The sequence below is a fragment of the Lathyrus oleraceus genome, chromosome 6 (assembly GCF_024323335.1).
Source record: "Lathyrus oleraceus cultivar Zhongwan6 chromosome 6, CAAS_Psat_ZW6_1.0, whole genome shotgun sequence".
Taxonomy (NCBI): Eukaryota; Viridiplantae; Streptophyta; class Magnoliopsida; order Fabales; family Fabaceae; genus Lathyrus; species Lathyrus oleraceus.
Window position 1 is genome coordinate 26,202,814 of NC_066584.1, and position 69,738 is coordinate 26,272,551.

Consider the following 69,738-nt stretch of genomic DNA (forward strand, 5'->3'; position numbering starts at 1 on the left):
GGAGCTAGTTTATGCTCTCTTTTTTTTTCTATTTCCCTTGACAAAAAATATGGAAATAAACATGTATATTAAATTGAGAATACAAAAGAATGTATCTTCCCTATAGTGTTAGATATTATCATCAACACTGTGTACAAGGGAAATCAATTCAACATTTTTGGTTTCTGAAGCTTCCATATCCACCTTTGAATCCTCACTTTCTTTTGGAAGAAGAACAAAAGAGTTAGGATCAACTCTAGGCACCAAAAACAGCATACAAAGTGGAGTGATTCTTAAAATATTCCGAATCAAAATCGCCAACCAAATATTATCGAACTTTGTTCTTGTGATCTTTAGTACATGAAGTACGAATCCGCCGGCCCATGATGATGAGAGAAGTCCAACGTTATCGATTGACATTAATAGAGCAAAGAATGTTCCTTCGATGCCAGAAGGACAAAGCTTTGAGCTGAGTACAAGCATAGGCATCCATTTTAGTCGAATAGTCATTTGACCTATGCTTTCGACGAAAACGACGAAGACGTAATCTGGTATACCGAATTTTAGGTTCAATCTCAAGACAAGAATCAGATCAAACATCCCTGATAAGCCATAAAGTAACTGAGTCCAAAAGAGTAAGTCTCTGAATGCGTAATCCTTTAGCGCGTATTGGTATAGTATTGCGCCTAAAAGGGAACCGATTGAACTGATGGAAAATATGAAACCTACACTCTCCTGTGTAAGAAAAAATGCAAGACAAAGGTTACTCGTATTCTAAGCTATTATCTTCTATTGAACAAAATTATGCGACAAGAAAAATCTTGACACTGATCAATATGCCGATTCAAATACCTGAGAGAAAGATGGTCCGTCCTTTGAGTCTGTATACCAATAAAACATTCCTTCGAGGATATTCAAACTCAGCGCAAGGGATAGATACATGTATAAACAAGGCCTCCATACATTTTCACTCTTCAATGTCGTCCACATCGCCTTGCTGGCATCCACAAAATTTTGGTTCACCTAGAGAATGGAAAAATCATATATTACGTATGAATCATTAGGACCGTGATTGCAAAACTTGCGCGATTTCATGATATGGGATGTGATTCAACGCGTATATGGTACAATCGTACAATCTTACAAGTTAGATAGTGATTTCGATAGCATAAATATACCTGTCTGTAAGAGAAATTTTGCATTCGAGGCTCGTCAAGCAGAAATCCAACCAAAATTACAAGTCCCGCCGGAATAGTCAACAAACCAAATACTCCCTATGAGAAAAATCTTTCAGATTGCAAAAAAAAGAATGTAATGAAGTACATTTAAGACGGGAAAAACTTCGAAAAACAATTAAGAGACTAACTAACTAACCATAGGGCCTATAAGGTGAACGAAGATGCCACTAACAGAGAATCCTAATAGTGCTCCAACGGAAGAACTAAAGGCACATAAACTTTGCATGTCGGCGGCAAGGGAAGGATGAGAGATACTGTTCTGTGCAACACAAGCATCAATGGTCACGTCGGCTATCGCCACCCCAGCACTCCCTGCTGTTAATGCTAAAAGAGCCAACACAAGATGTAGGTTTTCATGAAAAGATAACAAAAGCATGGCAGTTGCTCCTAATAAACCTGCAACCATCAAAGACGGACCGAAATTCCGATTATTATATTAGCGAAACAGTTTAAAAATCATTGTGCCCGATGTTTCATAACATCTCAACTCAAAGGAGATAATGTCCCAATTTTCACCGTTGAGATATACTATGTCATCCCCAACACTAATTACAGTATTCCTAAGATCCTGATCCTGATCCGACAAAGTGGTTATAAGAGGGATGCATCAAACATCTCTCACCAATGTAGGGTTGAGTTAGGTCAAATCCAATGCGCTTAAACCCATTAAACTGTTCTTACACAAGTCACCTAACTAACACTTCAGCATCCATCAACAAGGGTACACAAAGAAACATAAAAACCTACAATGTTTCCTCTAACAAATAATCAAATCCAACCTAAAACATAAATTAAGCTAACTAGCTAAATCTGAGCTAAATCTATCCAACAAATTTGAACAAAAACATACCAGCAAAAATGAAATAAGGTTTTCTCCGGTATCCCAATATAGGCACAACATCAGTAAGAAGACCCCATAAGGGCTTAACAATCCAAGGAATAGAAGTGATTCCAGCATAAACCTGTGCTTCAGATGGTTGAACTTTCTGAACATCTTTCATATAATACTTTGTTCCAACACCAGCAAGAGCTCCACCAACACCTTGACTTATTCCATAAACAACAACAACTCCTAACACAAAACTCCAATGCATTTCGCTTGAAAGCATTTTAAACCAATGGATTGGAATGTAAAAACAGTTCCAAATCCAATAACCCTTTGACTTTTTCTGTTCATTTTGATCCTGAGATTCAGAAACTGAATCTTCCTTATTCTCTTCCTCCTGCATTGTTATACTGTTATTCAAGAGTCAAGACCAAATCAAGACTAGGGTTGAAAGAAAACTTTCCAAAAAAGGATTATTTTTTTTTAATGTTTTTCTGTTACCCCTTCAAGGGTTGAAACATTTTTAACTGATTTGATTTTTGGAAATGAAGAAAAAATTGATTTTTGTAAAGTAAATGATGAGCTTGACCATGAGGTATATTGAATGAATTATTACTATATTGTATGGATCTTAATGAATGGTAGAAAAAAAGTACATGGTAAAAAAATTGTTGGTTGTTGTTGAAAATGGAAGCAATTGTCTCAAGATATTTGGTGAGAGGGTAAATCTAATTCAAGACAGCTGTTGAAATGAAAACATTTGTGATAAGTACAAACTGATGATGTTTCCTAAGTTTGACTATTAAAATGGAAAAATAAAAACTTCTACTTGACATCATTTCTTTTGTATGTTACTTATCAAAAGAGTTATATATTAGGATGGAGAATATGCCCTAAATTTAACCCAAAAAAAATCAATTTAATTGGAGTCAACATCCTCTCCATTTTCACTCTCTATTATTATAGTTTTGAAGATATTTGAAGTGTATAAAAAACAAATGAATTAATCAATTGTTCCATAATTACATTTATATTTTAAAAAATTTGATAATGGACAAAATGGAGAAGAAAGGAAATTGAGAGAATTTTGACTAGGAGAAGAGGTGGGTGCAAAAAGATAAATTAAATTTTAAAAATGAGAGGGGGTGGAAGAAAATATCATTTATTAAATTCATTCTGTATATTTAAAATTGTTATGTTATGATTGCATTTATTAATTTTATTACATTTTTTTTTTAAAACAATAAGTTGTTTTGATAATTTATTATTTAGATTTTTATTTTTAAAATATAAGTTTGTCTGACTAATTTATGTTGAATGTGATTATTTAATTTAATTATTGTTTTGATGTTATGAATAAATGAAATACATTTCTAGCGGTTTCGATGTAGTTACTAATGTTAGAGGTATCTTCTTTATCTTTTGATAGTGTATTATTGGTTTTGTTAGAATTTTTGATTGGGTGATAATATAGAGTAGAGAAATGGTCTAGAGGGGATGAATATACCCTTTTCAAAACATTTGACTGATTTTCTAAAAATAAAATATTTGAGGTTTTTAAAAAACGTGCGGAAATCTTAAAGCGAAATAGAGATCTCATGCTTATATTGAAATTCAGCATGTTGACAAATACACAATTCACAAATCTCACAGACTGTTCAAAGAAAATGATTAATTGAATAATTGTAGATTACACGAGATTTGTCTTCTACAATGCTTCAATTAATACTTGAATCTAACAACACTAGTTTTCCATATTTCAATCAACACCAAAGCTCAATTAGGTATCAATTCAAACAAAACATAACCTTACGCAATAAATCGCTACCAACTGAAATAAACGATAAACTACGCTAAGAATTGATAACTTAAGCATGCAATATCCTATGAAAATTAAAATACAAGAGTGAGATAGATAGATAGATAGATAGATAGATAGATAGATAGATAGATAGATAGATAGATAGATAGATAGATAGATAGATAGATAGATAGATAGATAGATAGATAGATAGATAGATAGATAGATAGATAGATAGATAGATAGATAGATAGATAGATAGATAGATAGATAGATAGATAGATAGATAGGAAGAGAGAGAGAGAGAGAGAGAGAGAGAGAGAGAGAGAGAGAGAGGGTACATCAGAATATATAGTGGTTCAACTTTATCGTCCTCGTAAGAGCCTACTCCACTCTTCAATGGTGTCTGATTGGAATTTGTTGTCTTCTACTATGTTTTGACAAATATTACAAGAGCTCATACAATTAAAAATCCACAATAATGCTGAGAAAAATAAATCTTCTATACGAATTTTGACTTGTATACAACTTGATGCGAAACTCTTTTGCGAAATCTTTACTCGATTCTTGCTTCATGAATCTTCCACATTCACTAATCTGCTCATGATCTTCGTGTGTGGCAATCACCCATGGATCCCACTGATTTCTTGAGCAGTGAACTTCCCGAAGATTGAGAAGAATCTCACATTATTTATAGCATTCCACACAGTCACTACCAAGGTCAGCTGGAGAGAAGAGCCTCCTTCTTTTCACTGAAATTTGTCACTACCAATGACAATAGCCTCAATATTGCAAGGTTCCTGAAAATCATTATCAAAATCTTCAAGAGCGGTTAGTTTCAAGATACGTCTCCCTCAACAATTACAAATCTCTCATTATCAAGATCTGAAATAAAAAATGAGAGGGTGTTGTTTTCACAAAATCACAATGTAGATTATGAATTTATATGCGCTTGAGATTAAGCACAAAAATGGATGGAAAAAGTTAGTTAGGTTTGTGTCAAGAACATTTCATGATTTAAATCAAATGAGCAAGTATAGTGAAACAATATCTCATAAAGAAATTAACTCATTTTTCGTGTGATTCAAAGGCTCATGATTCGAGTCAGGTGTAAAGCTTAATTCAAGTCAATTTGGACAGAGCGAAATAGAAAAATGAAAAATAAAAATAGTGTGATTCGAGTCAGGTATAAAGTGTGATCTGAATCAAATGAGGCAGAGCTTGACAAGATCTGTATGATTCGAATCAAGTGCAACTTGTGATTCAAGTCACAGAGTTGTCTGATTCGAATCAAGTTAGAACTGTGATTCGAGTCACAGAATTTGAAAAACTTATGTTTTTCCCTGTTTGATTTAATTTGAGTCACGATATATACATGATTCGAGTCATGCACATAAAATCTCAAATTTTTATGATTTTCAAAATACTTTGAGATTTTACTATCAACCTAACTTGAATCAACAACACATGTGGTTCTTGTTCCACTAACTCAAGCAATTGACTTAAAGTGTCATGATCAGACTCAAATAAAATCAATTGAATTATGCATACTAAAAAACAAATTGATTTAAAACTTGATTCAGAGATGTGAAATCATGAAGGAGACTCAATAAATAATGATAAGCGAAACGAAAGCGACAAGACAAGCAACAAAATCGTATTAGGATTCTCCCCATGAATGTATTTGGGACATGCAACTTCATCCTCCCCTTTTTGATGGTTGGCAAGCTTTCACTTGAAATCGAGTCGACTTTCATCCAAGGCACATGAACGCTTGTGTTCCCCCTAAAACATTGCACACATACAATACAATATAAAGTACATAAAACAATTTTAGACTCACATTACAACTTCTCCCCCTTAGACAACATAAAAAAAATATAGATCGAAATGAGTCTAAAAACCAAATAACCAATCACAAAATGAATAATTCCATATGAATACATTAGTTAAACAACTAAGAAGTATATACAACAACAAAGATCGAATATAGAACACGAAGATAGACATGATATATGCAAAAAAAAATGCAAATAAACATGCAATAACATGCAACAACATACAATTAAGTGATCAAAAATATCATGAAAGGAAGATTAAATAATGCATGAATAAGTATATGGACGCTCAAATGCACATAATTAACAACACACATTTAAAAATGCATTAAATGCGAAGAAGACAATAAAAAACATGCTAGAGATGAATGAGTAAAGTAAAGAACGTAATAAGCAAACCAATAAACATATGCAGAACAAACCTACACTAAATGATATAGAATCGGATACAAAAGTTATAGAGATATACCAATGTAATCGGTGACATTATAATTTGCTACAAAATAGTGCTAGTGAAAACAGAATATACATAGCAAATGAAACTAAAAAGAATTCTCGATCTATTTAAAGTACGAGGAATCCAAGATTCATAATTTCCTACAGATCTTGTGAAAATGTTCCAATGACAATGGTTTTGTAAAAATATCAACAAACTGTTTTTTAGCGTGAGCGTATTCAAAAACAACATCTCATTTTTTAACATGATCTCTAAGAAAGTGGTTCCGGATCTCAATGTGTTTAGTTCGTGAATCGAGTAGCAGATTCTTAGTAAAGCTTATTGCATTAGTACTATCGCACTTAATCGAAATGCAGCCAATTTTTAAGTCATAATCTAGAATTTGTTGCTTTATCTATAAGACTTGTACACAATAATTACCAGTGGCTACATATTCAGCCTCGGGGTTAGAAAGAGAAACAATATGCTACTTCTTACTTGTCAAGAAACTAAACAGCTTCCAAACAAGTGACAGGTACCACTAGTGTTTTTTCTATCCGACTTGCACCCTGCAAAATCAGAATTAGAAAAACTTATTAAGCTACATGTGCTACCTTTAGGATACCAAAGACCGTGTAGGGAGGTTCCGCTAAGATACCTCAAAATCTTTTTACAATCTTAAAGTGGGATTCCTTAAGTGACACCTGATATCTAACACACATGCACACATTAAACATGATATTTGGCCTACTCGTCGTTAAATAGAGTAAGGATCTGATTATACCTATATACATGGTAATGTCAAAATCTAGTCCATTCTCGTCTTTGTCAATTAGAACATTTGAAGTCATGGGTGTTAAGATACTTCTCGAGTCTTTCATATCGAACTTCTTAAGAAGCTATAAGCAATATTTTGTTTGACTTATGAAAGTGTCTTCTCCCCCTGAATGTATTAGGGACATGCAACTTCACCTTTGCTATGAAGTATACTGAGTTCTTGGTGGAATATGTCTCCCTGATCAGAATAGTGTTTACGACTTCACTAAAGATTGCCAAGTATAAATAGAGGACTTCACCAAGAAGCAGACGGGTAAGCATCAGTGGTATGAAAAATGCCTTTTTCAGTGATTCAATTGTTCTTTCGTATTCCAGTGTCCATTCAAACTTCAATTCTTTTCTCTATAATTCATAAAAAGGCAACATATATTGGGCAGATTTTGAAATGAACTTGTTTAAGGCGGTGAGCATCTCGTTCAACTTTTGGACTTCTTTCTTCGAAGGTGGTGCGCTCATCTGAACAATTGTTTCGCTTTTGGCATGGTTGGCTTCAATCCCCTCTTAGTAAGGTGAAACTCTAAAAATGTGTCGACTCTCACTTGGATGTTGTATTGGTAGTTGGCTTGCTCGATCATGAATGTTGTTTTCCTCCTATTAGGTCTGAACATAGGTATTTGATTATATCCGGAATATGCGTCCATGAATGATAAAATCTTGAATCTAGTCAAGTTGTCTACCAATTTTTCCATGTTAGACATCAAATCATGCGTTCGGATTTCAATCTTTAGACTATATAAAAAAGTAATTTTGAATTTTCATAGAGTTTGAAAATAGAGTACGAGGTGTAGTTAACAATTCTCTTAACCAAATCTAAATCAATATTGGCTCATATTTGTATCTAGGGCTGGACAAACACCCGCAACCCAACCCAACCCGCAAAAACCGAAAGAAAAAAAGGAATTAGGCGGGTTCAAACGGCCCAACGGGTTCACCGGGTGATGAAACTGGGTTCAGTCGGATTTAAATGGGCGGGCCCGGGTAGTAAAGACTGGACCGCAAGTACCCTGACCCGCCCAAAACGCCCAAATGACACACATACTAAAAGCCTAAAACTATGTCGTTTTGAACTACTCCCTCAACCATCCTCTCTCATTCACTCTCGCTCAGTATTTCTCTCACCATTGACGACGAGAAACCCTAGCAGCTCCTCTCCACTCACCTCTCATCGTCACTCATCGCCACCACAACTCCACCCAAAAGAACATCGGCCTACCACCATTAACTCCACCTCGGCGAACACCACCACCACCACTCTCATCTCTTTTTTTCACTGACTTTCACGACGAGCAACAATATTTGAACTTGTGGTCTGATCTTCTTTCTTCTATTGTTTGACTTTCGGTTGCAAGGTTTGTGAATTTTATTCAATTTCAGAGTTTTTTACTTTTAGGTTTTTCTATTTAGGTTTTTTCTACTATTGTTCTACTTTCAAATTTCAAATAATTTAAACTATTGTTTTGTGACACTGATGTGTTTATTTGGGTATATGGAGCATGGAAACAGTAGCAGTCAAAGAACTCAAAGAACCATAGAGCAAGATCGACTAAACTGTAAGTGTATTCAACTTGTTTTATATTGTGTTTGAAATTTATAAGTTGTCCTAAAAACCATGTACTTATCTCATTGATGGCAACAATATGTATTACCTAATGATGTTATTGATGTTTGATTTGGATAGATGGATCAACGTCAAAGTAGCATGGAAAGAGTCTTAGAGTAAGAGCAATGCAATTGTAAGTGTATTTGACTTCGTGTATTTGAAATGTATGCTAATTGGGACTGTATGTGTTGTATGCATATGAATTTGGGCTGAATTGTGACTGTTTTTAACTGATTTTCAAATTGATTTAAAACCAATTAGTAGTGTATGAGATTGTTTGAAATGTATGTTAATTGGGTTTGTTTGTATGTGTTGTATGCATATGAATTGGGACTGTTTTAAACTGATTCTCAAAGTGTAGATGAACAAGCCAGTAAATTGGATGAAGTTGTAGGATTTGAATACAATTATTGGAATTATTTCATGCTAATTATCATTTTCTATGTCAAGAATATGTTGTATACTTAATCACATTTTTATCTCATTTAACCTGTTTGCGAGATGGTGAATGAGAAGATCCAAGATACTCACCAAAACCTCAAATAGCATGTTGATACAATAATATTTAGCTTATTGAATTTAAGTCTGAAAATTAGAAGCATCAAGTCATTCAATATGTATTAATAGCTTATCACGTATTAATATCTGGGATTTGTTGAGGTTCCATAAACTTATATATATTAAATTCCGCTATTTGACATGATAATATTCTGTGTTGATTTGTTCTATATAGATAAATCATCTGATCTGAAAATTTGTATATATCTAGGGACTCCGAAACATGAAAACATGTAAAATTGTATAGGAAATAACACTAAAACCACAATTACAGAATCTATGTTAGTCCCTTTATATTTGTTTTATCTTGCTTTGTTATTAGATGGACAAACAAAATGTAAAGATTAAGTAGGTAAGATCTGTTGTAAGTGTAAGATATGTCTAAATGAATTTGCAAGAAATATAAATACTTTTCTTAAATTTAAGATCTGTCTATAAATACTTTTATCTGAGTTTGATTGACTACCTAGTTTATTATTTACAATTCCTTTGTCCCTTCCTGTATGGACATGTTATGTGTGATCAGCATGTACTGATACATTGTTTCTTTCCTCAATTAAGTTTTTTTTCCCTTCCTTATACTTGGTTCCATATTGTTGGTGTAAGCCCTAGAGGCCAATACATTTTGGTACTTGTATCGAATAATAAAAGGCATTCTCTTTATTATGGTTGATTAATAAAGTCCCTGGAATAGATAGTCTGATTAATGTATTAAGTGTGACTTAATCATGAGAACACATTAAACATAAGGACACTATTCCTAAAGTATCCGTAGTCGAGCTTTAGTGTGAAGTGGGATAACATTAAAGCATTAAGACTATTATGTTTGTAGACTGATGATCACATCTCATGGATCATGGATAAAGAGTTATCAAGTCTTAAACATAGGTATGAATATTAGGAGTAATATTTATACCGGATTGACCCGCTATGAGAATACTATATAGAAAGTTATGCAAAGTGTCATAAGTTATTCTCATGGTGATAATAGTGTATTCCACTCTTCGACCTGAAACCACTATGGATCCTAGATGTAGAGTCGAGTGCTTTATTGCTGATCCAACGTTGTCCGTAACTGGATAACCATAAAGACAGTTGATGGGTACCCCACGAAGCATGCTGAGGGACATGAGTGACCTAGATGGAATTTGCCCATCCTGCATAACAGGATAAATGTCTATGGGCCCAATATTGAACTGGACAAGGATGACACGGTCTATGCCTTGTGTTCAATATAGACATAAGGGCAAAAGGGTAATTATACACATAAGTATTGTCACAGAAGGTTTTGTCAGATCACATGACATTTTCGTGTCTTGGGTAGCAGTGATGTGTTGCTAGATACCGCTCACTGTTTATTATGTTAAATGCATGATTTAATATAATTGCCAACGTCACGAAAACCTACAGGGTCACACACAAAGGACGGATTGATGAGAGATAGAGAAACTAAGGAATACCGTAAGGTACAGTGCCCTTAAGTGAATTATAGAACATCGTAAGGTGCGGTGTACTTGAGCAGAATACGAAATATGGTAAGGTACCATGGGCTTAAGTGATTTTGGGCATATTATAAGATATGGGCCAAAATACACTTAAGTGGGCTTTTAGCTTGAAGCCCACACAAGTGGTTCTATAAATAGAACCCTTGTGCAGAAGCATTATTGGCGGTTGCATTCTTTTCGTTTTCACTCTCTCTCTCTCTCTCTCTCTCTCACTCAAAGCCTTCATTCGGACCAGCTAGCACTGAGATTGAAGGAATCCGTTCGTGTGGACTGAGTAGAGACGTTGCCATCGTTCAACGTTCATGATCGCTCCGTGGATCTGCATCAAAGGTTTTGATCGTCACAAGAGATCTGCACCAAAGGTTTCAATCGTCACAAGAGGTAAATATTCTATCACTGATCATGACCATTCGTAAGGATCTCTAAAGGAGAAAATTTTAATTTCCGCTGCGTTTTGGACCGCAATTCTCCTTCAGTGGTATCAGAGCCACTTACGAAACCATGACTCGGATAGCTGTTTATTTTCTGTATTAATATGATTAAAAGACAGAATGAATCAATTAATTAAACGAGTAATTAAATTTGGCATCATGAGTGTACGAGTTGGATGATTGATGTTGACTATGCTTCGGAATCCGACATTAGTATGGTGAAGCAGCGATACATCGATCGTCCATAGGTTACACAATTGAGACCGATCAACTTATATATGATATAAGTAATCCTAATGCAAAGTACGGTATATGTGATATACTGTTTCTGTTTCATTCATTCGTACACTAAATGATTGTTTTCCTTTGAGCGATCAATGGTCATTTGCTTCGGAATCCGACATTAGTATGGTGAAGCAATGACCTGTTGATCAATCATACTGAATCAACGATCGAGGTGTGTTTGACGGTCTGAAATTGGCGCATTAGGGTTGGTGACGGCGCAAGGGTTGTGCCGTCAAAGAGTTGTGAATTTAGGGTTTTGGAACACGTGTGTTGACTGTTTCAAAGTCTGTTATTTTGGCCGCGTGAAGCTCGTGTGACGAGCGTAACAAGCTGGATGCATGACGGTCGTAACAAACCCATGACGGTCGTAACAAGGACGTGACGGTCGTCACATGCCTTGTGACGGTCGTCACACTCACAGATCCAAAAATCTAGGCATTTCTGTTTTGGCCTCGTGACGGTCGTAACATATGCCTGTGACGGTCGTAACATGCTTGTGACCTGTGACGGTCGTAACATGCTTGTGACGGTCGTCACACTCCCAGGATCAAAATTTTGGGGTTTCTGTTTTGTGACTACGCAAGGGTTGTGTTGATGCAAAACAATGTCCATTTCAAATGAATTGTTCACAAGCTAACTCTGCGTAGTGTGATCGGTCGCCGAAATTTAATTTGGTTTTAATTAATTAAAGGAATTAAGATTAATAATAATAATAATAATGTGTTTATTATTGTTGCCTTGTTGTGATCAGTTATGGCCTTAGTCTTCCTTTATTTTGTTTTGGGTTTTTAAATACGACATGCGTGTCTTGCCTCTCCTTTTGATCTCTTAATGTAACTTCTTTTCTCATCTCAAACCCTCGTATGTAAAACGAGTTTCTTCTGGAATGTAATGTTATGAATAAAGAGAAGAAGACAATGTTATGAAGAAAGAGAAGATTTCAATATCAAAAGAGGACAATCTTGAAGATCTTGCTTGGAGAAGCTTAGAGAAGAATTCAATATTAAAGGAGGACAACCTTGAAGATCTTGCTTGGAGAAGCTTAGATCGTTGTAGGTTAGCTTAGGTTCTCTCATTGGCTTGGGAGAACAATTGCGCTAGGGGCCATAACTGTTTCATTTTGTTTGTATGTATGTTGATGCATGTGAATGTATGTTGATGCATGTGAGAGACGATTTATATGATAAAACAAGCCGGTGAGATCATAACAATTGCAATTCCCTCAAACTAAAATATTAAGTTTATGCTTTCCAAGTTTTAGCACTCATCAAGACTAGTATCGAATAATGTAGGTTTCGCCAAAGCGAGGTGCATGTTCTATATTAGTAAGGTGCGATGGGATAATTGTAATATCCAACTGCTAAAACAATGGGTCAAACTTAACTAAACAAATTATGATAATATTATACATGTTTGCTTTCCATGTTTTAGCACTCATCAAGACTAGTATCGGATAATGTAGGTTTCGCCAAAGCGAGGTGCATGTTCTATATTAGTAAGGTGCGATGGGATAATTGTAATATCCAACTGCTAAGACAATGGGTCAAACTTAATTATAATAATATCATATATGTTTTAGAAGCAAGAGTTGGGAATGATCCATATGATGGATTCGAATAAGGAGTTATTCACCCAACTGAAATTTCGAGAGTTGTATGAGATACAATTGGAAGGAGTTCCTACCTAAATAACCTAGTTTTGTGTAATCCGCCTACGCGGACTTAGAACGAAGTGAAATATGGATCTCGACCCACTAGAAAATCTTCCAACGGGATTTTCCGAATCAAATGATGAGGGTCATTTGTTTTGAGTAAAATAGTGGGAGCATATTTAATTAAAGGCCTAATTAAATATGTCAATGATACTTATATTTTCATTAATCCTTGTGTAGATTACCATGACAGCAAACACCTCTAACAACATCTTGCGATCAATCCTTGATAAGGAAAAATTGTCTGGGACAAATTTCCTGGATTGGCACCGAAACCTGAGGATTGTCCTCAAACATGATAAAAAGCTGTATGTCTTGGAGACTCCTGTTCCTGAAGAGGAACCTCCTAGTTCTGCACCTAACGCAGAAAGAGATGCTTATAAGAAGCATGTCGATGATGCCAATGAAACTGCTTGTCTCATGCTAGCTACCATGAACTCAGAATTGCAAAAGCAACATGAGAACATGTCAGCGTTCGATATGATCGAACACCTGAAGTTGCTCTATCAAGAGCAAGCAAGGCATGAGAGGTTTGAAGTTTCAAAAGCCCTTTTCCAAAGCAAGTTAGCTGAGGGAGCCCCTGTAGGTCCCCATGTACTCAAGATGATTGGGTATGTGGAAAACCTTGAGAGATTGGGTTTTCCCCTCGAAAAGGAACTTGCGACTGATTTGGTCTTGCAATCGTTGCCAGATAGTTTCAGTCAATTTGTCCTAAATTTCAATATGAATGATATGGACAAATCTCTTCCTGAACTGCTAGCTATGTTAAGAACTGCTGAGCAGAATATGAAGACAAAAGGGAAGTCCATTATGATGATCGGAAATGGAAAGAGACAGAACAAAAGGTCCACTAAGCAGGGTGATAAAGGGAAAGGCAAGGAAGTTGCCAAACCCACCGTTGCTGCTTTGAAGCCTAATGGAGGCATAGCAAAAGAAGGCACCTGCTTCCATTGCGGTAAGACCGGACACTGGAAGAGAAACTGCCCAAAGTACCTGGAAGATAAGAAGAATGGAGTAGAGACTTCAACTTCAGGTATTTTTATTATTAATTTATCTACTTTTGCATCATGGGTATTAGATACTGGATGCGGTTCTCACAGTTGTACAAATGTGCAGGGGCTGAGAAGGAGTAGAGATTTGGCAAAAGGTGAAGTCGATCTATGAGTTGGCTATGGAGCAAAGGTTGCTGCTTTAGCCGTAGGAACGTATGTATTGATTTTACCTAGTGGTTTAATAATTCAGTTAGAGAACTGTTATTATGTACCTGCAATTAGCAGGAATATTATTTCCATTTCTTGTTTGGACAAGTTTGGTTTTTTCATTTATAATAAAGAACAATTGTTGCTCAATTTATTTGAATGATATATTCTATGCTTATGCACAAATGAACAATGGACTATATATCCTTGATCTCATAATGCCAACTTATAACATTAATACTAAAAGGATGAAACCTAATGAGTTAAATCCATGATGAGTCACGCTGATCTTCCAAACTCCATTTGCGGACATGCACTATTGACAACAGCTTACACACTTAACCGTGTTCCATCCAAAAGGTTGATAAGACACCATATAAGATATGGAATGGTAAGAGACCACATATATCTTACATGAAGATTTGGGGTGGCGAATTTTATGTGAAACAACAAGTTTCAACTAAGCTTGAGCCCAAATCTGACAAATGCTTATTTGTGGGGTATCCTAAAGAAACAAGAGGGTATTACTTCTACAATCCTTCTGAGGGCAAAGTGTTTGTCGCTCGAACTGGAGTTTTCCTAGAAAATAATTTTATTTCCAAAGGAACCAGTGGGAGGAAAATAGAGCTTGAAGAAATTCAAGAATCACAAAGCATCGACACACCTATGGAGGAATTGGAGCAGGAAACACAAGTAGTTGTGTAAGAGCAACCTGCTCAAGTAGAACAAGACCAGCGTAGGTCAGGCAGAATACGTTACCTACCTGAGATATATGGATATCGGATCAAGGTGATGTATTACTCATGGAATCTTCGTTTTGATGAAACAGTAAAACAATATGGATTCATCAAGAACGAAGATGAGCCTTGTGTCTACAAGAAAGTTAGTGGGAGCATGATCGTATTCCTGGTATTATATGTATATGACATATTACGTATTGGAAACGATATCCCTACCCTGCAACAAGCAAAGTCTTGGGTGAGGAAATGCTTATCTATGAAGGACCTAGGTGAAGCAGCCTATATATTAGGAATCAGAATCTATAGAGATAGATCATAAAATGCTTGGCCTAAGTCAGAGTACATAGACAAGGTGCTGAGACTCTTTAATATGAATGATTCCAATGGTTATGTGTTTTGCTGAAATGGTGGCGCTGTGAGCTTGAAAAGTTCAAAGCAAGATACAGTTGCTGATTCTACAACCGAGGCCGAGTATATTGCTGCCTCAAATGCAGAAAAGGGAGTTGTTTGGATCAAAAAGTTCATTAGTGAACTTGGCATAGTCCCTAGCATTGTGGATCCCATTGGTCTCTATTATGATAACAATGGTGCTATCGCACAAGCCAAGGAGCCTAGATCTCACCAACGATCCAAACACATACTTAGGCGTTATCATCTCATTCGAGAGATAATAGATAGAGGAGATGTGAAAATATGTAAAGTACCTACACTTGACAATATAGTTGACCCACTGACAAAGCCTCTTGCGCAGCAGAAGCATGATGGCCATACTAGATCAATGGGCATACAGGGTATGCCTGATTGGCTCTAGTGCTAGTGGGAGATTGTTGGTGTAAGCCCTAGAGGCCAATACATTTTGGTACTTGTATCGAATAATAAAAGGCATTCTCTTTATTATGGTTGATTAATAAAGTCCCTGGAATAGATAGTCTGATTAATGTATTAAGTGTGACTTAATCATGAGAACACATTAAACATAAGGACACTATTCCTAAAGTATCCGTAGTCGAGCTTTAGTGTGAAGTGGGATAACATTAAAGCATTAAGACTATTATGTTTGTAGACTGATGATCACATCTCATGGATCATGGATAAAGAGTTATCAAGTCTTAAACATAGGTATGAATATTAGGAGTAACATTTATACCGGATTGACCCGCTATGAGAATACTATATAGAAAGTTATGCAAAGTGTCATAAGTTATTCTCATGGTGATAATAGTGTATTCCACTCTTCGACCTGAAACCACTATGGATCCTAGATGTAGAGTCGAGTGCTTTATTGCTGATCCAACATTGTCCGTAACTGGATAACCATAAAGACAGTTGATGGGTACCCCACGAAGCATGCTGAGGGACATGAGTGACCTAGATGGAATTTGCCCATCCTGCATAACAGGATAAATGTCTATGGGCCCAATATTGAACTGGACAAGGATGACACGGTCTATGCCTTGTGTTCAATATAGACATAAGGGCAAAAGGGTAATTATACACATAAGTATTGTCACAGAAGGTTTTGTCAGATCACATGACATTTTCGTGTCTTGGGTAGCAGTGATGTGTTGCTAGATACCGCTCACTGTTTATTATGTTAAATGCATGATTTAATATAATTGCCAACGTCACGAAAACCTACAGGGTCACACACAAAGGACGGATTGATGAGAGATAGAGAAACTAAGGAATACCGTAAGGTACAGTGCCCTTAAGTGAATTATAGAACATCGTAAGGTGCGGTGTACTTGAGCAGAATACGAAATATGGTAAGGTACCATGGGCTTAAGTGATTTTGGGCATATTATAAGATATGGGCCAAAATACACTTAAGTGGGCTTTTAGCTTGAAGCCCACACAAGTGGTTCTATAAATAGAACCCTTGTGCAGAAGCATTATTGGCGGTTGCATTCTTTTCGTTTTCACTCTCTCTCTCTCTCTCTCTCTCTCACTCAAAGCCTTCATTCGGACCAGCTAGCACTGAGATTGAAGGAATCCGTTCGTGTGGACTGAGTAGAGACGTTGCCATCGTTCAACGTTCATGATCGCTCCGTGGATCTGCATCAAAGGTTTTGATCGTCACAAGAGATCTGCACCAAAGGTTTCAATCGTCACAAGAGGTAAATATTCTATCACTGATCATGACCATTCGTAAGGATCTCTAAAGGAGAAAATTTTAATTTCCGCTGCGTTTTGGACCGCAATTCTCCTTCACATATATGGTAGTCTCCTTGTAAACCCGGTGGACAAAGAATGGTTAAAGGAAAAGTCTGCAAGTAACAGAACCTGACTTTTGCTAGTTATATGTAACAAAAATTAGCTTATGCATATTGGTTTTGATAATATATACCACTGGGTTAACCAATACTTTTATCTCATTTTTATCTCATTCTAAACTACATCAGCTACAGCTTTAATAATATATATCACCGGGTTAACCAATACTTTTATATCTTTCCAATACTTTAATAATATATATCACTTATTTAGCCAATACTTTTATAACTTTCCAATAACTATTTAGAATGACACTTATTTAATTGGGATGCTGAATTTATTCTAAGAATTATTTTTGTTGTTAATCATTTTAATCATAGTTTTAGTAACAGTAGTGTTATTCTAAGAATTTATATTGTTATTGTTGTCTTTCTGGTTCTTATATATCAATGCAGTGGTGCTCTGAGTATTGTTCTTGTTTTGATGTGGTTATTGTTGTCTCTGTTCTGTCTCTTTACAATTCTTTTTTATGTATCAAGTATTATTACTCTCTTTACAATTCTAAGAATTTATATTGTTATTGTTGTCTCTGTTTTATGAATTGGAACCGCTATTTGTTGATTGGTAGTTCTTGATTGGCTCCTTCGTTATTTCAGTGACTGGTGAGCCTAATCAAAATCTACCAATTAATGAAGTAGGTTCAGCTATGCAACCTATAAAGAAGAGGAAATCTAGTGCAAGTGGTTCTAGGCAATCATCTGCTTGCTGGAAATATTTTATTAGATTACCCGATGACCTAGTTGATGCACCCACTGCAGCCTGCAAACACTGCCATAAAAAATACTTGTGTGACCCTAGAACTCACGGCACCACTAATTTGAACCACCATATTTTAAAATGTTATAAGAAGCCCCTTGTCGTGTCAACTGACTCCACACAAACTACTCTAACATACCCAAGTGTAGATGGTAAATTGGTTCAAGTTAGCTCTAGATTTGACAAGAAAGCTTGTAGAAGTGCTTTGTCAGTTTTTGTAGTTCTAGATAAGCAGTCATTTAGTGCAGTAGAGGGTGAAGGGTTTAAATTTTATTCCAAAGTAATGCAGCCCCAATTTACCATCCCATCTAGGCGTACGGTAGCTAGGGACTGTTTTCAGCTATACTTGGATGAAAAACAAAAGTTAAAGGCCTTTTTTAAGTCTGATTGCAATAGGGTAGCACTTACTAGTGATTGCTGGACTTCTATACAAAATCTCAACTATTTGACCCTTACGGCACACTTTGTGGATAACGAATGGAAGTATCAAAAAAGAATTATAAGCTTTACCGTAATTCCAAACCACAAAGGTGAAATTGTAGGTAGGAAGATTGAAGAAGTGTTAAGGGATTGGGGAATTAGGAATGTGTCAACCATAACTGTTGATAATGCCACTTCAAATGATGTTGCTGTGACATATCTAAAGAGAAAAATAGCAAATATGAATGGGTTAATGGGGGATGGAGAGTGTTTTCATATGAGGTGTTCAGCTCACATTTTGAACTTGGTGGTAAATGAGGGTTTGAAAGATAAACATTTATCTGTAACTAGTGTTAGAAATGTTGCTAGATTTGTTAAGTCCTCACCTCATAGGGCAACCAAGTTTAAATAATGCATTGAATTTGCTGGAATAACTTGCAAAAAATTAGTATGTCTTGATGTTTCAACTCGTTGGAACGTGACATATTTAATGCTAAAGGCTGCGGAGAAGTTTCAACTCGCTTTTGAAAAGCTTGAGGATGAAGAGTCGAGCTATAGGGAGTTCTTTGGAAAAGGTAATCCCCCTAGCAATGATGATTGGGACATTTCTAGGGCTTTTAGCGCTTTCCTAAAGTTATTCTATGAAGCAACTAAGACTTTTTCCACCTCTCAAAATGTGAGTTTGCATACTTGTTTTCACCAAGTGGCTGTCATTTATTGTGAGTTAAAGCAAGCTAATTTGAACTTAAATGATATTTTTCCAAGTGTGGGTGGAGATATGATGGAAAAATATAATAGATATTGGGGAAGTCCTGATAAGATGAACAAGATGATATATTTTGGTATTATTCTTGATCCAAGATACAAGTTGAGTTACATTGAGTGGGCGTTTAAGGACATGTATGGAGTTGGATCAAAGTTTGGTAGTGACTTGGTAAAATCTATAAAAGAGAATTTACAAAAGTTGTATGATTGGTATAAGCAAGCTTATGACCAAGAACATAATTCCATACATCCTCTTGGTAGTGGTGGAAATAATGTCTCCAATGATGGAACAAATGCAATCTACTGCCCGTTCATCACTTATGGCTAGAGCTGATGCTTTTGAGCAACATTTAGAGGAGCAAGACTCGATTGATCAACAAAATGAGCTTGAGGTGTATAATTCTAGTAAGTGTGTTAAAAGGGATCCTAACTTTGACATTCTTGTGTGGTGGAAACGTAATTCAATCGAATATCCTATTTTATCTACAATGGCTAAAGATATTTTAGCCACACCAGTGTCTATTGTTGCTTCTGAAAGTGCTTTTAGCACAGGAGGGAGAGTCATAGAAACCTATAGGAGTTCTCTAACTGCTGAAATGGTTGAGGCTTTAATTTGCATCCAGAATGGGTTAAGGCCTTCTTTTACCTATTTCAAAGATATGAATCTCATGGAAGATTTTGAGCTTTCAGAAGATATTGTAACAGGTAAATTTGTTATTGAATTTCTAATAAATATGATGTAATGTTGTATAATTATGCCTTATTAAAAATTGTTTATTTAATTATTTTAGAGTTTCAACAAATGTCTTTAGCAGCAAAAGGAGTATCAGGTGTCTCATCATCACAGTCTCAGCCACAACCTTCGGGTTATGCTTGAAATGGATGAATGGATGTATTATATCATTACTTACTTATTACTTTATTATTATTTTTGTTAACTAATGTTTATGTTGTCCAATTTTCCAGGTCAACTATATTTTTTGATTTTTTGGAGTCATGCATGATCTCTCTCTCTCTCTCTCTCTCTCTCTCTCTCTCTCTCTCTCTCTCTCTCTCTCTCTCTCTCTCTCTCTCTCTATATATATATATATATATATATATATATATATATATATATATATATATCACTACTCAATGGCCGAATGAAGAATATGTACTTATATTTTGTCTCTTGGATTTTGAAGAAAATAGCTAGGCTACTATGTAACAGAATCCATCGACTATGATTTTTTATTTTTTGGAGTCATGCATGACCTATATATATGAGTTTCTGGCCAGTAAGTACCATTGATCTAACTTACTGAAGTGATGAAACGGTTTATTATATCAGAGAGTTTTGTTCTCTCTCTCATGGCAACTAGTAAGTGATGAAACATTAATACTTTTTACACATCTCTTGGTTTTTCTCTTAACTAATAGACTTGGTAACAATGGTTATATGTAGGACTCTGGTTAGAAAATTCTTGTGAAGTTGGTGTCTTTTCAAAACTTACCAATGCCTATTGGTTGGTTGCCATTGGAGCCTGTGAAAGTTTCTACAGGTTTTATTTTGCTTTATATTTAAGTTTTTTCCCCATCACTCCATCCGTTTGGGAAGTGAAAGAAGAAGGTGAAGGCTCTGGAGCTGTTAAAGAAGAGACTGCCCAGACTGTTGTCGTCATTGAGCATTGGTATTTCACTCATTTTATTGTTTTATCATTTTCTTGCTTTCGTTCTAATGTGATTGATAGTGCATAGTTTTTTTGTGACTCAGTGTTGGTTTTTTTCTTTTGTGTGTTTTGTGATTGCAGTTTGAGATGGGGATATACCTGAGCGCTCCAAAAACTGAGAAGGCCTATGAAGATGGTGAGAATGGCATGCTTCGCTTCGGTTTGTCTTCGATGCAGGGCTGACGTGCTTCTATGGAAGATGCTGTAACTATTCTTTTCTTATAAGCACCTAATAAACTTATAAGAGATTTTCTATATGCTAGGTATTAAATACACATCTCAATATAACTGCTCTCATAAGTTATAAACTAATCTAAACAAAATCGGGTTTTTATTTTGTTAGATTAATTTAGAATGGGATAGAAATGCCGTTTTGATCTTCTTCACATATAGAATGTTGTTTTATCCCATTAAATTTTTGTTTGCAATATTTGTATTTTGTTTTGCTGGCCTTGTTAAAGGAAAATGGGTAAACTAGTTGCTTAACTAGTTGCTTATGGAAATAGCTTATAACATGTCTATATGCTGGTTTTAGCTTATTTCCATAAGCTCTCCATGATAGTTTAAGAAAAAAAGCATATAGCTTATATGAAAGCACTTATATGATAACTTGATAAGCGCTAATACTATATAAGCGCTTAATTAAACTGTTTAATCTAACAAGGTCTAACCCTAGTTTATTTCTTTGACTACAGCTTACGAGGATCGAGTATTTACATTCCAAGGGACTTCTGCATAGAGATATCAAACCAGATAACTTCCTTATGGGTCTTGGGAAGAAAGCAAATCAGGTAGCTTCATTATTATTCTTTCATTTCTTAGCAAACTCAAATGAAGAATAGCTTTTCCATTTTTTAATTCTTTTATACTTCCAAATTTTATTATACGATGATTTATGAAATATGCAACACTCGCAGGTTTGTATGATTGATTTTGGACTTTCCAAAGGATATAGAGATCCTATCAGCTACAAGCACATTCCATACAGGTATAAGATTTTGAGATTTTTAATTTCGATGATAAGCGATGAATCTTTCTATTGCTAGTCATTTTTCTCGATGAAAAACAAACTCGGTTACAAAACATCTTAGTAACTTGTGGCTTATCGTTTTGAGTTTATCTAGCCATGTTAGTGTTGCTTAATATTTTGTTTTACCTTGATAAACTCATCCAGAGAGAACAAAAACTTAACAGGAACTGCACGTTACGCAAGTTGCAATACTCATAAAGGAATTGGTTAGTACATGAACGAGTTTCTCATTCTTTACTGTCTATATATTCAACCTACAATTTTCCATCACAATTTCGGTTTTACTTCTTCAGAACAAAGTCGCAGAGATGATTTGGAGTCTATGGGTTATGTTCTTTTGTACTTTTTAAGAGGAAGGCATGTCTCATCCTATTGATTCTACTTTCACCGATTCTTGCGAGTATCAATTGTTTAAGGATTTTTCGGTAAATGTAGGACTTAACTGTTTGATTCTTGTATTTTTAGCCTTCCTTGGCAGGGTCTGCAAGCTTCCACGAGAACACAAAAATATGAAAAGATTTGTAAAACGAAGTTATCAATTCGCACCGAGGTACGCAAATTGTGTTTTCCCCTTGTTACATACCCCCTCTGGTATTTAACACCTGACTACAATTTTCTTGTTCTTAGGTACTTTGTAAATCGTATCCTGTGGAGTTCGCTTCTTACTTTCATTATTGTCGTTCCTTGACATTTGATCAACGACCAGATTATGGATATTTGAGACGCCTGTTTCGTGAATTGTTCACTTCTAAAGGTATTAGCTGTTTGTTTATCATATGCAAGTAATGGCTTGTTTAAGATGTCAATTTGCATTTTGGTTCATTTTTTTCCCATTGGTTGATCCATCATATCCGGAGCCAACAATTTCAAAAACTAAACCGATACATGATTCGTTTCCTACTCTATTGTCATAGTCATAGGCTTGTAAGTAAGTCAACGGCTCATTGTCATAGGTTAGACAAGTGTACTTTATATGTTACTGCATATGCTAAAATAATTTCTTTCGGTCGTTTTCTACTATCACTTGTCAATGGTAATTATTGTTACTCATGGTCATTTAGTGACTTCATAATTATTGAATTCATATGATGTTATCTATGTTTTTATTTACTGTTCTATTCTATTGGTTTCATTTGTTCAGGATGAATCTTTGAAGACAGCATTGAATCATTCAAAGTAAAGCTCATTAATTAATTATAGTTAGACTATTAGTGGATATTACTTTGAATTTGTCATAGTTGTAGTAATTTGTATATTGTAAGTTTTGAATATGTCATAGTTGTATTATGTATTGTATCATATTTAAAATGTTCAATCTGAGTTTTGGCCTATTATTAATTTTAATATGATAAGAATAATTTTAGTTTCTGAACAAATACTCAAAATGTGTCATTGGGCTTAAAATGAATCAACCTAATAACCTGAATAAACTGCTAAAACAAACCCGCAATCCGCACAAATCGAACCCGTCCAAACCATGTTGATATTGGACGGAAATGGGCCTTCATATATGAACCGTGGGTTAGACTAGGTGAGGGTTTTGGGCCCAAAACCGCCCGACCCGGCCCGTTGTCCAACCCTATTTGTATCATGCCATACCATCCAGAAAAAAATTCTACCACCCCTACACTTTAACTTAAGACACCCCTCTGAATGGTGTGCTTTTACCCTTTGTAATTTTTATGTTTAAAAAAATGTATTTTTTCAGATTTTTGAAATTTTTAAATTTTTATCTGACTTTTGTGGGATTTCATGAATCTTTATTAGATTTTTAGAGAATCTATAGCAGATTTTTCAAACTATCATTGAGTTTTTACTTGATATTTTAAAACAAGAAACTGTAAAATTATATTTTTTACCATATTTGAACTAACGAAATTTTCAAATATACCATTTGGTTTTTTAAATATAGTATCAGATTTTTAAAAAAGTCTATGAAGTTTATCGAATTTTTTAAAAACCGTGAATTCTATCGGATTTTTAAAAAAATCTATGAGTTTTTGTTAGATTTTTTAAATATCCAAATATTTCAGAAGAAAGTTATAAATTTTTACTAAATATTTCAAATAAACTATCAAATTTTAAAAAAATTGATTTTTTTCCAACATTTTCAAAATACCCAATAAATTCTTCTACCCATCGGTTAAAAAAAACAATAAAAATATATATTAAATTTTTAAAACACACTATCGAATTTTTTATTCATATCAAATTTTTCAATTGTCCTACTGAATTTTTTTTGCGCTTTTTTTTAATTATATTTTAATAAGAATATTTTAGGTATTATAAAAAATTAGAGGGTGATAGATTAAATTGTTGATACCACCCCATCCATTAACCCTAAATTTAAAACCTTCATTCAATTATAAAAATGGCATATTTCAAAATGATATAGTAAGATATCTTGAGTGAAATAATTCATTTTCACCCATTTGAATCACCATTTTGTTCTGCACTTTTGAATTTCTAGATGTGTAAATTATAAGCATTCTATTATCAATGAACCAATTTCTTTAACTTCACTAGAACATATTAATTAAGTCGTTGCAGCAACAGTAACAAGAGTAATTTTCTCAGTCATATGAGACCTATTTTGAACCATCTTCGGTAGCTCGTCTTACAGGCCCTCAAAGACGGTCTTAACCTCCGGCATAAACTAACAAATTAACATACTAGCATTAAATGTTCCAAAAAAAAGTTAGATCCATAATATTCCTCACATCACCATTAAATAAATGAACAAACATGTCTTGAACAACACCCTTGTCTATTATGCACCATTGAAGCAACCTCAAATTTGCACTCTCAAGGTAAAAAGGGTCATGAGCAATACAGGTCCTTCGAACAAAACAAAAAACAACCATTCATCCACATAACCCTTTTTTGCCCCTTGTTTTTTCTTTTCTCCATGTACTTCCCTTAGTGAGGGAGACACAAGAGTAGCAAATAGCAATGATTGTTGAGCACCTCTTATTATAATCAGTTAATGAGTTATATACATAACTAACCTGCAAATAAAGAATTACAGTAAGCATAATTGTAGGTATCTTAAGGGCCTGTTTGATGGTCAGCATAAGAGAGAAACTATGGTAGACATATCAACATGCAGATATTAAATTAAGGTCAAGTTACCTTGTAGCAGTTTGAACTTTCAATACGAATATTGAAAATCGATCTTGTCAACTACAAACTGTGATTCTCCAAAGCCATCCGAGAGAATCATAGAGAAAGTGTTCTCTCACCGAGCAACGAATCGGCCTTCGATGCTCGATTCCATTTGATGCCGTGTACTCTCATTAAATATCATCTTTAGCAGCAACCAGCAATAGGAATAAACACCTCTCTTCCAGGTGAAGTTGGAAGGTGACTAAGATCTTCATTTGCATTATTGAACAAAGTCTTTTGCACATAGAAGATCATGTAACATTGTGAAGCTCTGACTATTGCCTCATCAACCTCGGTTATCCAAGCATCGTCACATCTATACCATTGTTTTTTTAATCTTACAAAAGACACATAATGGCCAGACTCGAGCGTCCCCGAATGTGTCACCACTGCGAAAATCTCGAACTTGGAAAACGTTTCTGATTCATCACCTCCAAAGTTAAAAATTCTATTTCCATATCTAGCTCTAAGAATAGAAGAGGACAAATATGGAGTCATGTCCAAGGAGAACGGAAATTGTAGGTAGCGATCAATCTTTCTCGACAACTTCTTAACGAAAGAATGCTCAAATCGTTTTACATGCAAAGTAAGTACTAGAGGGAGCTTTCTAATAGACATTTGCTTCAATGAGTTTTGCCTTTCCTGACAATTTTGGCAGTAAAGTTTCTGGTCTGGCCCCAACTTCTCTGGCCTAGTAAACAAATCCAAACAACCGAGAAGTGTAGACATGTTGTCGTCCTCATTTTGTTTCCTAAGTTTTTTACCCTTTTCGGACAAAGAGATATTGATGTTGAGGTTAAGTGAAATGTCCAAAAAAGGGTCATAGGTTGTCGAGGTGAATCCACAAGCCATACAAGTAACATCCGATCTCAGTAGCCCATAGAACACTTTATGAGCAATGCATTGACAGTCTCCATCATTTCCTGTACATATCAGTAATCATACATCTTGTGTTTAATAACATGTAAGACTTTCCAACGAGCCAGTTACATCGATATGACTTTGTTTTTCGTATGGTAAAACATTATGTAAACAACTACAGTTAATATAACACGGATATAAGAAAACAAAATTGCAGAAAAACCAAGTCTTGGCATTTCAATACCTTTGCTTCCGTTCCTTGTTACGTCCTCTTTCTCATGGATTGCATCTAATAGCGCAATGAAAAACTCGTGCGCATCTTGCTGCTCGTAACTCGCTAAATTTGCTGAATGCTGCCACCAGCTTGAAACAAAAACAAAACGTTTCACCATTTAAAAGAAACCGGAATTTGAGGACCAAACCAAAGCAACATAAAAAGGTCCAAATCCAAAGTAATCAATTTTCATGCGACAAAAAGCTATAATCAACTGTAATGACATAAAGAATAACTGCAGACCTGTAGAGAAACTGAGCAGGGCTATATGGACTTCGATCACCCGAATACATAGCTGAAAAAACAGCATTAATATCACAAATCAAACACAACCGATCCATCGTTCTTCTTTTACAATCTTCCGAATTATGTGCATCACTCAAGAAATAGTCCTTGAAAATAGGTGCATGTAGCAATGCTTGCAACATACAATTCATAAAACATGTACTACCCAAATTGTTCAAACCCCTCAATCCCTCAGGAAAACAAGACTTACCCCTAAGATCTTTAACCGGAAAACTAAAGATAGATTTATCATTCAAATACAACCCAACCCCAGAAACCAATCTCCTTCTCTTAATCAATCTGTGGCCAATACTCTCATTTCCAACAACACCTTGTGGCAAAACCATTGAATGTTTAGCCATCACAACTTTATCAAAATCAGGGTCATAAATTTGATCACAACACAACCCACAAAAAAGTTGAGCCCTTTCTACATCCACAAACAAATCATGACCAGTTTCAGCTTCTGGATGCAAAAGGGTATGATCCAAACAAGAGAATGAAGAACAAATCAAGCATAAAAAAAACCTTTTTTCACACACCCCATTACAGTAACTACATCTGGGTATTCTTAAACTAGGTTTCTTCAAACTTGTCCTCCCAACTGGAGAACTAACAAGTAGCTTTTGAATGGCTTTGTAGCCACTGAAACCATGTTGGAGCTTGTAATCAGAAAGATGCGGACAAGGTTCTGGGTTTGTTTGAAACATAATAACAATAGAAATTTGTTAGGAAAAAGTTAAATGAATGGTTGAAAACAAAGAGAGAGAGAGAGAGAATATGATTGTTGAAGAAGGTTAAAGTGATGTTATTGTCTTGTTTGAATGATGTGATTTGAAAGAATGAATAAAGATGAAAAAGCAAAACAACAAACAAAGATTGAAATGAGAAAAAGAACAAAGAAATAGGTTTTCACTATTGATCATGATTCATAGATAGATATAATAACAAAAAGCTATATATATAAAAATAAAAATAAATACAGAAGCATGCTTCAATCAATAATAGATTTTTCTTGCTTTTCCTGAGAAATGATCAATCAATACAAAGTCTCAAGGGACCGAATGAATTATGTTTTTTTTTCTCTCAGAAATATATTATAATGTTAATAAGTGCAACGTCGCATGTTCAATCTTAATGTGCATACCATGTTTCTTCATAATTATAAATTAAAATTTGGTTAACAGATTTTTTTTAATATTTTTTATAAGATATAAAAAATATTACATATATATTTAATCAAAATATTTAATTATATAAATAATTTAAAATTTATAATATACATAATTATTATTGATTATTATTAAATGACAATGTAAAAATAATTTATATTACCAGTGCTTAATCTCTTTCTCATTCTTTATATAAATGTATTGAATTATGTAATTTATTTACATTAGACAATCTAAAATGTTGAAAATATTTAATGATATTAGTTTGAATAGTAAAATAAGGGATTGGAAATGAAATTGTAGAGGATTCTAATCTTAGTTGAATGATGGTGAGGGAAGTAGTTGCGTGTCTTTACTTCCTAGGATTCTTGGTTTTAGTCATGCAGTTCGGTTGCCTCTCATTTGGCTTATTTGAGTGTGTAATTTTAGTTTGGTTTGTTTTTTTAGAAAGATGTTTAAATCAAAGAGAACTTAAATCCAAGTCTACTAAAATAATAGTGATATTTTCTATGGTTTTAAAATATATAGTAAAATTTTAATTTTATAAGCGATAAATCGAAATTATGTATTATTATTATCTAGGGATTATGTATTATTATTATCTAGGGATAAATCAAGATTGTGGATTATTATTATCCTATTGTTTAGTGATAAATCAAGATTAACTCTTTAGTCAAAGTTTACGATGTCTTGGTAACTAAAAATACTTTATTCTCAATTTAGAATTTTATTTGATGATAATAATAAAGTTGAATTAGTTTTGTTAGTATATTAATGGTTCTATTAGGGTAAATGGGTGAGGGGCATCAGATCCCTACGAATGAAGAAGATCATAAAGCTCGGAGTACTAAACGGATGAAAGGAATGAAAGAGGTGCATGGGGACAACATCTTTTTGAATAGTCAGAGCAATGTGCATATCAATCAAGAACCCATTTTCTACAAGCAAATGGTCACCGGAGAGACAAGCAAACGAACAGAATGTGTGGAAGACAAACCCAACAACGAGTATGGAGATCTGAAGATCGAAGAACATCATTTCATAGACTATGAATGTCCTGAAATAGTCCTATCAAAAAGAGAAGTACAACAAATTTATAGATCATGGAAGAAAGGAGTCGTTGTGAAGATGTTGGGAAGAAGGATCGAATACAAGGCGTTAGAGAATCGACTGAATCAAATGTGGGCAAGACAAAGGGTGATTTATATTATGGATCTCTGACAAGAATACTATCTAGTGACTTTCACGCATGAAGAAGACCAATATGTTATGCTCATGGATAGTCCTCGGTTGATTTATGATCACTACTTATCAGTCAGGGAATGGAAGCCGAATTTATGCCCAACAAGCGATGCAATATAACAAGTTGTGGTCTGGGTGAGGATCTTCGGGTTTCCATTGAGTACTATGATGCAATAGTTCTTTCATTCATAGGTAATCGAATCGGCACAATAGTTAAAGTCGATAGAAACACGCTGAACACAGAGAGAGAGAGAGAGAGAGAGAGAGAGAGAGGCAAGTATGCAAGGGTCTGCATTCAAGTTGATATAACTAAACATTTGCTAGCTATGTTTGCAATCAAGGGGAGACATTTTAAGGTTGAATATGAAGGGTTACACCTTTTATGCCTTAACAGTGGGTGTTTTGGGCACTATAAGGAAGAGTGATCAAACCAGAGTGGAATGACAGATCCAACCATAGTAGAAGAAATCTCAAGATCGAGTAAGAATGTGATTGAAGAAGCTAACATTGGTTCAAAGGAGGATTTCGCTTGGTTGGTAGTATAGAAAACTCGACGTCCGAGGAAAGGAAAGGATGGAGAAACGAAGAGCATGGAGAATTTCAGTATGGGGAAACCCAATATCGGAGCTCCGGTGACAATAAATGGTCTTAATTCCAAAGCGAGAAACATGAGCTCTAGATTTATTTCTCCTAACGTAGATGTTACTGAATTGAAAATTGACAATGTGGTAGTCAATGGGAATAATGAGGTTATTATTTCAAATAGAGTGAGTAACGTGGATACATTAAATGGTATTTTGGGGGAAAATGAGGAGAATCTATTTTAGGAAAGAGTATCGAACAGAATAAAAAAAAAAGGAAATCTCAGGTGTTACACTTGGCATCAACAAGGAAAAAAAAGAAAGTGGACCCATATGGAAAAAAACAAGGAAGTGTATGGGAAAATAATTGAACACGAAGGGATTCTAGAAGTTGTAGCGGGACTCCAATTCGAAGAAACGGTTCGAACTCATATACCTCTTCAATCTAATCACAATATTTGACTTAGCATTGGGTCAATTCATCTTCTCAACTAGCTTGGCACAAAAGAGCTAAGGGCCTAGGGGTCAATTCAGAACAAAGAAAAAGATATACCAAACAATACTCCGAAGGTGGGTGACACCGCTTCATCCTCAAGAACGAGAAAGGTTCAAAATGATGAAAAATCATGCCAAAACGGTGGTCATTAAATGGTTTAGGAAGAAGAAAATGATTCTAACACGGACGTTGTTGAGGAAACCCCCAACCGAGACAGTAGTCTTGGATTAAACCTTTAATCCATTTTTATGGTGGTCACAAACAATAAGATTTTATTATTGAACTGTAGGGAGCAGCGAGCAAAGCCTTTGTTAGAGTGTATATCAGTATTTGAAAGATCTTAAGCTTAATGTCTTTGTGGTCAGGAAAATAAGGGTTGATTATAATACTCTTATTAAACTTTTTAAGTGTGTGGTGTTACACCACGAAAAATACATGAGTCTATCGCACGCTCGAAGATACAACAGGGTCGTCATTCAAATATGGTATAAATATCACGCCTATTATTTGGTATAATGACCAATCGTAATAATCTCTCAAACCACAAGATATTTCAATAATTCTCCAAAGAAAATTCAATAATGGTCATTTGACCACTCAAAATGATTTCTCAAACAAAGAGAATTTCAAATAATCCTCTAAAGAAAATCCAAAAATTATACTTGATAATTTCTCAACTCAAATGAGGAGAAATTAACATTATTCTCTAAAGAGATATCAAGAAAATACTCGGAAAATTCAACGAGCAGAAAGAAAAGGGGAAAGGTTGGCGCTTCAACAATTCAAAAGACACAAAGTTATGAGACAAGGAATTTCCTTATATAATGAAGTGAGGAAGGAAATATATCTCACCTAAGCAATATAGGACTAAGAAATTTTTTCAACTAACACACAATGTGGGACTTGACGTAAGGAACTTTTTCAAATTCATCTCCCTATATTTGTATATTGACATAATGTTTCGACACAACTTTTATCCTCTTTCAATCCTGATTTTAAAATTAAATTCATGCATCCAATAACGTATGTGGATAAATTCCCCATTCAAAACAAGATTACTCCAAGACCCCATCCTTATGTTGAGATACTTAATCATAGTGGTGTTTTTTGAAGCATTGTCAACCGTTATGATCAAGAATGACCAAAGTTGATCATTTTCTTATGCATCTTTCACTCACTATCTACAAAATGCATTTTCAAACTCATGTAACTTAAGTTTTGAGTTAAAGTCCAAGTGTCATTAGTTAAACAAACTCTTTCAAAATTTTGCAAGAATTTTGTCAATTTCTCTTTTTCTTCAAGGTAGGCGCTCAAATATCACGTCTCAATGTAGACCATAATGGGGGATTCAATCGAAGCTACAAAATGATTAATAGCTTTACAAACTCTTTATTCTCCATAAAACGAAATAAAAGCTTAACACACACAAATGTTTTCACAAGTTGCGCTCGACATGCCTCTTGATTAAATTTAGAATAGCTTGACGAACAAACTACTTGTCATTCTGTAGTAGTTTTTCTTCTCTTTTTTTTTGTTAGGTCGCTTGGATTTTATCATTATCATAAACAATGCATTTACCTAAATGAGTCCGCATACCACTTGTTCTATTATTATACTTAATTTTGTAGTAGTTTTTCTCCTTCTTTTTTTGTTAGGTCGCTTGAGTTTTATCATTATCATAAGCAATGCATTTATCTAAATGAGTCTATATTATTCTATTATTATACTTAATTAAGACTACATTGTAATATTTTCTCTACATTCTCCGCCATCTATTTAATTTTAAAAAATCAATATAATAATTAAAACTAAAATCAAAAAGTAAATAATACTATTTGTGTTATGCTTGAACCTTCTAAATCTGTTTAGAAACATCCAACAGTAAAGTTGCAATCGGCAAAAGTGGAATTTTCCAAAACATAAAAATGAATATTTCTATAAAGAGAGAAAAACTGACACAGTGAAATATGTGGACCTCTACATAGTATAACAATTTACAACTAAGCTAGTCCTTGAAACCATTATCTGAGAATATATATGACTTCAGTGGCTCGGTCCACAAAATCAAAACAGCAATTTAACTAAAAACCAAATATCTACTTAACACCGTAAGCAATTAAACTTTTTCCTCCATCTGTGTTATTTTCATGTTAAAAATTAACAATGAAACAACTAATTTCTTCATTGAATGAATAAGAGCATGTTGTATATGACCTCTGAAAACAATTCAGGATAAAGAAATAATATTCCTTGTGAATATCATACAGGCATGAGGCAACCATGACCAAGGTTCAAATACATAAAAAAAATCTACAAATTGCATTTATGTATCTACTATATCATGTTGAATATAGTCATATGTACAAACTTTTATACAAACACATTTTTCTATTTCATCATTAAAACATAGTCCTAAAGAGGATTTTGAATGCTTAGACTAGTATTATCACTTATGAAGTGCGGACACCACAAACACGATCCCGACACTGACACATCAACATCAGTAATAATTTTAAAAAATGAGTAAATTAAACGTAATCACAAGTGTCGGTGCAGGTGTCCGACTCCGACACAGATATGGATACGCCGTTTTTCAAAGGTGTCCGTGCTACATATATTATCACACGTCTTTTTAAGAATTTGATATACATTTGATGGGGAGAAAACAAACTGAAAAATTTCCCTAAGAGCTTTTAAGCATCACCATTAAACTTCTAGCCAAGTAGTAGAAATCAGAAATCAGAAACCACAAAACCAAGCCAAAAAACATCCATCATAAGACTTAAATATAAACAATAGCAGCTAGCACAAGACTGGTTTTTCAACAGGTCTACTTCACAGCTCCAAAAAAACAAACATATGTAACTAAGTAAAACATTTTCAGTTTGAGTGTTGAAAAACACCTTCAAAACACAATAACCAAACCAAGTTTACTACCATAAATATGAACAAGAGAACTCTAAAGGCAAATTAAAGAACAAATATGATTTAAAAAATACACCCCTAACTCAATGAAAGAGAATCCAAGTAGCCATAAACAAATAGGTGAAACTAACAGTTAGATCTCAGTTACCAAGAAATGAAAAATCTAATAAACAATGTGTGATTTTGTTACATTGGATTCTAATTTTGAATTCACGGTCTTCGATTATGAATATGAGAATGAACTTCAACTTTGAATTGATTAAGAAACGACATATGATTTAGGGTTAAAAATCTTGAACGATTTGAAAATTTAAGGTTGTTCATCTTCAGAGCTTGTGTTATACTGCTAATACACTTCAGTTTTCATGTTTTAAAAATAATAGTTCATTTTTTATTTTATTTTTTTGTTAATTTCAATTTGGTTAGGTCCTAGAACCATTAGTATAATATCGGTACGGTTTATTAATCCTAATCAAACATTTATTTTAATTTCAATTCGGTTGAATGTTATTTTAATTTCAATTCGGTTCGACGGTTCACTTCATCAACAGGACATAATAGGTCAGTTATTTTAATTTCAGTTCAATTTGGTTTGATGGTTCAATTCATGATTTTTTTGAATAACTTATTGATTGATAATACATGCTAATATTTGAATATAACCTGCATTTGATGATTAGATATAAAAGAACATCATTTTTCTTCTTTTAAACAAGATAATAAAATCCTTAAAAGTAATAATTTCAATACACAGAGACTTGCTAGTTAATAACATAAGTAGAGGCTAAAAATGCCCATATCTAACATCATAAATGAGATACCAATTATTTACATAACTGTGTATACTACAGTAATAATGTATAGGATTTACCCGACATGAATATACTACATAGAAGTACATTATGCAAGTGTCATAGATGCTACACAAGGTAACAATTATGAACTGTCTATAGACCTGAACACCTGAAGTCCCTACAATCCTTGCATGAAGAGTTATATGTACACATTTATGTATTTATGTTGGCCAACCAAAAATCACATGCCCCAGCATCTAGTTAATAAAAATCCTTGGAGGCTTTTTACTTTTCTAAGAACATCAATGTAAATTTTCTAGAAACTGGTATTGGGTATGATTGGCATTAACTGATAAAACTGGACTTCATACAAGCACTAGGAACCTAATGAATCATACACAGGTTATGCTAGCTTCATCAGTCTTGCAACATGCACTTACTTTCAACACAACTCAACTTGGTAGGGTAGTTTTATAAACATATCATTATCCGAAATGACAAAACATTCTCTAACAAGGTTACTAACCAAACGTTTTCTTTTATCACCATCCAATAAAATCTACTTATATAATTGAGAGGGGAGGGGGAAAGACAACAGTACAAACTAGCACAATAGTGGCACTAAACTAACCTACACTTCTACAGAGACTGCTACAAATAATTAGGAGATTAACAGAAACTTTTAAATAGAGGAGCCTGACTAGAGAAAGGGATATCCAAAATGATGATGACCAGAAAAACGACCAAGTAGTAGAGTAGACATCCACCTCTAGTTTCTTGCTCGTTTCTTTCCGCTCTTGACCACACTTCCAGTCTTCAACGAACTAGGTGTCTTGACCTTCATATCTTCAACCTCTTTTGTTGAGTCTTCAGAGTTCTCATTTTCTGAATCTTCTGTCGGCATCAAATTAAAATTCACCTTGCCAGTACTTTTGGTGTATTTTGGCTTGGAGGAAGATGCAATCTTCGATGTTCCGTGCTTAGATTTTCCAGTTTTCCCTGTTATTTGCTTAGAATTGGCAGAAGGCATTGGGGTGTCAACATCATCATCTTCTACAGTCTTAGTTGTTCCTTGCTTGGATTTTCCAGTTTTCGCAGTTTCTTGCTTAGAATTGGCGGAAGGCTTTAGTGTGTCAACATCATCATCTTTGGATTTCTTCATCTTGGAACCAGAAGGCTTTGGTGTGTCAACATCATCATCTTTGTATTTCTTTATCTTGGGACCATCGGTCTTCTTGGAATTGTTCTTTTGTGTAGAATCAATAGACTTACCTCCACTTTTCACAGAACGTTCATCAGATTGACCACCACTTTTCACAGAACGATCCTCAAATTTACCACCAGTTTTTTGTGCAGAATCCTTGGATTTTTTACTAACTTCGCCGTCAGACTTGCCAACAGTCTTGGATTTTTGGGTGGACTTGATGGATGGCGTCTTTGATTTACTTGATGATGCTCCTCCACTATTAGAAAGTAAAGTAAAAAGTTGATTACTTGAAAGAAGAATAAAAAAGACATTATTCCATACTATTGACTAACCTTTTAGAAGAAGAGTCCTTCTTTCCTTCCTTTTTTGATTCACCAGCATTTGTTTTCCCTTTCTTTTTAAGGGGCCTAAATATAAGTGAAGAAACAAATGGATATGAATGGACGAACCCAAAAACTAAAGGCAAAAGCTCAGCAAGAAAACACAATCACCAATTGAAACAACATATTGACAGTATCTGATTCAAGCTTTTATGAGAGGAAACAGAAATTCAAACTCAATACACTACACTACTTACTTAATCTTTAAAATATTTCTGCAATATTATAGCATACAGTGCAACAACCTTTTGGACAGGCAAAATGAAATCATTTTTAGAAGATTAGAGTTCAGAAATATGCCACAGAATAAATCCTATGAAGGATTCTTGTTTTCCAATTCAACACAAGGCATGGGCAAATCATCATTCAGAACAAATATTTGTAAATATTGTAGTTTGAGATTATAGTGGCACAAATCAAGGTAGAATTTCACCAAGTTAGAAATACATCAAAACAATGTGCTAACAAGCATAAAACAATAAGTTAAACAAAACAACCAGATATCAGACAAGGGATGCAACTATGAACACAAGAGGGAAATTATGTCAAAGATGAAATACAAACATTGATGCAAAATAATTTGAAGATGACTTTTCTAAAAATATAGCAAAAAGGACATCTAAAATAAATAAATAAATAACAGTAATAATAATAGTAACAGAACATACATATCAGTAGAAGGATCCGGAATTGCTTGATGACTTCCTTCTTCCTGCTAAGACAAAAAAATTGCCATTATTATTGACGAAGAAAGAGTTTTAACATGTGAAATTCAAAGGAAAGGAACCCACCACATCTGGATCAGGATCAGCATCAGCTTCAACAATCTCCCATCTCTCCTCTTTGAAATTCAATATTTCCTCATCACCGTCATCATATAAGACCTAAAACAGAGAGACAACTGTCAGAAGAGACCAATCAAACTCTAAAATTATTCTTGTGCAATTAAAAGTTTATCAACATGTGAAATAGCAAATATTTTAGCATAATAAAGGCAGCTATCTTGAGTTTGCTGCAATAGACGAATTTGCACAACTTACTTTTCAAATGGTTAATCTATATAACAAAACAGAAGTAGAAATGTTTTACTGAATTAAATTGGAGTGGAACAGCAGGGTAAAAAGAAGGTAATTTAGCTGCCAAATCACCTTGTACTTCTTAATGGAAGAATCAAAAGAATCAACAACACCTTCATAAAACCTGCAGAAGATTGTGTTGTCAAATTTATTATGCCACAATTTTCCCATGGTTAACAGGTGAACAGTATCAAGATGGAATATGAATATCAACACCAAGAAGCCAAGAAGAAAAAGAAAAGCATGACCCCTAGTTTATTTCTTAGATGTATCTCCCTAGCCCCAACATTTCATTTTATACAGAAATTTTTTATCGAGAGCAACATTGTCACAGTTTATTTAATGGAATATGGTGTCACTACAATAAGGATTTGGCAGCTTATATTAGTAGTTAAAACAAGATACAAACAAATTAAGCCAGAAAATAAATTATTGAGCTCAAAGCATTGAACCTTATATATCAGTATTGCCGATATGAAACAATTGCTAGTTGCTACAACAAAGATAGCAGATAATTTTAAAAATTAGATGCTAGGAACACTTAATAGTACACAACTAAAGACATTTATTATCAACACCCAAAAGCCAAACCTATACTAAGGACAAAATCCTCATTAATCCAGCCTTAGTTTGGCCCAAAACGCCTGAAATAGAGACTGGAACAGAAGTACAAAGGAAAAAACAGGGCAGGCAGCTATGTCAAAGAAATGAAGGCCACCTAGGAGCTTCCTAAAAACACACTGAAAAAGAGGTGCACACTGCTTAGTAGTATTTCCCAAAACAGAGGAGAACTGCTGGAAATCGGCCAATTAAGGTCGGCCATACAGCCCTATGCAACAGCAAACAAGTGTAATGGTGTCAGACTTCTTAAAATGGAAGCTATGGGCAATTTTGGAATGATATTGTGAGTTAAACTGTTCAATTTTAGGAATACATAGAGAAAGGAAAGGAGAAACTGATTATGGGGTTAGTTGTGGAGTGGTTTTGGATGGGATAGCCAAGTTCCCAAATTCTTGGAAGGGAGAGAGACCAAGACTCCTGAATTTCTTGGATAGAAATTGCTTTAAATCTATTATATCATTGTCTCTATAAACTTTCCATGATGTAGTGGTGTGTTAATTCTGTACTAATAATATAAACTGCTGTTCTAGACAAATTCTGCAGAGAACTGTTCTACCATTTATTTTTTCTTTTCTTTAATTCATTCACTATAGGAACCAGTTTCTATCAAATGGGTCGGCACATTCTAACTGCATAGTCTGAACTCTGACAGTAGGGCCGGTGTATGCACATGAAAAATTGGACTGGGGCCTGACACCACGAAAGGAGCACTAAATGCAATGGGTCTAGGAAACAACGAAATCATTTAGGGAGTTTAAGAGGATGAGAAATTGTGAGAAAGACATGAAATATCAATCTATGAGGATAGCAAATGCTTTGCTCACGAAATGCTAAAAAAACCTGAATGAATTACCCAATCTCACATACCCCTATTTATTTATATAACTAATTGTAACTGACTAACTATTCCTTCCTCTTCAGTCCTGAGAGAAATAAAATGATGATCTGTTTGGCACACAAAGCAACAATAATCAAGATTAGAGGTGAAAAGATAATCCAACCTCATATACCAATGAAACAAATAGATTGCTTCAATCAAGCATAAAAAAGTACAAATTACAATACATGCCAAACAGCATACAACACTCCCAGAGTCCCAGTCCCAGTCCCTGACCCTGCCAACTAAAATTTCCAGTCACAGCATGTCACACATGAAGAATCACTGTGTACTTACATATCATCTTCTGGCCACCAAACTTTAACCCGCTTTCCAACAAGTTTTTGATCATTTTTCTTTATATCAGGCACCTGAGACAACAGTCAGAAGATCAGCAATCAAACTGAGAAGAAAAATAAAAGCAGAGTAAATAAGCAGAAATAATGAGGAACAACATAGAAAAATACAGCTCGTATTTAAAAATAAGGGAGCCCACGTGAACTTGAAACTGATTACTTCCTTTGCTATATATAGTAAGGACATTGATCAGTATTATTTCACCAAATCAGTATTCCATTAAAAAATACTCTGCAAAATATTTGATCACACTGCAAAAGTCCAACACAAAAACCATACAACTGCAAAAGGACCATTCCAAAACGACACCGCAAAATGATTCAATCATGGCTTTTATCATCAAAATTTTAACATAACAGAACAGGGTTCACACTTTTTCTTTTCCTGGAGTGCGCTTCCTTTTCAAATTTGTTTTAGGAGTATCCTCTGAATGCTCATCTTTGGTTGTTTTCGTAGCTGACTTGAGTGAAGATACCATTACCTAAAACATTAGCAAAATTAGTCAATAATTTACTTTTGGACAAAAAAAACCATGTTTCAGTTATATGAATGAATGATCGCAAAGGAATGTTCGAACTACAGGCACAAAAGTACCTTATCCTCATCTTTTGAGGAAGGTTTTGCTAAACCCTTTTCAGAACTACCTTTCACCTGTCCCTTCTTTTTCTTGTCCTCCGACTTCCGCGAAGATGACCCACCATCAACCTTGGTTCTTTCTTCTGTCTTTCCACTACTCTTTTTCTTGTCCTCTGGCTTCCGCGAAGATGACCCACCATCACCCTTGGTTCTTTCTTCTGATTTTCCACTACCCTTTTTAACTGCATCAACAACAGTAGATGCTTTCACATCAGAGCTACGACCGAGTCCCTTTTTTGCCGATGGTCTTGGTGATTTTACTTCAGAATCACATGTTCCTTCAGACACCTTTTTTGAAATATGTCCTGCAGTCACTTCTTTCACAGAGCTACCTTTCTTTTTTGTTCGTACACGTTTCTTAGAACGATTCTCATCATGATTGCTCTCACTTGGTGAATGAGAAATAATAGCATCAGATTCGATGTCACCTACTTTCGGTGATGAAATTGTAGCTTTAATCTCTTTGTCATTCTCTGACGTTCCTGTAGCCTCAACAACACTGTCCTCATTAAGAGAAATAGGAACTTCTTTGCTGGGACTTTTAGAGTCAAATGTTTTCTCAGCTTCCTTCTCACTAACCACATTTGATCTCTTAGAAGGCTTGGTCGGTTTTGAAGAGCTGGTTTTCTTTCCTTTCCTCTTGATACTGCGCTCCAGCTTTTGTTCTTTACTGTCAATTATTTCAGTGTCCAAATCATTGCGCTCCTCATTAACTGACAAATTATTACCTTTGGACAGAACGGGAGAGTCAGTACCATCCTGCTTAAGAGGCTTTGATTCTACTAAAGTATCATCGTCTCCAGCTTGTGCAATGCCATTGCTCATGACAGACTTAGGAGACCTGTCCCCATCAGCATCATTATCTTGTTGTGGTGGTGTGGCTTCTTTTGTAATCTCGCTATCCACCTGATCAAGAAAAAATTACATGTTACAGTATCCCAAAAGCAGAAGGGTAAACAACAGAACAGACAAATGGAAAAAAAAACACATGGAAAGAACATACACACCTGTGCCGATTCCTCCACAGGCTCTTCAGCTGATTTGCAATCATGAACCTGAAACAAAAACAAACTAAATCATAAATTATCTCATGAAGAACAATTTTCAAGCCAATCAAACATTCATAAACATTAAAGCGCAAAAATTCACATGACCACTAGTAGCACATACATCATTTTGCGTCGAGTTATCAGATGAATCATTGCATACTAAGGCAAGAACACCACTATAATCATCCAAAGAAATACCCAAGGTATTCACAGCTTGCACTAAATAGGGTTTAAGCCTTGCTGCACAACTTCCAAGAACTCTTTCCCCCAACTTTCGAGCAATTGGCAAAACTTCCTGATTCATAATGACAGTAACCATGACAATTATAAGTCATAATGAAATATGTTTCAGTTTCACAATCATGATTTACTAAAAATAGTGAAACTCAAATTCCAAACTCCAACCTCATTGTCTTTCTTCACACTCTCTAAGATTGGAGAGAGTAAGTCAAGAGATATATCTTCACTTTCCTCAAGACAGAGGATCATTATGGTTTCCATAGACGAGAAAACATTATCAGGAAGATATTCCCTGAAAGTTTCAAACAGTGCTGCTTAGAACCATGTTCACACATTTCGCATCCAACTAGTCCGGCTAGGTACAGAAACAAGAAACACACCGCAACTACAATTACAGCTTCTAGAAATAATAATAATTTCCTATTAAATTTAAACCATAACCAAATTCATTTCATCTAATCTGGCATATTAGTGTGAAGTATGTCATAGAATCAAATATTTAATCAATGTTGAAATAAACTAGCTGCCTCTATTATTATATTTTTCACCATGCATAGAATACAACGACTAAAGCACGTATCCATCAAAAGAAAGGATAGCACACAACGAGAGTAGCATTTGTTAGTTAACACTTAGAACCAATAATGATATTGGTCATTAAAATTCAGAACTAAATGGAATACCAACTCTTCCTCCATTCAGTCAAAAAGCAAATTTTCAATACAAGCATCTTACGGTTATATCATGTATGAGGTTAAACAACTGTTATTTGAGTAGTTGCCCAAGTTCCACATTTCCTAGAGATATAAGCCTAAACATGGTTTATAAAGCTTGGGTAATCCTCCCTATACAAGTCCATTTTGTGGGATCAAGTTTGGCCTAAATTCTAATAAATGTAATAAAAAAAACATTCAGAAACTATAAAGCCAGCCCTTGAATACAACAGCTCTTACCTTATTGTCTTCAAGAAATGCTGAAACATCTCCAAAATGAGTGCATCACATTCAAGATCCAGCATTACCACACATGACCTGACTTTTGCAACAGTTTCAAGGATTAAAGTCCTCTTCAAGTGCCATCGGCTTGATTTGTCATGTAGATTTTCAAATGAAGATACAATTAATCTAAAGACCTCCTGAAATAAAATGACACCATAAACCCGATAGATATGATTTGTTAAGAACAAAACAATACAATACAATTCAATTAATTTACAATAGAAAATAATCAAGTGCACCTTCATTTGATCATCATCATAAGGAGCATCAGGTGCGGTGATTCTTGTTATCTCGCTGAAGCAGGAGGCAAGTGCAACTTTGACATCAACATCTGAATGCTTTATAAGATCATCAGCAATTAATGCTTTCAATGCTGGAGAGAGAGCATTGTGCATAGATTCAGAAGGTGACTGCTCAACCTTTGATAGGCAACTTTCAATTTGCTGCAGTTCCAAGAAAAAATCGCAAAATCAAGCACATGTGATTAATATTTGTCTGCCATTGTCTTAACTTCTACAAGATGGGAAATTAATTAATACTACGTTATACTACAACAGTGACTAGTTGACAAGGAAAGTCGGCAGTGGCTATAGCGTGGTGGAATTTGAACAAACCCCTATTGTTCCACGATATGCAATTTAGTACAAAGTCTCTTCAAAGAGCGCCATAGCATAACGAAATTGGAACAAACCACTATTTGACACAATCCTCGTTAAGAAATGTGTTTCGACTCTTTGAATATTTTGTTAAAATTAACCCCCAAAACAAATATACAGTATTAACATCTTAGGATAACAAAAGCACATAGAGAGCAAGTAACAAAATATCCAAACCCAGCATCCAAGACTCAAGTAACTTTCGAAATAGAAATTCATAATAACATAATCCACAAATAAATTCAGTGAGTGGAATTTTAACAAAAACTAGTATATAATGAGACTGTGATTCTTTGCAATGTTGTTGATACACATCCTACCTAGGATTGATGCACGCGGACATATTTGTATATGTTGATTATAAGTTTTTCCGACACTAATATTATTATTTAATATATTTTTTGTTTCAATTATAATCCTATCTTCTTTATTTAAATAAAATCTGCAAAAAATTATATGCTAAGCAGATGGGTCATATGGGCCTATTTTAATGAAGCTCATGGTGCCCGCCCATGGAAACAATGTGCCGACGCGGCACTTATCTTCGGTACAGAGCAACAGAGCCACAATTGCACTTGCATATACCATTCTCTCTTATTCTACTTCATCACCACTTTGCAGAGTAGGTTTTCAAGAAACAGAGAAAAGGAAAGCAACAAGAGCTTGGATTTTTCAGAAACCACCACTTACTGACTGGGAAATTGTTGGTTATTTAAAGACAAAGGTCCTCGGGACTCTCCATCAGTTTTATGGGACCCAGGACACGCATCCCAGCAAATCATTTATTTGGGATTGAAAGGGCGTTAAACAAATCTCAAGATCATACACGGGATCTCAGCAAACTGCGAAATTGTGTGTGAATCTGTGGTGTTTAGGGGTGGCAAATCATAATGGTGTGCAATATTACAGTTTAGATTGATACTTGGCAGAAATATACATATATGAACATGCTATCGCAGCTGTATCATATGGCACCGGCCACAAGAGGTAAACATTTTGAAACATTATGTTTTACCCTTTACGTCGAACAACTAATTCACATAGCATGCCGCCACAACAGTCAAAATTGCACGTCATAAATTCAAAGATATTGTCATCAATTTAAAGATATCAACACAAAATGAAATTATCCACGACAAGAAAATGTATTCAACAACATATTGATTAAAATATAATTGGTACGGTGTTTTCCCTTTTAAATAGATAATTAGGTAGGATGAGTAGATTATTATAGTAGTAAATTTTACAGTACTTTAAATTAATAACAAACATAACTAATTTAAACATGCCATGAGATTTTATAGCCCAAATATTTAATATGTTTATATATCTTAGTTTAATTTTGCTTACAAAAATAGCTGACGTCCTCTATCCCGTGAAATAAGCCTAGTACAGCCTATTACTAGATATACTGTTGGTTTCTGTTTGTTTATTCGAATAGAAAAAGGGGGGAAACTAAACGAACATGATATCAGCGTCGTTCTACATTCCATTAACACTCGTTACTCCCAGAAATAAACCTAGTACAGCCTATGCCCAGATTTACTGCTGGGTTCTGTTTGTTTATTCTAATGGAAAAGGGGTAAAACTGAATGAACTCATACAATTCAGCTTTTCTCCACCTATACTACATGAAGGAAAGTGCCCTTGCCAATAGGGTTCGAACCCCAAACTAATTTTGAAATTAGAAGACTTATTAACAATCCCAATCAAACCTACTAGTCACCCCAGTGTCATAAAAAAACGGTCAAGGTAGCATCACGGTCACATAATGGCTTTCGAGATTTCGTTTGGTAAAGGCGTTGCGACACTGATTGCAGTCGCAATCAGTGACAACGGTATCGGTATCGGCATCTATCAATACCGTTTTCTCGCCGTGGTTATGCGGTCACGGACCGTTTTTTAAAACCCTGAGTCACCCCATACAAAACAAAATTAGGCAAAGGAGAAAGCAGCCCTAACAAATCTACTATCAAAATCTCAAAACTTAATGAATTAGTTTCATTCACAAACGGATTTTTGTAAGACGCTAGTTTGATTCAATTTAACCTAACAATCTAATTCACTTAAAAAACATCTTCTACATCTAAAATTTGAGAATTTTCTCAAAATAATAAAAAAAAAATGTTTTCAAATTCTACAACCCTAAACAGTTAAACAATGTTGACAAACCATTAACAAATAGCAACAAGTCGGTGAAACAAATTCCAAAATCTCAAATATTCTCCAATGATACAAAGAATAAATTCAATTAGGGCAAAAACGAAACCAGATACAACATGCAAGATTGATTCACAAAACCCTAGCGAAAAAGCTCCATGAACGAAAAACACAAAACAAAAAACGCAAAAATGAGAGATACAGAGAGAAATAAACTCGTAGAAATCTCATGAATTTAAAGAAATGAAAAGAAAAAAAAAAGAGGAGTGTGCTTACGATTAAAACAGTTATTAAATCGTCGACGGAAGAAGGAGGATCTAGAAGCTTTTCACCCGCTTCTACAAGCTCTTCTTCAAGCTCCTTATCGACAGAAGCCATTTTCGAAGTTCCGCTTCTCGCAGATCTTGTGAATACAGAGAGAGTGAAGTTTGATTCGGAGAAAATTTTAGGCACCAAAATGAGAAAATAAAATCAATTTAACCGTGTTTTATATTATTATTATTATTACTACTTGTTTAGGTGTATTTATTATTTATTATTATTTTGTTATTTTAATTTGTGTGCTTAAAGAGAAATGGATCTCGCGGGTTTTGTGAATTTGATTTAAGTTTTTGTTTTCGAATCCGCTATTTCTATTTCAGTTTTTGTGGAAATGGAGCGGGGTCCACGTGGCTTTCTTTCGACTTTATTGTGAATCCATGATGCATAAACTTTTTTTTATTCTAGTTTTGGTTTCTTTTTAGTGCATTTTAGGTTCGAGGTGACTTTAGAAAATTCACATATGATTTTAGTAAGAAAAAGTATACTTTAGAGTTATTTCTGTTATGAACTTATGATGATGAGAAATATACAGATGTGATCGTGTGGTGAGTGGTGACGCATGCCCGTTTATTTTACGGCAACTTAAATAGAATACAAGTTAAAAAGTTTTATATATAATAAAGTTAATATTTAAGAATTTTTTATGGCAACTTAAATGTTTCTAATGCATTATATAAATTTTTATAATATTTTTATTTATTGGGAGATATATTTCACAACACACATTTAACAAAAATTATTTTGAGTTATGTTTTTTTTATTTACTTTATTTCGATTATGCATCTCTAGAATAATTTTGTAATTACATCTCTGAAGAGACACATCAGTATCAGAATCAATAGAAAATTAATTTTTCAAAATGAAATTGATATTCATAACATAAATAAATGCACTTTGAATAAAACATAATCAATCTCCCAAATTTTCTCAATGGCCCTAAAGTACACTCTAGATGCCACTATCGTTGGAAACTCACCAAAATTTATGGAGAATTTCCTTGCACAATTGATAATGAAAGAGGAAACAAAAAGATGAATTTGGGAAGAAAGGGAATTAGGGTTTTGGAGAAAAGGGGAAGAGAAAAAATATTTATGCAGAGTTTCTCTCTACACTTCAAACTGAAGTTTTATTCAAATATGCAACTGCATTCTCTTTTATTTTCAACAATAGGGGTTACTCCCTATTTATAGGTTGAGTTTGTTTGCTCACTAAGCAAAATTCTAACTAGTCTAATTCAGCTAAAATTACAAAATAAGCCTAAGTCGAAATCTCTGTCGAGCAATATGTTTCGACATTTCGACATAAACGTTTCAATATTTTCTTGTCTCTATCGAGTAACCTGCTTCGACACAAGGAATTATAATTCAATAATGATATGATTCTTATATTTTGAACTAGAGAAGTACATAGATTCAACCTCAACCCTAACCCCAATATTTTGCGTTGTACTACGATCACTTTTTGATTTTGTATAAAAAGAAAACTTACTAATGTCATATGCAGTCCAAGTTACTACATTAAATTTAAGCATGTATTGTTAAATTAATATATATATTGATCCTATGTTCCTGGCAACAAAAGAACAATAAGATCAATAAAACAAAATATGGAAATAGAATTAGAGGTTTTACCTCCAGCCATTGTTGCAGTGTTGGGAGTGCACTGCCTTTGATTCTTCCAAACTCTTGCTCTCTCAATATAGATGATGTATTTCTTTTGCGATGAGAGAAAGCTTTGGGGACCAAAGACTATTTATAGGCTTGATTCTACCATCAAGAATTTAAAGGCATTAAAACTCATTACCACCCAATTAAATGGTCATATCAATTTACATTAAAACCAAAATAAATCATACCTTTTTCAGAACCAAAATCCCAAAACTATGGACCATATTAAAATTGGTTTTTTATTATTAATAATTATTATAATAAAAATAAGAAATCGTTACATTCTCCCACTTGGTCCATAGAACTGATTATTGGCATAAATGAGTCATTGAAAACTTACTCAAGAAATAAATATGTGAATCATAGAGATAGTCTCTCTTAAAGCGAGTAGTCTCATCTATGTATTACAACATGTATATTTTCAAGTATATATCTGTAATGTGGTAACTAACTTGATGAATAAATCAATGTTTACTCTTGGTCCAGATGTAACATATTATCTCAAACGGATGTGCGCGTGAAAATGAGAAAACATCACAATATAAGAGTTTTATTAATAAACTGTATGTATACAATCATAAGGAGGACCCAAGTCCCATGTTTTCTACATGATCCTTAAATTTTATTGGTGGCATGTCCTTAGTCAAAGGATCAACGATCATTAAACAGTACTAATGTGATTAATAACTACTATTTTATCTTTAACTCTTTCTCTAATGGCTAAATACTTTATGTCGATGTGCTTGCTTCGACTTCCACTTTTATTGTTCTTAGCCATAAAGACAGCTACTGAATTATCGCAAAAAATCTTCAGAGGTTTAGAAATCGAGTCCATGATTCTAAGCCCAGAAATAAAACTCTTAAGCCATACACCATGAGAAGTAGCCTCAAAACAAGAGACAAACTCGACTTCCATAGTAGAAGTAGCAACCAAGATTTGCTTAGTACTTCTCCATGAAATAGCTCTATCAACCATCATAAAAATATATCCTGATGTTGATTTGCGAGAATCAACACAATCAGCAAAGTCGGAGTCTGAATAGCCGATCACATCAAGATTGTCCGTCTGCCTATACATTAGCATGTAACCTTTTGTTCCTTTAAGATATCTCAACACCTTCTTTGCAACTTTCCAGTAATTCATACCTGGATTACTCTGATATCTTCCTAAGATTCCAACAGCAAATGCAATGTCGGGCCTTGTGCATACTTGAGCATACATAAGACTTCCAACAACAAAAGCATATGGAATGTTCTTCATTTGTTCCCGCTCAAAATCATTCTTAGGGCATTGATTCAAATTAAATTTATCGCCCTTGACAATGGGTGCAACACTTGGTGAACAATCTTTCATTCTAAATCTCTCTAAAACTTTATTGATGTAGGTTTCTTGTGATAGACCCAAAATTCCTCGAAGTTTATCTTTGTGGATCTTAATGCCAATGATATAAGATGCCTCACCCATATCCTTCATATCAAAGTTTTTAGAGAGGAATTGTTTCACCTCGTGTAGAAAACCTTTATCATTGGTTGCAAGTAGTATGTCATCCACATACAAAATGAGAAAACAAATTTTACTCCCACTGACCTTCTGGTATATACATTGATCCATGGGGTTTTCAATAAACCCAAATGAAGATATCGTTTCATGGAATTTAAGATACTATTGACGAGAGGCTTGTTTTAAACCATATATGGATCTCTTAAGCTTGTAAACCAAATGCTCACCACTATTAAAAGAGAAACCTTCAGGTTGTTTCATATAAACCTCCTCCTCTAAATCACCATTAAGAAATGTTGTTTTCACATCCATTTGATGTAACTCAAGGTCAAAATATGCAACTAATTCCAAGATGACACGAAGAGAATCTTTCTTAGATACAGGAGAAAAAGTATCAGTGTAATCGATTCTCTCCTTTTGAGTAAATCCCTTAGCAACGAGTCTGGCCCTGTATCTCTCAATGTTGCCTAATGAATCTTTCTTGGTTTTAAAGACCCATTTACAACCAATGGCCTTTACCCTATTAGGTAACTCTACAAGATCCCATACGTCGTTTTTTTTCATGGAATTCATTTCATCATTCATGGCATCACACCACAAATTTGACTCTTTGCAACTCATGGCTTGTCTAAAGCTCTCTGGATCATTCTCAGCTCCAACATTATAGTCAGATTCTTGTAGATACACAATGTAATCATTAGGAATAACTGATTTTCTTGTCCTAGTAGATCTTCTTAATGTTTGATCAACATTTTCTTGTGGATCTTACTGTTCAACTAATTGTTCATCATCTTGATGACCAACTTGATTTACTGGATCATCAGTAGCTTGTGGAGTCTCGATGATTGGTTGATCAACATCCATTTGAACTTGAGGGATGTTGTAAATAGTAACCAATCTATTACTTGAAGTGAAAGGTTCATACTCTATATGATCATGCGCAGAAATTGAATTTTTGATTTGATCGCTCCCACTAGTCAAATGATTTTCAAGAAACTTTGCATTTCTTGACTCCACAATCCTAGTTGTATGAGATGGACAATAAAATCTATAACCTTTAGACCTTTCGGCATATCCAATGAAATACCCACTAATGGTCCTCGGATCTAGTTTCTTTTCTTGTGGGTTATAAATCCTCACCTCAGACGGACATCCCCAAACGCGCATATGTCGTAAACTCGACTTCCATCCTTTAAATAACTCAAATGGTGTCTTTGGGACAGCCTTGGATGGAACCCGGTTTAGAATATACACAGTCGTCTGTAGTGCTTCATTCCATAATGATTTAGGAAGATTAGAGTTGCTAAGCATACTCCGCACCATGTTCAATAATGTCCGGTTTCTTCTTTCTGCAACACCATTTTGGTTCGGAGAACCGGGCATGGTGTATTGGGCAACAATCCCATGTTCTTAAAGAAACTTAGCAAATGGACCAGGTGCTTGTCCACTCTCAGTGTATCTACCATAGTATTCACCACCCCGATCTGATCTCACTATCTTTATTTGTTTTCCATACTGGTTCTCAACTTCAGCCTTAAAGACTTTGAAGGCATCCAATGCTTCATATTTATTGTTAAGCAAATAAATATTCATATATCGTGAGTAATCATCTATGAAAGTGATGAAATATTTCTGACCATGTGCATCCATATCAGGATGACATATGTCTGTATGAATTATTTCTAATATATTTGAACTTCTATTGACACCTTTCTTAGACATGTTGGTCTGCTTTCCTTTAATGCAGTCAACACAAGTTTCAAAGTTAGCAAAATCTAGAGTATTAAGTACCCCATCTTTTACTAACCTTTTAATTCTCTCTATGGAGATATGTCCTAATCTCCGATGCCATAACATAGAAGAATTATCATTAATATTACACCGCTTAGTGCCGGTTTGAACATGCATTGAACTATAAATGGATTCGATTTGTAAATTAATACGATAAAGACCATCAGACAATATACCATTCCAAACACATTCCGAATTATAAAATAATTCAAACAAGGTGTCTTTAAAATTAAAGGAATATCCAAAAGGTACAAGTCTATAAACTGAAATCAAGTTTCGTGAGAAGCTTGGTACATAAAAGGTCCTTTCTAATTTCAAAACAAAACCATTATTCAAAATTAAATTGCAAGTTCCAATAGCTTCCACATGTGAGCCCATCCTGCTTCCTGATAGGACAGTCTGCTCACTTTCCACTGGCTTCCTTAGGTTTTGCATACCCTGTAAGGAATTTGTTATATGGATTGTTGATTCATAATCAATCCACCAGGTGTTAATATTAACATCGGTCATATTAGATTCATAACAAACAAATGAGAATAAATTACCTTTCTTCTCAAGCCATTCTTTGAATCCAGGGCATTCCTTCTTCATGTGTCCTCCCTTTTTACAAAAGTAACACTTTGCTTCTTTCTTGATATCACCTTGCGGTGGTATTTTGAATTTCCCTTTCTAATTGGCTTGTGACTTGTCAGTTTTGAAAGCTTTGTTCTTCCCACGAGTGCTTGTCAGCAATGCACTCTCACTCTGTTCCATTACAAGCCTTTCTTCTTCCTGAACACACATGGTCATTAATTCATTGATTGACCAATTGGCTTTATGTGTATTGTAGGAGATATTGAAAGGCTCATATTTAGACGGAAGAGAGTTTAGAATATAGTGCACCAGGAAGGATTCAGACATATCAACCTCAAGTTACTTAAGTTGAGCTGAAATGTCACGCATTTTCATTATGTGCTCACGCACACCTTTCACACTGGTGAGTCGGTAGGAGGAAAATTTCATAATTAATGTGTTTGCCAAAGCCTTTTCAGAAGTGACGAACTGATCGTCAATGGCTTTCAGCAAATCACATACATTCTCATGCTGATCGACAGAACCATGTATTCCACATGTGACCTTAGTCTTAATGAACATCACACTGAGCCGGTTGGATCTCTCCCACCGCTCATATAGTGCGATTGCAGCTGGAGTACTTTCATCTGTAATTGCAGGTGGTTCGGCTTTCCTAATAGCATAATCTATGTCCATCCATCCTAGATGGAGGAGAATTCTTTCCTTCCACACCTTATAGTTATCTCCTCTGAGCTCGGGAATATCACATCGGATATAAAAAAAATTAGCAGGTTGAGAAGCTAAAAAGATAAACAAAATTGATGTCAAAATTTGAGGCATAAATATTATCCAAATTGTATGTATTATCAATATAAACATACCATAAAATAAATCTTGCAACATAAAAATTACATGTGGGCTAAATTTTAATGTAATAAGATTTAAAAAAAAATTGCGATAGATTTTTCAAACCTCACATTTCACGTGCATGATATAATTTTGTTTTTCTATCCAAAATTAATACTTTATGATAAAACTATCAAATTATGTACCAATTCATAATTCCTGTGGGTAAGTTATGAAAATATTTTGATATTTTATCCCAATTAATCATACAAATATAATAAAAATTCCTGTAGGATAAAATTTATTATACCACGTATAATTAATTACAATTTTATGTCTAATAATTTATGTGATCTCAAAACTTTAAAAAAATAATCTCAATTAATTTAACGATGATGTGACTAATCCAAATTAATCAAAATTATAACGATCATTTGACATAGTAACTCAATTATATGAGAGAACAAAAATAAATAAATAAGATGTCTTATACAATTGCTTAACAAAATAATAATATTATAAATCAATTTTAATTTTTTTGCACAAATTTAATTCAAAGATTAAATAATAAGGCATAATAATCAGTAAAAAATGAAATCATATGGATATGAACAGAATCAAAATACATGTTTAACAAAGCAGCCTAGCGGTAACATTCATGAATGTCATGGATCAGGACCTGGGTTTAATACCCAGCCATAGCAAAAACAGAAAAATAATTTTATTATTGTTCACGTGATTACTGTTCATGCCGTAAGTGACACTAATCTCATGAGCTTATTATCCTAGGTCGGAACAACTAGGAGCTCCTCTTTTTTGACCCATGTCGCCCCACGGGGCGACATGAGGCAAACAAAGGGGAAAGAGAGAGATGTGGGGCGACATGAGGCAAACAAAGGGGAAAGAGAGAGATGGGGTTTCTCTCACTTTTGACATAGTGGGCCCCTTCGGGGGGCCCACACAACCATAGTGGGCCCTTTCGGGGGGCCTACACAACCATAGTGGGCCTCTTCGGGGGGCCCACACAACGGGCTATTAACTCAGTGGTAGAGCGCGCCCCTGATAATTGCGTCGTTGTGCATGGACTGTGAGGGCTATCAACCACATAGATAGTTCAATGTGTTCATCAGCGACTGACCCTGAGATGTGGACCATCCAAGGCACATTAGCATGGCGTACTTCTCCTGTTTGAACCGGGGTTTGAAATACCGAATATGGAAGAACCATTCGAAAATAGGGCAGAGGCAGTAGATGCTCTGATACCAAATGTTAGATTAATATATATATTGATCCTATGTTCCTGACAACAAAAGAACAATAAGATCAATAAAACAAAATGCGGAAATAGAATTAGAGGTTTTACCTCCAGTCATTGTTGCAGTATTGTGAGTGCACTGCCTTTGATTCTTCCAAGCTCTTGCTCTCTCAATATAGATGGTGTATTTCTTTTGCGATGAGAGAAAACTTTGGGGACCAAAGACTATTTATAAGCTTGATTCTACAATCAAGAATTTAAAGCCATTAAAACTCATTACCACCCAATTAAATGGTCATATCAATTTACATTAAAACCAAAATAAATCATACCCTTTTCAGAACCAAAATCCCAAAACTATGGACCACATTGAAAATTGGTTTTTTATTATTAATAATTATTATAATAAAAATAAGAAATCGTTACATGTATGACATCCATATAATTGTTTCGGATGCTCTACCATACTTATAAACCCTTTCATTAAACCAACTTATGAAATTTCTATTATGCTCTTTCAACAACCACTTGTGTCACTCATTCGAAGATATTTTTCCTTGGTAATTCTTTTGTGAGTAAATAAGTAAGGTTAAATTTCATCAACATTATTCAATATATACAAATGTGCTTGAAACTATATTAAAAGTCTGTAAAATTATTTAACAATACAACTATACAACAAAACAATAATACATTGTCAAAACAACAACAACATTCTTAATATAACAAGTTACTAAATAAAATTTCCACAATAAAAAGAATATATACCATAATACAACAATACAACAACACCATTATCATTAACACCAATAAAAACGAAACAACTACAACAACAATGTATAACATGTTATGAAGGAAATGATGGAGTTTACTTGGTCTCTGTTATTGCTTTCTTCTGTTCTTTCGTTAGGGCACTTGTGTTATGAAGGAAATAAACTAAAATGTGTTATGTTTTAATTTTTTAGAAACACTTTTCACCACGATTGAAAAAAATAATCGTAGTGATATATTATATATATTACCATGATTTCCCTTCACGATTGTGGTAAAATTATTTAGGGATTTGTCTATAAAACTGAACAAACGCATCATTCCCCTTTTTATTAAACTAACTCATTCCGCTTTCAACCTGCATATTCCATTCTTCAAAAGTTAATATAGTATATTAAAAAATTTGGTTTAAAGATTAATGTTAAGATTCACTTTATCAATTAACGATATGTTTGAATCTTAACATTGATCTTTAATGCCAAAATTTTCAAGGTATAGGAAAAATGAATGAAGATATTGCATATTTGAGATTGTAAAATTTGTGTCTGGAAAAACTAAAGTTGGTGTTATTGTGAAAATTAAACTCTCTGAGTTTGTAAAAACTAAACTCTCTAAGATTGAAAAAAACACACTACATTTCACTACAGTTGGTAGAAATGATCGTGGTGAAAAACATTTTAATATAAATATACAAATTAAGGGGAGACACCCATTTTTATAATGAAAAAAATGGAAAATTGATGGTACTGAGATTCGAAGCGTGTGAAAAGTGTTTTACTAAATAAATAAAAAATGAAGGCACCTAAATCAGAGTTAATACTTCGGTTGATTTAAAGACCGATATAATAAGATGTTACAAAATGTATATTTTATAGCAATGATTGTGTTTGCATGTACACCTCCACTGTTGGGCAAAAGTTGAAGGCCCTATCAGGATTCACCGTTAGATTCTCAATTGACAACAACTTATAAAGAAGAAGGTTCATTCCCAAATCAATTAGTATGTCAAAATCATATGCAAATGGGATATGATAGAGAAGTCCACACTTCCACACCACACCATTAAGATGGTAAAACTCAGTTGATCTCTTGTTGTTTACGAATTTTGGCTTCAAGCCATGCAAAATGTTCCTTGTTAGCATCACTCTATCTTATTTAAAATTCACATCACCTTAGGTTAATATTGAAATTCGAAGAGATGTTTCATAAAAAAAATCTAAGATGGAATGTGTCATTTCTCAAAGGTAAGAGTCCATTTGGATGAAATACAATTTTTTTCAATAGTCATTTGACCGTATTGAAGGTACGCAAAATTTAATCTTGATAATGCATCAATTATTTACATAAAACTTTTCCATTACAATGTGATGAGTGGAGAACAAAATGTTGATGAAGAAATTCATAGAAATATAAAATAAAAATACAACAATAGCTAGCATTTTGAATAATTTTTTCTTGCTTAGGAGAACCAAGATGGTGAATAAGAAATGTACAAAGAAAAAATAAATAAAGAACCTTAAGAATATGTTTCTCTTAGAGATTAATATAGTAACCTATAATTGCATTTCTTAAACTACTTCCACACAACTAGTAAAAAAGAAAAATCTATTGAACCGATACAATAATGGGATATGCTCTCAAATTATGATAAGACCACTAGAACTATAATTGAGGGACAACAATTTAGAATACCCTGAGGTTTTCTTGGAGAAATTAATACTCAAATAAGGAATTTAGGACTTATAGCTATATGGAGTCTTTGACACAAGTAGATTACCAAGAATGGAAGTCAAATCAAGAAGGATGAGTCTTATTAGTTTACATCTGAAAATACACTAAGAGATTATGCAAAAATGACCTACAAACAAGTTAAGGGTGAGTCGATGCTGAGATAGTCAGATGACAGGTTAGTTAGATTATGGACATATTAGTCAAATTTTCCCTAGTGCGTAGAGTCTCAGGATTGTAGTGAGAATATCATAACTAGTCAACAATATGTAAAATTTACAATTTAACATCAAAGTCAGGTTTCTATTTCATAGGACAAGACGACAAATATAACTAGAATTCAGGACACGTGATAAGAGAAAAATAATAGTGTGGATCAAGTATCACAAATTACTATGAATTATAAAGAGTGGGGAAGAATGTGAGGGCACTATGCACATCCAAAAACGATAACAATTTTATACATTACTCGCGAGTTTTGTTGAATAACAATTAAAAGTGTCCTTTTTAGCCATGTTCATGGCCAACAAGATTGTGTGCTTTGTCTCATAATTTATACATACAACTTAAATTTTGGTTTAGACACAATCAATTGATCAAACATTCTATTTTGCTCATATTTTATACAATTTCTTTATGCTTTACCTCTACTTATGTTTTTCTTAGCTTAGTTCTCAAGAATCCTAACTTCCATACCTAACACTATTTGAATGAGTTAAAAAAAATTAATAAAAAAATAAACTTTATTTTTAATATAATCGCTTGAAAAAAAATAACTTTTATCAATTGAATCATCGACTAGCTTTTAAGTTCTACGATACATAATATTAAAATCTTTCAATTTGAGTAATTTATCAAATTTAGATTAACAATAGATAATGAATTTTATTATTTCTACATATAAAATAAAACATGTTTAAAATTAAATAAAAACATGTTTTGTTGTCATTTTATATTTACCCTAATAAAATTTATCAAAACACTTTAATTTCAACCGAATTACTTTTCAACTATAAACTATCCATTAGTTTCTTAGTTGTTATCTAGTTTTCAATTTATCGAATATAAACTATCAACTAACTTATTTTTATCAAATAAAGTCATAATGTTACATACACTTTCTCGAAAACCACATAAACATCACACGACAATTCAATTCACATCCTTCATATTATATAGTAGGCTTAATTAACTTAATTTTTTGGTCTCTTTCATCATGTCATCATCTAACTACTTGGTGAAATTACAATCTTTATCCATGTAATTTCTATAATTTATACAATTTCAATTTTTTCTTGAAATTCAAATTGGTCATGTCAATCACGAACATAATCATCTTGACAATAACATTCTCTCATCTTGTGTCTTTTTGGTACATATCTAAGAGAGTCAAAATTTTGATAGTTTGACTTCGTACCACCGTTGAAAATATTTAACTTGTTTCAGAAGTAAAGATGAAATTGAACCTATGTAAACAAAACAGGAAAGAACATGACTTGAAATGAAAATGGAAAAAAACAAAGCTTGAAAAAATGGGAAATATGAAGATGGACAATTTTGAAGAATTGGGATGAATCTTAGATATAATGAACTATTTAGATATAAGAGATATGAAAGGGGATGAACGCGTTTTTTTCTTCATATTTTGTGACCAATTATGCCAACTCGATTGTGATATAAGTATAAGATAACGTTTTTATAACCAAATTGGCTATCACAAATGTATTTGAAAAACTTAAAGTAAATTTATTAACTACAGGTCAAAGATCAGAGTGATATTATAAATTAAGAAAAGAGACTATGAGACTAATTGATCCTTCGTATTATTAAAAAATATGTATATTTATTCAATATTTTTTTTGTTTGTATATTTAATTAATAATTTAAATAGGTTTAAAAAAAATATCCAACCATATAAAACAATTGTATGCTATCATTCGGAAAAAAAACAAAATCTACTGATTTTTTATGTCATACCATTAATTTTAAAATAATTATACAAAAGTGAAGTAATGAACTATAAAGAATGATTTTTTTATGAGATGTCAAACAACTTTTGTTAGTGCAAAATTATTTTATATTTACAATGTATATCTCCTATAAATAATTTTAAATTTTGAAATATAAACTTATATTTATAAATATATTTTATCTGTGTCCACAAAAAATTTCACTCGACTAGAGTTTCCCCTTTCTACATCATAACCATTGAATAATTATTTTTAATGAAAAATGACTTCAAATATTGGATGAATGATTAATAGTATATATGATTATAGTTATAAGAATTTATTTTTCCCTTTTAAATGTCACTAGTCTGGTATTATAGTTTATGATGTGATTGTTTAATGTTAAAGTAAAGAAAAAGGAAAAAAAAAAAAAGTAAATGTAAGAAAGAGAAAAATGCAAAAAAAAATAAAAAATTGAGGTATTGCTATGATAAAAAAAAACTATTTTCAGAAAATTATTACAAGAGAAATGAAAAAAAGAAAGATAAATGTTCATTGTTTTTTAAAATTGAATATCTTCTACACACAATTGCAGAGACTAATCTCTCGAGTCGAGGATGACTATGATAATGACAAAATTCTTTCTCAAAAGAATATAATCGTGTAGTATATCGAACACTAAATTCGAATCAATACCTCTTTTTAACATTATTTATATGCAGAAATTTCCCTTAAAGATTGTCGAATATTCACTTTCTTAAACTAAGCTATAAAGCATAGGAAATTGGAAGCACCTCTTATCATCTTATCATAGTGAAAATTATTCCTTTGAGTAACTATGTATTAAGCATCTGATTCTCATCCCATAGTATAAGAGGGTGTTGGTAAGTTGATTATAGTGGTCTTAACTTTGGTCATCATGTTGATACTATTGGTGATTCCTTGAGAACCAATTCCACTATCCTTCAAACCCTGCAACAAATCATATTTTCATACTTCAGAAACCTTTTATTATTCTTTCTTGTTAAACAAGTAAAAGGATTATACAATTAGGATTGCACCTGAAAAGGGAAGTGATCAGGTCCACGAGCCGGGGCCGAATTAATTTGAACCGTTCCCGTCTCCATTGCATCGCTTACCAGCATTGCTTTGTTTATGTCTTTCGTAAACACGCATCCCTGAAGGCCGAAATTGCTACTATTGCAATGCAGAATTCCTTCTTCAACCGAATTTATTCTTATAACTGGCAAAACTGGTCCAAATGGTTCTTCCCTTGCTATCCTCATATTGGCCCCAACATTATCCAACAAAAGTGGCCATATCAGATTTCCTTTCCTTTTGTATTCTTGACAGAATGTTGCTCCTTTCTCTTTAGCATCCTTTACCAGTTCTTCGATAAAATTAGCAGAGGACTCTGTCACAACCGGTGTGATATCACAGTCATCCTCAGGAGGTCCGACCGTTAATTTTGCCACTTTATCGTTTATTTTCTTTACAAGTGTGTCCGCAACCGATTTCATGACCAAAGCCACCTTTACTGCCGTGCATCTTTGTCCGCTGACATAGATTAAAGCATTTGTTATGAGTCAGTTCCCAATAATAATCGCGCTTTCTGCGCGCTTTTGTAGTTACCTGTAGGAGAACCCTCCTTTCACAATGTTAGCAGCTACCAAATCCAAGTCTGCGTCTTCAAGAACAATGCAAGCATCTTTTCCGCCCAGCTCCATTTGAAGCGGAATCATTGCAGACTTTTTTGATATTGCTATTCCAGTGTCACCGCCCGTGAAACTGAGAATAAATGCATCAAAATTACTAATAGAAGACACACCAAGAGATATCGGAAGAAGTGAATATTACCTTATGCAATTCACGTCCGGATGCATTGTAAGAAAGTCACCGATCTCGGAACCCTTTCCTGTAACACAACTGATAAGGCCTTTAGGGAAGCCAGCCAAATGAAAACAATGCACCATATGCAGTGCAGCAACAGCACCCTATTCAAAATGGTGAAACATATCAGAAATATTTTTTTCCACAACTATAATTATTAATATGTATATGCGTTATGAATAGTTGTATACCTGAGTTGGAGGCTTAAGGACAATGGAGTTTCCAGAAATAAGAGCTGGAGCAATCTTTGAAACAGCTAGATTGACAGGATAGTTAAAAGGCGGAATAGCTAAAACAACTCCAAGTGGAATCTGCACACACAAACCTTTCTTGTGAGGAAAATTAAAACTAAAACCTATGAAACACCGACACTGACACGAACACCAGACATGACATGTATCGGACATGCCTTTTTTCAGAGTTGTCGGTAGTACATAGATTAAAACGTGCTTAGTTAATTACATGACCATATAAAAAGTATGATCCACTCACCTTTGAAGTGAGACAGTATTTGGTTCTTTCATTGCCCGGAAAACTATCAGAGACCAGAAATTTTCCTTCACCAAGAACTCTCACCCCTTCCTCAGCACAATATGACACCAAATCCCCTGATCTAACAACCTACATATATCAAAATCATAGCATCAAGATATTAGAAAAACAGTATGTTACCGCGAAAATGCAAAGATGGAAGGTGCCGATATTGATACTGTTATTCACTGTTCTTATAATGAAAAAGAAACTGTGGTTAATTCACACTACAACGACACGACAGCAAATAGTATCGCAACACCTTTACCAACCGAAATCGCGAAAACATTTACGTGACGGCAAAGATTCAAGTTTTTGTACATACCTCAGTGACAGCATCCTTGGCTGGTTTTGCAATCTCCTTAACAAGACACTCAGCAATAGGTGCTTTGTGTTCCTTCAGTATTGCAGCAGCCTTGTGAAGCAACTCAGCTCTTTTCCAAAGTGGAGTCTTAGCCCATAACTTCTGCGCTGTTTTTGCTGATTCTATGGCCTTGTTAACCTCCTCCTGTGTACAAGCTGTTTCTCATTTGCATTAAAGTGAATTAAATCTTCTAAATGGTTAACAAAAAAAATGAACAATATAGTATTGTTGTGTACCTTGGACCTTGAAATGGATTTTGTTAGAGGTTGGATTGATGATAGGAACAAATTTTCCAGATGAAGATTTGTTCCATTGGCCATTTGAGTAGTAGTTGAAAACATCACCATCTATAATCTCTGCAAATGTGCCACTTCCTGCCATTTTTTTATAAGGGATTATTTGATCATACACTTTGGACTTTATATATAGATACACATGGTTTCTTATTACTGTGTTATGTTGAGTAGTAGTTTTTTATTTGTTTATAAATGCATGTGTTATGTGACAAGTATTAGAAATCTGTGTTCTATTATACCGGGTCATAATTGACTTATTAAAAAACTTTTCTATTTTTAGGTACTAAAAAACTATTTTTTTAGTTAATGAAATAAATATAAAAACTAGGGTAGAATGTAAAATAATCTAAAGAGGTTGTTTATTAAAAAAAAATTGAAATATTAGAATTATAGTTTAAGAAACAAAATTCCTGGTCAAATACTTGTGGTTTGACACTTGAAACGAGGCTAGTTGTGTGTGCCACCAGAGGGAGTAATACATTTGTAACAATTCATTGTCCCAATATAATAGAACATAGATTTCTAAGAAAACAGGTATATTGTTTCATTAATTTTACTAAAATATTCTACATTAGGGACCAAAAATATTTGATCCTCAATGAAAAGAATTGATGGAGATAAATTTTATGTGAAACACCAGTAAAGTTAAATGACAAATATGCATATTTTTTAGTTAGAGAATCAATATAAACATAAAAATAAGATATCTAAAATAAAATTAAAAAAATAGAATATGCATCGTAAAATAATTTTACACTTAAATTTTGAAACTATTTTGATGATGTAGTAAACTATTGATTTTCTATTTAGATAATAACAATGTAAAACGAGTCGATATCAATTAATTATTATACTCAACTATATTTAAAAAAAAAATTTGAAAAATAAATAAAATATACATCACCCTCGACCAAATTAGACAATCATCCTAATTATTACGGCAGGTTTAAAACAAAATATTATTACCTTAACTACAAAATAAATAGAGATTAAAAAATAGAAAACCATATTAATTAATTTATGAATTAAAGTAAGATCATGTATAAATTTTAAAAAAAAATCTTGAAAATTGTATTAGAAGAATTTAATAAATGGATATAATTATGAGGTGGATTGTGTATCAGTTTAATATTAATGTAAAGAAACACCATATATGTCACATGTCACATGTGCATTAAAAGACTTAAAAGTAATTAGTTAGTTATTTCATTAAAAATAATTAATTCCTATAGGAAATCATATTAGTAGTTTATAAGAAAAAGCATTAGGATCATATTAATAAATAGTCCTCCATATAAATTATTACTATCATATTAATTTATAATAAAAAATAAATCCTGTATAATTTATTAAAAAATTAGATCCCGTAAATATTACAATAGATGTATAAATTGATAAAAATGGTATATCAAAAAATAGAAAACAGAAAGAATACTTGTGGTTTGACACTTGAAATGAGGCTAGTTGTTGTCTGCCACCAAATTTTGAAAATCTCATTTGCACTAACTACGAAGTTTTAAACTAAATTTTGCACCTTTCTCCTTTTTTTTAGATAAAGAAAAACCTATATTTAAATACTAAATTATCATATTTTTTTAAAAAAATCATTTTTGTTATAGAGCAACCGTCCATTGAATAAGCGGCAGTGTAAAAAAAATAATTTTTGCTCAATAAATGAGAGTGTGCAACCTTTTCAAAGTATATATTATTTATTCTTATACATTACCATCCATTCATTCTTCTTGTATATTGCCGTCCATTTATTAGTTTATTAGGTGAAACTGTTTTTTTTACACTCGGCCGCTTATTCAATTGGCGGTTGTTCTATAATAAAATGGATTTTAAAAAAAAACATGATAGTTTAGTATTTAATTGAAAATGTATGATGTTTTGGTATTCTATACCCAAAAGAAGGGCAAAATAGTACAAATTCTTTTTAACTTGTCTATCTCTAAAATTTTAAAATTCTCAAAATACCCTTGCTAATATTAACAAATAAATTTTATTTTATTTTTTTTATTTTTTTTTACTTTTTCTAACATACACAAGTGAAATTTCTGATAGTTGTTTTGAAATTTTCGATTCGATATTTTTCGCATTTTCTAAAATTGACGCATTTATACCGAAAATCTGAAAAAAAATACTAGAATTTCAAAATATCTGGTATCCAATACCGGAATTTTTCAAATTTTCCGAAGAAAAAAAATAAAAACTTCTGAAAATTCGGAAATTTCCAATATACCAGAAATTTAAAAAATATTTAAAATTTTTGGTAATAGAGCAAAAATTAGGAAATATGTTGAGAATGTAATCCATGATGTCGAAGCATGTTGCTGTCGAAATATCTAGTTGTCGAAGTGTTGGGAAGTTAGCCTCGACATGGATTTTTACTTGGGCCCAATTTTAGAGTGTTAGCATAATTAGGTATTTGGACTTTGCTTGAGGAGCAAGCAATCCAAAAATTTATAAATAATGAGTAACTCTCATTGATTGTAATATAACACAATAGAAGTGCAATTGCACAGTTGTATAAAAAACATCAATTTGAGAGCAGAGAGAAACTCTGCAGAAATTTCTTCTTCTTGTTCCTTACTCGAAAACCCTAATCTCTCTTTCTTCCCCAATTCAATTTTGTTTCTTTTCATTATCATCGTGCAACGAAATCTTACAATCAAAGTTGGTTGATTCACTCGAGTGAAGAGTGAAGAACAAAATGAGTAATCAATCAGAAAGATTAATTCTTGTTCTTCAAGATTCGGTTCGGAATTCTCCATAGGTTTTGGTGAATTTCTTGAAGGGAAATTGGTGAATTTCCAACATCTGATATCTAGAGCATTGACTGAACGATTCGTGGGAAGCAAAACATGATGATGATGAATCATCCGAAGGAGAATTTTCTTGGGAGTCTCCCAATTATGAAGAATCATAATTATGAGAATTAATGCAAGTAGATAAAAGTTGTTTTTTCTATCAAGATCTTTGGGATCTTGTGAAGGAGGGAGTGACGTCGCTTGCAGCAAACACGACAAACGAAGAAAAAGTTGCACATAGAGAACTAAAGAAGAAAGATTATAAAGCTCTCTTTATGATCCATCAATGCATTGATGCAGACAATTTCGAAAAGGTTAGTGATGTTGAATCAATGAAAGAAGCATGAAAAATTCTTGAAAAATCATTTGGAGGCATAGAAAAGGTGAAAAAAGTGAGGTTACAAACTCACAAAAGAACGTATGATTTGCTTCAGATGGAGGACAATGAAAGCATAACTAGTTTTTTTTTCACTAGGGTTACAAAACTGGTGAATCAAATTGAGGTATGTGGAGAAGTGTTGACATCAAGATCAGTTGTTTCAAATATCTTGAGGTCATTGGCTCCAAAGTTCGACCACGTGGTAGTAGCCATAGAAGAATCGAAAGATTTATCAACATTGACAAAGGAAGAACTTCAAGGGACGCTTGAATCTTATGAACAAAGAATGACTGAAATAGTTGCAGGCAAGTCGAAGATTGATATGGCTTTACAGGCACAATTAACAAAGAAAAGAAAGGTAAAGGGAAGTGGTCCAATAACAAAGGTAGAGAAGGCTACAATAATTTGACTGGTCGAAATCAGTAAGAATGAGGTTGGTTGAATCAAAACAATCTCTCATACTAAAGCAACCAAAGACGTGGTGCTGCAGGTAGAGGAAGATATGGTAGTCAAAAACCTGATAAAAGTCACATTTAGTGTTTCAATTGTCAGAAGTATGGTCACTACTCTAGTGATTATCCTGAAAAACAAAAGAATCAAGATAATGATGCAAAGTTTGTAAAGCATGAAGAAGAAGAGATGTTGTTGATGGTTACAGCAAGAGATGAAGAAAGATTCTAGGACCAATGGTACTGGGACTCAAGATTCTCATCACACATGACTAGTAGGAAAGATTGGTTTGTCATCATGAAACCCTTAATGAAAAACATGGTAAAATTTGCAAATGACAATACTCTAATAACTAAAGGTATTTGTGATGTTCTCATTATGATGAAAGATGACAAGAGGTCAGTAATTTCTAATGTATTGTATATACCAGGAATGAAAAGTAATTTTCTCAGCATATGCCAGTTGGTCGAAAAGAACTACAAAGTGTCTATCGAAGATAAGATGATGAGAGTTCTCGAATCAGGTGGAAGGTTAATCTTGAAGACACATATGCCTCAGAATAGAACCTTCAGGATTAAACTTAATGTGATGGAGCACAAGTTCCTTGCAACTGTATCTAGAAAGTGTGAATGGATATGGCACTATAGATTTGGTCATCTCAATTTCAAAGACATCGAAGATATGAAGAGAATAAATATGGTTTCAGGGTTACCAAAAATTGACATTCCAAGTGAAGTATGTGAGGAATGTGTGCAGGCAAAGCAGCACAAGAACAACTTCAACAAGGATGCAAGAAGCAAGTTGAAGGAAATCCTTAAAGTCATATACTTTGATATGTGTGGTCCTATCCATGTGGATTCGATTGGAGGTAACTAATAATTTGTCACATTCATATATGATTTCAGTCGAAAACTGTGGATTTACCTGATCAAGAATAAAAGTGAAGTGATTGAGATATTTGCCAAGTTTAAATCTATGGTTGAAAGACAAAGTGGTCGAAAGCTCAAGATTCTGAGGACTGGTGGTGGTAGAGAATATGTGTCAAAAGATTTTGACATGTTATGTGAGAAAGAAAGGATTATGCATGAGGTGGTTCCACCCTACACTCCACATCTGAATAGAACTGCAAAAAGGAAGAATAGAACCATCATGAATATGGTGAGGAGTATGTTGAAAGACAAGCATCTACCCAAATAATTATGGGGAGAAGTTGTGTCGACAACAACATATATTTTGAACAGATGTTCGATAAATAAGCTAGATGGAATCACGCAAGAAGAAAGTTTGTGAGGTGTCAAGCCTATCTTGAGTGATATGAAAGTATTTGGATCTATAGCACATATATATGTGCATGATTAGTTGAGAAGAAAACTTTATGACAAGTCGAGTCAGATGATCTTAATAGGGTATCATTCGAATTGAGGTTACAAGTTGTTCAACCCAGTGAACAAGCAAGTAGTGATCAGCAGGGATGTGATCGTAAATGAGCTTAAGGAATGAGATTAGACTAAAAATGTCAAGAAGGATTCAGTGAGAATATTATGTGAAGAACCAACAAGTGAAGTCGAAAGAGAAGTTCGACAAGAAAAAGTCAGAGGTTAAACAGGCACAAGCAGACCTCAAAGGATAAGACACATGCCTGCAAGGTTGCAAGAATGTTATTACATCAGATGATATGATTGATGATGAAGGTGAGCTGGTATACTATGCTTTCTATGCATATGTCAAACCAGCCAATGCAACTGAAGCATTGTAGGATTCAAAGTGGGTGAAAGCAATGAATGAGGAACTGGAGTCCATCGAAGTCAACAACACTTGGTCACTTGTCAAATTTCCTCAAGGCAAGAAGGACATATATGTGAAGTGGGTATACAAGGTGAAGTTAAATCCCAAAGGTGAAGCAAATCGATATAAGGCAAGACTTGTGGCGAAAGGATTTCTTCAGAAGGAAGGAATCGAATTCAATGAAGTTTTCACACTTGTCGCTAGAATCGAAACAATCATGTTGGTTGTTGGTCTAACAAACATGAACAACTGACACATATGTAAAATGTATGTGAAATGTGCATTTCTGAATGGTCCCTTAGATGGAGAAGTGTATGTTGCACAACCAACTGGATTTGTGAAAAATGGCAAAGAAAATAAGGTACAGGCTGCATAAAGCCTTGTATGGACTTAAGTGAGCTCCAAGAGATTGTAATAAGAAGATAGATAATTTCCTAGGGGAAAATGAATTTCTAAAGTGAACAACTAAGTGTGGAGTATATGTAAGAAGAAGCAACAATGAGTTGCTTATACTATGTCTTTATTTCGATGACCTGTTGATAATAGGAAGTTACAAGAAGGAGATCGAAGATTTCAAACATGACTTAAGTGAGGAGTTTGAAATGTCAGACTTGGGAAATCTCTCATATTTCCTTGGCATCAAATTCTGCAAGAGTAGTATGGGCCTGATGATGCACCAAAGAAGATGTGTAGGAGAAATACTCAAGAGATTTGAGATGCAAGATTACAACCCAAATTCGACTCCATCTGAGCCTAGATTGCGAATGTCGAAAGATACAAATGAATATGATGTTGATCTAACACAATATAGAAGACTCATTAGATCACTTCAATACCTTTGTCACACAATGCCTGGTCTAGCATATAATGTAGGCATGGTAAGTAGATTGATGCAAAATCCAAAGGTATCACACCTAGCAGTGACAAATAGGATATTAAGGTATCTGAAAGGAACTCTCGACTATGGCATTTTGTTTCCTGCAGCTAATGAAGGAAAAGAATGCAAGCTAGTGGGATACACCGTCTCAAGTGAAGGAGAATTGCGATCCAAAACGCAGCGGAAATTAAAATTTTCTCCTTTAGAGATCCTTACGAATGATCATGATCAATGATAGAATATTTACCTCTTGTGACGATTGAAACCTTTGGTGCAGATCTCTTGTGACGATCAAAACCTTTGATGCAGATCCAAGGAGCGATCACGAACGTTGAACGATGATAACGTCTCTACTCAGTCCACACGAACGGGTTCCTTCAATCTCAGTGCTAGCTGGTACGAATGAAGGCTTTGAGAGAGAGAGAGAGAGAGAGAGAGAGAGAGAGAGAGAGAGAGAGAGAGAGAGAAAATGAAAATAATGCAACCGCAATGAATGCTTCTGCACAAGGGTTCTATTTATAGAACCACTTGTGTGGGCTTCAAGCTAAAAAGCCCACTTAAATGTATTTTGACCCATATCTTATAATATGCCCAAAATCACTTAAGCCCATGATATCTTACCATATTTCATATTCTACTCAAGTACACCGTACCTTACGATGTTCTATAATTCACTTAAGGGCACCGTACCTTACGGTATTCCTTAGTTACTCTATCTCTCATCAATCCGTCATTTGTGTGTGACCCTGTAGGTTTTCGTGACGTTGGCAATTATATTAAATCACGCATTTAACATAATAAATAGTGAGCGGTATCTAGCAACACATCACTGCTACCCAAGACACGAAAGTGTCATGTGATCTGACAAAACCTTCTGTGATAATACTTATGTGTATAATTACCCTTTTGCCCTTATGTCTATATTGAACACAAGGCATAGACCGTGTCATCCTTGTCCAGTTCAATATTGGGCCCATAGACATTTATCCTGTTATGCAGGATGGGCAAATTCCATCTAGGTCACTCATGTCCCTCAGCATGCTTCGTGGAGTACCCATCAACTGTCTTTATGGTTATCCAGTTACGGACAACGTTGGATCAGCAATAAAGCACTCGACTCTACATCTAGGGTCCATAGTGGTTTCAGGTCGAAGAGTGGTATACACCATTATCACCATGAGAATAACTTATGACACTTTGCATAACTTTCTATATAGTATTCTCATAGCGGGTCAATCCGGTATAAATATTACTCCTAATATTCATACCTATGTTTAAGACTTGATAACTCTTTATCCATGATCCATGAGATGTGATCATCAGTCTACAAACATAATAGTCTTAATGCTTTAATGTTATCCCACTTCACACTAAAGCTCGACTACGGATACTTTAAGAATAGTGTCCTTATGTTTAATGTGTTCTCATGATTAAGTCACACTTAATACATTAAACGGACTAGCTATTCTAGGGACTTTATTAAACAAACGTAATAAAGAAAAGCCTTTTATTATTTGATACAAGTACCAAAAGTATTGGCCTCTAGGGCTTACACCAACATCAAGTTGGTGTAGTGATGCTAAGGATAGAAAATCTACAACGGGTTATGTTCTTATGATAGGTGGTGCACCAGTTGCTTAGAGTTTGAGAAAAGAACCAGTAGTAACACTATCATCGTGTGAAGCAGAGTACATAACTGCTTCTCTTTGGGTATGTGAAGCAACATGGACGGTGAATTTTGTTGAAGAGATTACACGGAAGAATCATGGAGCGATTACCATGAAGATCAACAACATGTTTGCTATCAATGTAGAGAAGAATCCGATAGCTCATGGACGAAGTAAGCACATCGAAATGAGGTCCCATTATCTTCGAGAGCAAGTAGCAAAAGCGAAGCTGAACTTTGAACATTGCAGAACTAAGAATCAAATTACAAACATCATGACAAAAGGATTGCAGGTCCAAGTATTCAAAAAGTTAAGATCTACGATGAATGTAGATAGCTTAGACATAATAAATTATGTGGTGTATTGAGAATGTAATTCATGGTGTCGAAGCATGTTGTTATCGAAACACCTAGGTGTCGAAGTGTCGGGGAGTTGGCCTCGACATAGATTTTTACTTAGGCCCAATTTCACAGTGTTAGCAGAATTAGGTATTTGGGCTTTGCTTGATAAGCAAGCAGACCCGAAATCTATAAATAGGGAGTAACCTTTATTGATTGTAATATAACACAATAGAAGTGAAGTTGCACAGTTGTATAAAGAATCTCAGTTTGAGAGCAGAGATAAACTCTGCAGAAATTTATTTTTCTTTCTTATTTGAAAACCCTAATCTCTCTTTCTTCCCCCAATTCAATTTTGCTTCTTTTCATTACCATTGTGAAACAAAATCTTGCAACCAATATTGATTGATTCACTCGAGTGAAGGGTGAAGAACAAGAGGAGTAATCAATCAGAAAGATTGATTCTTGTTCATCAAGTTTCGGTTCGAAATTCCCCATATGTTTTGGTTAATTTCTTAAAGGGAAATTGGTGAATTTACCACATAAAATACTTTATTTGTGTGGTCCGGAGCCGGCAGGGTCATCTACAGATTTGTGTAGCAATTGTACGCAGTTTTTCACTACAGACAAATTATGTTTTCTATGTAACACATTTAAATTAAACATTTTCTCGCCCTTATATGATATTGATAGTATAATTTTGATGTGATGTAAATAACAAATGTTTGAATCCCGGTTTGAAGTATTAGTTTGGGCACAAAATATTGGCGAACACCATGGTATTATAATTGTGATTGTTCGTTTTGATATTGAAAATGGCCAGCGAGGTAGGAAAGATAAATTGATTATGGATTATGAGAGAGGAAAAAACTATAAAAGGAAGAATACATATGAAAGCTGTAAATCCTCAAAGGTGAAATTCCCTTTTAGGATGAGATATGCATTGAGTGGTAGTGGTTGGAAGGTGATGGTTAGGTGTGACTTTCACAGTCATAAACTATTTGAGGATTTAGATTGCCATGACATATTGGGTCGTATAAAAGTTTATGAGAGACAGTTTGTGAATGACGTGACGAAGTACAACATGGCTCCACTGTACATAGTTTCTTCCTTGAAAGACAAAGATCCATAAAACCTCACAAGTGTTACCCAAGTGTATAAAGCTAGAGCTACATACAATGCGAGCAATAGAGGTTCATTGACAGAAATGCAAATGTTGTTAACTGTTATTCATAGAGAAAAATATATGTGTTGGACAAGAAATAGGGAAGACTCAAATGTTGTTGCTAATATCTTCTGGACACATCCTAATCCAGTGAAGTTGTTAAATATGTTTCACTTGATGTTAATTTTTTATTGTACATACAAGACAAATAGGTTACTATATTGCTTGTAGGTACAATATTGTATTTGTCTCCCTGTCAAAGAGACTTAACATTACCTTTTTCCCTCTTACCTTAACTCCACATATGTATACAAGCAGGAATAAAGTTATTGTTGTTGGTTTTGTTACCGACAATCATTGGGTTCAGGTAAAATTGAAACCTGATAGTCCATTGCCTCTCGTTACTGACCGTTGGAGACAGAACTATACTGAAGATGCAAAAGCATAAAAATCAACATATGCAAGACGAATTAGGCATTTAGAAGATGAAGTTAGGAAATCATCCTAATTTATTATGTAATATTGTACGTAGAATAACTTTTGTGGAAAATATGTATCTATTATATTATGTGATTAATTTTTTATCGAACAATTTATGTATGTTGTTGTGTCAAAAATATTGAAATTTTATGTTTTTGAAAATTTTGGGCTCATACCGGAAATGTTGCAATTTTGAAATTTCCGGTATTTTGAAAATTTAAAATTTCCGGAATTTTTGGACATTATACGTATAATTCATAATTTTCGGTATATTTTACCGGAAAATTTTAAATTTTCAGTATGTTTTTATTGAAATTTTGAAATTTATTGTTGAA

The 69,738-nt window shown here is 34.0% G+C and overlaps 7 protein-coding genes across 9 annotated transcripts in view; 1 reads left to right on the top strand and 6 right to left on the bottom strand.

The window, feature by feature from the left end:
- The window catches only part of LOC127098183 (probable folate-biopterin transporter 2), a 2,876-nt gene extending 62 nt beyond the window's left edge, over positions 1-2,814 (bottom strand). The window contains exons 1-5 of the mRNA XM_051036694.1: positions 2,068-2,814; positions 1,354-1,613; positions 1,158-1,253; positions 832-1,002; positions 1-714 (exon numbers count right to left, since the gene is read on the bottom strand). The exon at positions 1-714 is cut by the window's left edge and continues 62 nt beyond it. Coding sequence (XP_050892651.1) covers positions 109-714; positions 832-1,002; positions 1,158-1,253; positions 1,354-1,613; positions 2,068-2,446 — 1,512 coding nt within the window. The 5' untranslated portion in view covers positions 2,447-2,814 and the 3' untranslated portion in view covers positions 1-108. The remainder of the gene's footprint in view (positions 715-831; positions 1,003-1,157; positions 1,254-1,353; positions 1,614-2,067) is intronic.
- A 17,693-nt stretch (positions 2,815-20,507) lies between these two features.
- Positions 20,508-23,084, top strand: LOC127093788 (casein kinase 1-like protein 4). The gene is made up of 11 exons (XM_051032690.1): positions 20,508-20,559; positions 20,644-20,888; positions 20,990-21,068; positions 21,370-21,377; positions 21,604-21,699; positions 21,826-21,896; positions 22,083-22,144; positions 22,232-22,295; positions 22,404-22,488; positions 22,566-22,692; positions 23,080-23,084. The coding sequence occupies exons 1-11, from the start codon at positions 20,508-20,510 to the stop codon at positions 23,082-23,084; spliced, it is 894 nt and encodes a 297-aa protein (XP_050888647.1).
- A 1,362-nt stretch (positions 23,085-24,446) lies between these two features.
- LOC127098184 (ubiquitin C-terminal hydrolase 22) lies at positions 24,447-27,594 on the bottom strand. The gene is made up of 4 exons (XM_051036695.1): positions 26,482-27,594; positions 26,209-26,327; positions 25,071-26,026; positions 24,447-24,946 (listed from the first exon to the last, which is right to left on the bottom strand). Exons 1-3 carry the CDS (start codon positions 27,231-27,233, stop codon positions 25,248-25,250), a joined length of 1,650 nt encoding a protein of 549 aa, XP_050892652.1. The 5' UTR covers positions 27,234-27,594; the 3' UTR covers positions 24,447-24,946; positions 25,071-25,247.
- Positions 27,595-34,173: 6,579 nt separating this feature from the next.
- On the bottom strand, positions 34,174-44,464 carry LOC127098185 (sister chromatid cohesion protein PDS5 homolog C). Of its 2 annotated transcripts, none has more exons than XM_051036698.1 (14): positions 44,267-44,464; positions 41,414-41,617; positions 41,130-41,311; positions 40,342-40,468; positions 40,058-40,231; positions 39,895-39,942; positions 38,846-39,793; positions 38,625-38,732; positions 38,192-38,265; positions 36,469-36,520; positions 36,112-36,204; positions 35,989-36,032; positions 35,273-35,347; positions 34,174-35,196 (listed from the first exon to the last, which is right to left on the bottom strand). In XM_051036698.1, exons 1-14 carry the CDS (start codon positions 44,366-44,368, stop codon positions 34,503-34,505), a joined length of 2,925 nt encoding a protein of 974 aa, XP_050892655.1. In that variant the 5' UTR covers positions 44,369-44,464; the 3' UTR covers positions 34,174-34,502. The 2 variants fall into 2 exon arrangements, with proteins under 2 accessions (XP_050892655.1, XP_050892653.1); XM_051036696.1 differs by having other exon boundaries at positions 35,989-36,035.
- Positions 44,465-46,639: 2,175 nt separating this feature from the next.
- LOC127093789 (secreted RxLR effector protein 161-like) lies at positions 46,640-47,122 on the bottom strand. Its single transcript, XM_051032691.1, has one exon. The coding sequence runs from the start codon at positions 47,120-47,122 to the stop codon at positions 46,640-46,642; it is 483 nt and encodes a 160-aa protein (XP_050888648.1).
- Positions 47,123-50,182: 3,060 nt separating this feature from the next.
- Positions 50,183-52,041, bottom strand: LOC127093790 (uncharacterized). Its single transcript, XM_051032692.1, has 2 exons — positions 52,032-52,041; positions 50,183-50,622 (listed from the first exon to the last, which is right to left on the bottom strand). Exons 1-2 carry the CDS (start codon positions 52,039-52,041, stop codon positions 50,183-50,185), a joined length of 450 nt encoding a protein of 149 aa, XP_050888649.1.
- A 4,860-nt stretch (positions 52,042-56,901) lies between these two features.
- Positions 56,902-59,622, bottom strand: LOC127098186 (NADP-dependent glyceraldehyde-3-phosphate dehydrogenase-like). Of its 2 annotated transcripts, none has more exons than XM_051036700.1 (8): positions 59,393-59,622; positions 59,118-59,300; positions 58,754-58,882; positions 58,453-58,572; positions 58,229-58,365; positions 58,004-58,159; positions 57,433-57,928; positions 56,902-57,343 (listed from the first exon to the last, which is right to left on the bottom strand). In XM_051036700.1, exons 1-8 carry the CDS (start codon positions 59,501-59,503, stop codon positions 57,230-57,232), a joined length of 1,446 nt encoding a protein of 481 aa, XP_050892657.1. In that variant the 5' UTR covers positions 59,504-59,622; the 3' UTR covers positions 56,902-57,229. The 2 variants fall into 2 exon arrangements, with proteins under 2 accessions (XP_050892657.1, XP_050892656.1); XM_051036699.1 differs by having other exon boundaries at positions 59,118-59,311; positions 59,393-59,621.
- Between the last annotated feature and the right edge of the window lie 10,116 nt (positions 59,623-69,738).

Coding starts and splice junctions, on each gene's coding strand:
- LOC127093788 (XM_051032690.1), top strand. CDS start 20,508: ATGAAACGGTTTATTATATCAGAGAGTTTTGTTCTCTCTCTCATGGCA. Junction 20,560..20,643: donor TCTCTCTCTCATGGCAACTA/GTAAGTGATGAA, acceptor GGTTATATGTAG/GACTCTGGTTAGAAAATTCT. Junction 20,889..20,989: donor GGTATTTCACTCATTTTATT/GTTTTATCATTT, acceptor TTGTGATTGCAG/TTTGAGATGGGGATATACCT.
- LOC127098184 (XM_051036695.1), bottom strand. CDS start 27,233: ATGTTTCAAACAAACCCAGAACCTTGTCCGCATCTTTCTGATTACAAG. Junction 26,328..26,481: donor CCTGCTCAGTTTCTCTACAG/GTCTGCAGTTAT, acceptor TTTTGTTTCAAG/CTGGTGGCAGCATTCAGCAA. Junction 26,027..26,208: donor AACAAGGAACGGAAGCAAAG/GTATTGAAATGC, acceptor TGATATGTACAG/GAAATGATGGAGACTGTCAA.
- LOC127098186 (XM_051036699.1), bottom strand. CDS start 59,537: ATGGCAGGAAGTGGCACATTTGCAGAGATTATAGATGGTGATGTTTTC. Junction 58,883..59,117: donor CCAAGGATGCTGTCACTGAG/GTATGTACAAAA, acceptor TGATATATGTAG/GTTGTTAGATCAGGGGATTT. Junction 57,929..58,003: donor AAAGGAGGGTTCTCCTACAG/GTAACTACAAAA, acceptor AATCTATGTCAG/CGGACAAAGATGCACGGCAG.
- LOC127093789 (XM_051032691.1), bottom strand. CDS start 47,122: ATGAATTACTGGAAAGTTGCAAAGAAGGTGTTGAGATATCTTAAAGGA.
- LOC127098185 (XM_051036696.1), bottom strand. CDS start 44,368: ATGGCTTCTGTCGATAAGGAGCTTGAAGAAGAGCTTGTAGAAGCGGGT. Junction 38,733..38,845: donor CCTCAAAAGATGAGGATAAG/GTACTTTTGTGC, acceptor CTAATGTTTTAG/GTAATGGTATCTTCACTCAA. Junction 35,197..35,272: donor AAGGACTCTTCTTCTAAAAG/GTTAGTCAATAG, acceptor ACTTTCTAATAG/TGGAGGAGCATCATCAAGTA.